The 72,089-nt window shown below is 44.8% G+C and overlaps 1 long non-coding RNA gene across 2 annotated transcripts; it reads right to left on the bottom strand.

Moving 5' to 3' along the window:
* Positions 1-39,283: 39,283 nt before the first annotated feature.
* On the bottom strand, positions 39,284-44,460 carry LOC149874223 (uncharacterized). 2 transcript variants are annotated; one of them, XR_016439906.1, is made up of 2 exons: positions 44,371-44,460; positions 39,284-39,501 (listed from the first exon to the last, which is right to left on the bottom strand). It is a non-coding gene; the product is annotated as an uncharacterized LOC149874223 (long non-coding RNA). The 2 variants fall into 2 exon arrangements; XR_016439907.1 differs by having other exon boundaries at positions 44,349-44,429.
* Between the last annotated feature and the right edge of the window lie 27,629 nt (positions 44,461-72,089).

Here is a 72,089-nt window from a genome sequence, read left to right as displayed (position 1 = left end):
GACCAGCTTTGAGATTTCAAGTTTTTATTCAAACCCTGAAACTCAAAGGAGCATAAACCCATGTGAAATGAAGCAAAAAATAAAACTATAATTCTCTATGAATCCAAACTACTTGTCACACAACTCTAAGAATAGTTATTGTAGATATCAGAGATATTTCAGAGACTTCATAGATTTCATAGACTTTAGGGCTGGAAGGGACCTCGGAAGATCATCGAGTCCAGCCCCCCACCCGAAGAGCAGGAAGTCAGCTGGGGTCATAGGATCCCAGCAAGATAAGCATCCAATTTACTCTTGAAGGTTCAATGTAGGTGCTTGAACCACCTCTGCTGGCAGACTGTTCCAGACCTTGTAAGGTAAAGAAATTCTTCCTTATGTCCAGCCTGAAATGGTCTTGTAGCAGTGTATAACCGTTCGACCTCATCATCCCTTGGGGCGCTCTGGTGAACAAACATTCCCCCAGATCCTGGTGGTCACCCCTGATAAACTTATAGGTGGCCACCAGATCACCCCTGAGCCTACGCTTTTCCAGGCTAAAGAGCCCCATGGCTCTCAGCCTCTCATCATAAGGTCTGTTTTCCTGACCTCTGAACTTGCGCGTGGCTCTCCTCTGCACCCTCTCAAGCTTCTCCACATCCCTTTTGAATTGCGGAGCCCAAAACTGGATGCAGTACTCCAGCTGCGGCCTCGCCAAAGCAAAGTACAACAGAAGAATGACGTCCTGGGATCTGCTTGAAAAGCATCTATGGATGCAAGCCAGTGTTCTGCTCACTTTACTAGCTGCAGCATCGCATTGCAGGCTCATGTTCATCTTGTGGTCAACCATGACCCCCAAGTCCCTTTCATCTGTTGTGCTAACCACTGTAGCACTACCGAACCTACAAGCATGGTGCAGGTTTTTCCTCCCAAGGTGGAGAAGCTTGCATTTTTCAGTGTTGAACACCATCAGGTTCTCTTGTCTGCCTATTTCCTGGGCCAGTCCAGGTCAGCTTGAATCACCCACCTGTCTTCTGGTGTGGATGCTTTGCCCCAAATTTTGGTGTCATCAGCGAACTTGGCCAGTCCTCTTCTGACTCCAATTTCCATAAATCGTTAATGAAGATGTTGAACAATGTGGGTCCAAGGACAGAGCCTTGGGGGACCCCACTGGTCACAGGACACCATGATGAGTGACTTCCATCTATTACTACTGGGTCTGACCACAGAGCCAATTTTCCAACTAGTGAATCACAGCAGACCCAAGGCCACAATTGGCCAGTTTCACCAAGAGGTGATCATGGGATACCAGATCAAAGGCTTTTTTGAAGTCAAGATATATGACATCAGTCTGTTCTCAAGGTGTTCCTTCACGAGGTCAGCATTAATGGAGGGGAGGGGATCTCCCTCACCTGGACCTCCCTTTCCTGTAGTGGGCATGGGCGTCCCATGGGACTGATGAAAGACTGATGCAAAGTACCCATTTAATAGGTTGGCTTTTTCCTGGGCGTCAGTTGTCAGTTGCCCCATCTGGTTTAGCAGGGGTCCAATGTTGCCCTTGCTTTTCCTCTGGCTCCCCACATATCTGAAAAAGGACTTTTTATTGTCCTTGATGCTAGAAGCTAGTTGGAGTTAAGTTGCAGTGTTGGCTTTCCTGGTTCGCTTCCTGCAGGACCAGACTAGTGCAGAAAAATCCTCCTTGGAGGTGAATCCCATCCTCCATCCTTTTGCAGGCCTTTCTTTTTAGCCTCAGGAGGTCTGCTAGGTCCCTGGAGAGCCAGGGGAGCTGCTGTGTCCTCTTGCTGCTTTTCCTCTGAGATGGAATAGACTTAGCTTGTTCATTGAGGATCGCTCCATTGAGGAACAGCCACTCATCTTGAACTCCCCTCTCCCTGGACTAGGGTTAGTCAATCATGGGAAGCCCCCAGCGGGTTTGCAGCAGTGGTGCAAAGAAGCAGAGGACACTTCTGGTTTCGCCACTGGCACTTCTGCCAGGGGACCCCCCACAACTTGCTGAATGGCCGCCAGGGAACCTGCCTCTTTCCCCTCCACACTCATTAACCAGCTGGGGGGGCTCCCTGCTTCTGGACTGGCCACTGGGGCTACACCAACTAAAAAAAGGTTGAAAACCCCTAACCTAGACTATTCCTTGTGCACTCATATAGAATTGTTCCATGCTAGTTGTTCTCTAATACATTCTTTAACTCTGCTATAAATGTATCCAGCAAATAAAAATAAACAAGACTTCCTGATATCTAGGCAAATTTATTAATTTGGGACAGGGGAGGTATAGCAGGGCACTAGGGTGCTTGCTACTGAATGGTAGTGAATGGGCTAAGCTGCCACTCAGCAGGGCAGCAGGTGAGAGTTACCATGGTAACAGAGTGGATCAGCTGACCACCAGGGGGCAGGGCCTGGCCTTTATAAACAGAGAAGGCTAAGGCCAGAGCCAGTTCCCTCCTGGCAGCCGCAGGAGCAGGAGCTCGGTGGGAAAGCTGATCAGACAGAGTCCAGGGTTACAGCCTGGATGCCCTGACTGGCCGCATGATGAGATGGGGTCTGGTGAAGAGCTGAGTGAGTGTGGACTTTGGGTTATAAGCCAGGAGGCTTCTTGTGTTTGTGTTATAGCTGTTTGGCTCTTGGTTTAGTTATGGTTATACTGGAGGACCGGGTGAGGCTGTAGGGGAGTGAGGAGGCCTCACGGAGGCTCCCCAGTAGTTGGGGGTACCTGGTGCCCATTAGGGGCACAACGAGCGGTGTCAGGGTGGCACGGCGTTTGGTGCCACAGTGGGCACGGTGGGAGAGCACTGGAGAAGCGCTTGGCGTGTGGGGTTGGGACCCCTGTCCGCAAGGGCAGTTGCCCAGTAGGGCGCACGGCCTGAAGGAAGGGTCAGGGGGCCAGTCATGGCTATGAGCCACCTGAGCCCCGAGCATGAGAGGCACGGCGCAGCATGGGAAGCACAGCATAGGCCCCGAGAGGGTGAGGGAGTGTGAGAGGTGTGGTATAGGCCTGAGAGTGCAAGAAGCGTGAGAAGTGCGGCATAGGCCCTGAGAGGGCGAGAGAATGCAGGAAGCGCGGCACAAGTGCAAGAAGCACGACACAGGCCACAGAGGGGGCAAGAAGTGTGGGAAATGTGGTACAGGCCCAGAGGGCACGCGGCACAAGTGCAAGAGGAGTGGCTTAGGCCCAGAGAGGGCGGGAAGCCCAGAGGGGGCGCGAGACCCTAGAAAGGCCCTGGAGCCAGGGGGCAGTGAGAAGCCCAGGAGTTAGGGGGGGTAGTGAGGAACTCAGAGTGAGGAGGGGTGATGAGGAGCCCCGAGAGGGAGAAGGGGTGACAAGGGGCCCCGAAGGCAGACAACGGGCCATGGCATAATAACATGGCCCAGGACAGATTACACCAGCACCATTGGCGAGGCTTGGGCTGCAGTGCAGGGGAGGATAAGGAGCCGCAGACAGCGCTGCCCATCATCGGGGCGCACACGAATGGGCAGCTTCCCGCTAATTCCAATTATCCATCATTTATAAATAAGATCAAGACGTGGCAGGCGAGAGTAGGCGGGCAGGTGGCCCATTACAGGGGCGCGGAGCCGCGTGTCTGGAGAGGCTCCGAAAGTGGTACCCCTGAAACAGGAGGTGACTGTAAGCATAACAAAGTAAAGCACCAAGATAATATAGAAACCCAATGCAGAATGATTATAAAAGTAAAATATTTCTGTGAAGACAAAAATATATTGGAAGTAGAAGAAGAAAGGAAATTCTATAAGGAGGGAAAACACTAAATGCATGATAGCTAAAGAAAAGCATTTGGACCCTTTTTGACTTCAATTAAGTTGTTCATGTTGTATTAATGGAATAACTGTCACTATTATAAACCCTCCATAGTGTGACTTCATAGCATCAATGAGGATAAAGTTTGGATGCTTTTGCTCCAAAAACAGAGTTTACTCTCACCTGAACTAAAGAAGAAATGTCATTAGCTGCTAAAAAACTCAATTAGTTGAGTCTGCTCTGCATTCGAATTATAGTGCCGCAGTGTTGCCACAGTGAAATGTGTATTAAGCCCCTATGTGTTTTAAAACGGCTGCAGGGCACTTTAGCTAAACTATGTTGAATGAGGTTTAGATAAAGCATGGTGCAGCCATTTTTAAGCACGGGGGGGTGGGGCTTAATACACATGATGCTGTAGCATTTTAATAAGAGTGGCTGTCCAAACCCTGGAGCCACTCTTATTAAAACACCCCTTCATTCCACCTCTCAAATCATGTATAGGCAGCCATAGTGCCTCACAACCCACACAGTCTGACATTACATTACAATGTTCTACAAAGTTGAACCAAGCAGTATCAAAATCACTTAGGACCCTGTATAACAAATCTCTAAGTTGTTCCTTAATAGCTGTACCACAGACTAAATCTAGAAATATTTTCAGGGGTCTCCTTAATTTTTCCTGTTTTGTCTCATTTAGAGAACATTAAATCGATGCATGAGTGTCTGATACAAAAGAGGCTACTAAGAATTTGGCGGTAATAAAAGCAATGCTATGCATTTCTTACTTGATTATGGTCTACTGTTTGTTATGTCTCCTTGATCCAATGCATCTCCTGTATGGATTCACCCAGGAATATTAAATACCACTCAGGAAGCCCTGATTTCCCAACACAAATTGTTACCATAGCAGAAGAGATGTTAAAAATGTTGAAATGAGCCTACCATAGTGCTTATGAACAAAGAATGTTTATCTTCCTTGATGAGGGAGTGGGGGGAAAAAATGGTAAGCAACAATCATTATCTACCTAGAAGAAAAATAATTAATGTTGAAGTTGTATAATGAGAATTCTTTATAACTGAAAAGAAAGTTGGTCTTAATGAAGAGGCTGAAGCACAAAAAAGATACTTAAGAAACAAAGAGGTGAATTAAAGTGCAGATGGAGATCTCATTAGTGAAGATCATAGTCAGACACTAAAGTGAAAGTATCAGTCTACTAATAACCTACCAAAGTTACCTAAGTATAAGAGAACATTATCTTCAACATTATCTTCATAAACAATCTTTATGACAGAACAGTTTGATCAATATATCCCAATTTCAACTGAGTCAAGTTTCCTCATAATATACTCTTATTATTATGGCTCAGGCTCTTCAGGATGAGCGCAATGAGCACCTACCCTGCTGTTTAAGTATTACCAGTTTTGATAAGATGTAGAATATTAAAATAACATTTGACCTAGGAAGTACCATGCTAGGAAATATACTAGTTGCTTTATGAGAAGCAGGACAAATTAGAAACAGATCATCAAAATGGTCAGATGGAATCCTAGGCAAATCTCAGAGAAGCCAGGTCAGCCAAAACCTATGGCTAGGGAGAGAAATTACACATAAATCAGTACAAGTGATCAGAAACCAGTAACACAATAGAAGTTCAGTGCACATAAACCACTTTCAAAATGGCTGAAGGTGGTTTAAGATAAACTTAGATGGATTGGGTAGTATAATACCTAACAGTAAACAGTTAGCTGTTTACTGTCAGACTTTTTGCAACATTTTTAGTACTCTTCAGTCTATGGTAACAGACTTAACTTATTTTTAGATTAAATTGATTTATTGAACTTCTGTCCCAGATCTATGAGTCATCAATTTACATCCATTGTGTCGCGCCCCGATGACCAGCGTACCCCTGACTTGCGAGCCTTGGTCAGCATGACCGGCGGGGCGCAGATGGGATAGGTGGTCGAACAGGTGGGTAGTAGCGGCGAGTCGGAGTCAGGAGATTTTAAAGCGTTACACAAAAAGTTTATTTTACTTACGCCACAGATAGTCGCAGCGTAGAAAGAGAAGTTGTGGTCGAGGCACAGAAAAGAACTTGTGGTCCCAGCATAGGAAGAGAGGTTGATTTATTTAGCACAGTATGTAGAGGTTTTTTCTATACAGGTTACAAAACTGCTTGATGAAGATTTTAAGCAAAGTATACAGATTACTTTGGGTCCGTAGACCCCCGAGAGCTCTTTACAAGAAGGACAGACGAGCCGGTAGAACGAATACACCTGAAAACTTTTTTAACGGCAGTGGGGAGAGGTCAGCGACTGGCCAAATCGCTGACTTAACCTCTTGGGTGTGTACAGAGCTCTCCACCGAAGGCGGAAATCTTTCCAAAGTTATAGTCTGCAGGGTGGCCTATCACTGCACTCCAGGCATGAATAAATGAATAATTAAAGGATTGCCTATCCTTGTCTGCTCAGGTTTCGTGCCAGCTTGACTGCACATGTGTTTTACATTTAAGCTATGGGGGAGGGTTTGTAATGATGCAGAACTGTAATTGCAAAGTACATTGCATTAGCCTTTGACCTTTTGCCATTGGCATCTGAGATCAAAGATTTTTCTTTGACACATTGCATTAAGTAATATTTTCCATGGGTGTTGGTATACAGCACGAGAGTTCCCATTTATGCCTCTGCAACTGTGTTTCTGTTTGCACAAGTGGGATTTCCTGCCACTTTAAAAGCCTTTTTGGCATGTTAAACTAAAAATGCTCAGACACATTTTAGTTTCCATCACTGCCAATTATGTCAATATATCTATGGATTTGTGGCATGTAAACATCAAGTGACCGAAAGGCCTATAATTACTTTCTTTTGCCTCCAGGTGGCTCTGTGCTATTTCTATAGTTCAGGCCTTTGGCCAGTAGGTGCTGCTGTTATTTTTAATTTATTTTTGTTTACTCCTTGTCATCCCTCCCTCTGCTCCCACAGCTGACTGCCTATAGCCAGGGCATGGTGTGGAGGGCCTCTCTACTAAAGTTAGCCTAGCTAGCAAAGAATGCTTAATACAAAGAAAGAAATGGAAGAGCAACCATTGCCAAATACTGTTTTTTACTACCCTCTGCTAGTGGTCATGCCTGTACCACCAGCAGCAGCAGTTCTGTATGTGCTTCCCCTGCCTCTGCCCCCTAGGATCTGCAGCATCACGGGTGATATATAGGTAATATAAAAAATGTCCCACCAACCTTGTGCAGCCGTGGGGAGGTTGGGGAGCAAGAAGGTGGTGTTTGGACTGCGGTCCAAAACCCTGTCCTCTTCTTTTATCTTCCCCTCCCTGCAGAAGACTTTCAAAGTCAGAAATCACAAAGGTTCAATAAAGAAAAAGCATCAAGAATCCAAAAGTAGAAGCAAATTATTTAGTAATAGTATAATTGTTCATTGTAATTATGTACTCTATGCACTATTATCTATAAGACACTATAGTTAAATAGTGTATAGATTTATAGACAGTATATAGATAGATAGATGTTTTAATAAACAGTGTTTTAATAAACAATGCTGTATAGGTGCTGGGGAAGAAAATCCCAACTTCTTTTTTTCTACTATTTGTCTATTTTCCTACCTTTTCTTTAATTTATTTATTATTTAAATCCTTTTTTAATTATGGCTTTTTTATTTAAAAAAATCATGTAAATGCACCACATTTTTTAAAATCAAGATTTGAAATTGTGTCTATGTGTGGCATGTTTCTTTCATAGGCAGAGTGGCATGCATGGCAGTCCATGCAGTTTGGGGGTGGGTGAGTTGGGAGATCTGATGACAGTGCCCACCTACCTCAGCATGGGGATCCTTTGCTTGCGAGTATTTATGAAGTGATGGCATTACTGGAAAGAGTTGCAAGGTTGAATGTTATGGGAGGTCCAATGCTTATTTTACCCTCAATCCCAATGTACAGTGATCCTGGCTAGCATCTCTGAGGGCGCAACACCTGTTTGCAAGAAAGACTCACCCCCTCCATCCCAGAACCAGACAGACAACAAAAAGCAGCAATTGGAAGTACTGGGCCAGGCATAGGAACACCTTCTTTAACATTTGAATGAAAGCAATTAGCAACCCTTCCATGTAATGCATGGCTTTTGTTTTTTGTATCACCTCCAAAACACCCTCAACCTGCATGTAGTTCCCCCCACCCCTGACATGCAGTGTAGGTGGAGCAGTGTGTTCTGGGTCATTACCCAAGGAATATTAATATTAATCCACCTCTACACCACAAAGGCAATTCCCACCCACCCGATGCTGCTGTCCTGCTTCTTGGTGGTGCTGCTTTACAAATAGCTCTTCAGTTGGTACTCAGGCTTTGCAAATGGTTTCACAAAAGACAGGAGTCGTATTCTCTTTTACATAACAATCCTTATGTAAATCTAGACAGACTTGTGAGGGGGGATGCAACCAGTCAGGCAGCCCTGCTTCCCACTTCCCTTCCCCTGCCCTCCCAACCCCTGCCCATAGGAAGAAAAGACATTTCAGGGAGCAGCCCCTTTGGGTGACTTTGCAGAGTGGCTTCCTTGGCAAACTACTTTGTGCAAGCCAGACTTATGAGGGGCAACCCAGCCAGCTCCCCTGTGTACCTTTGCACAAGGGATTGCCCTCCCCTCCTCCCCATGCCCCATGCAGCAAACACCCAGGAAAAGTGGCAGGCAGAAAAGCGTTTGGGGGTGGGGAAGAAACCAAAAAAAAGACCAATTTTTCCCCCCCCCCTTCCCCCCCCCAGGACTGTGAGGGGGGATTTTGCCAGCTGTTCAAAGTTATGGATCCAGACACACAAAGCCAAGATAACATGAGGTTTTATTGTGGGGGGGACATATTTCACCCTAAGCACACCAACAACCCTCCATTTTACAACACCCCTCTAAAAGCTGTACACCTTGCTAAACAAACAGACAGGGTTTCAGGTATTCACTGTGGCAGGGAGTGTGGGCAGGGAAAGGGAGCAGGTGAAGCAGCCCCATTGATGCATCCCCATGGAAAATGTTCCAAGCCCTGGCAGCAGGGGAATGCTGGGAAATGTAGTCCTAAAAAGCCAGAAAAGTAAGAGTTGTTGGATTTGTCACCACGCCCCCACCCCATGCTATACTATTAGTAAACTCACATTAATTTTCATAGATTTCATAGACATTAGGGCTGGAAGGGACCTCGGGAGATCATCGAGTCCAGCCCCCAGCCCAAAGGGCAGGAAGTCAGCTGGGGTCATAGGATCCCAGCAAGATAAGCATCCAATTTACTCTTGAAGGTGTTCAATGTAGGTGCTTGAACCACCTCCGCTGGCAGACTGTTCCAGACCTTGGGAGCTCGGACAGTAAAGAATTTCTTCCTTATGTCCAGCCTGAAATGGTCTTGCAGGAGTTTGTGACCGTTCGACCTCATCATCCCTTGGGGCGCTCTGGTGAACAGATGTTCCCCCAGATCCTGGTAGTCACCCCTGATAAACTTATAGGTGGCCATCAGATCACCCCTGAGCCTGCGCTTTTCCAGGCTAAAGAGTCCCATGGCTCTCAACCTGTCATCGTAAGATCTGTTTTCCTGACCTCTGATCATGCACATGGCTCTCCTCTGGACTCTCTCAAGCTTCTCCACATCCTTTTTGAATTGTGGAGCCCAAAACTGGACGCAGTACTCCAGCTGTGGCCTCACCAAGGCCGAGTACAAGGGGAGAATGACGTCCCGGGATTTGCTCGAGAAGCATCTATGGATGCAAGCCAGCGTTTTGGTCACTTTACTAGCCGCAGCATTGCATTGGAGGCTCGTGTTCATCTTGTGGTACCCCCAAGTCTCTTTCTTCTGTAGTGCTATCCAACATAGCACTGCCGAGCCTATAAGGAAGCTGCAGGTTTTTCCTCCCAAGGTGGAGAACCTTGCATTTTTCAGTGTTAAACACCATCAGGTTCTTGTCTGCCCATTTCACTAAATGTTCATGAAATGCATCTGCTTTAGCAACACAACACAAAACACCCACACACCAGTCCACCTCACCACCACCATCAGTCGCAATTGCCAACCACCCAGGGTGGCACCACCCACCCACTACCCTCAACCTCATATATTTCTGATATCATATCAGTTATACAGTAAAAAAAAAAGTCATATATAAAAATTTTAAATGCTTTGTAACATGGGGGGGAAGGGAAAGGGACAAGAGGGGATGATTCACGTGGCTTGTCATTGAGAGCACCATGGTATCCATGGTACTGGGAGACCAGCCTGAGCCTAGGCGGATGCAAGTGGCAGGGTTTTGGGGTGACCACAGCCTAGAGTGGGGTGTCGTAGGGGGAACTTAGCTTGAGACTCCTGGCAGCAGGTAGGTGGCAGGAACTGTGGAGGGAGGACAGTTTACTGGTGAACAGGTGCCTCCTAATGTCATTAGGAAAGACATTACTGGAGGTAGATTGGTATTTGGCTCCCCCTGCTGCAGGGAATTACACACGGGGCGTAAGTCCTTCAAAAGCCCGTGGCATGCAAACACAAACATGACGCAGCAAAATAACCCAGGCTAAAATTTTTAAGGCACAGTAAATTAACAAGGATCAAACACTGTGGCATGTACAAACACCTCACACATAATTTTTGTACTCCTTTCTTAAACGCATTCAGCACTGGTGCAAAAGCCAAACTTTCAGATTGTTCCATGTATCTGAAATTTTTAATTTGGTCTTAAGAATGGTTTTCTAGAGTCCAACCTGAATGTTTGTTGCTTTTCCTCTTAGTTTCTTCTATTTGCCTTTGTTGCGTCATTCTCAACTATTGGAAGTAAACCTTTCTCTTTCTATTACTATCTCTGCAGTTTGGTTTAAGAAGAATTTACACAGCTGTTCCAGTCAATGGAATTTTGAGAGAAAATTTGCAGGATTAGACTTTTTTTTGACAGTCCCCTTGTCTCCATCTAATTTTGTCTTTAGATTTCCTTCTCCCACAGCTTCAAACAAATATCCTTTTCATATTTTTGGTTCCAAGAGTTTTTTTCCCCTTTTATAAAAATGGGCTTGATCCAAAAGCCCAGTTAAGTCAGTGGGAAGTTTTCCATTGACTTCAACTGACATTGAATTAGGCCTTCGTAAAAAGCACTTGCATGACACTCTAAATAAGGTCTGACAAGGTTCTTATGGGCCCTGCTATTTCCTGGGGTAAATTATCTAAAAAACACATGAGGCCTAGTATTCATTTCAGTGCATATGGCAAGATGAAACAATAGATCTGAAAGAAGTTAATGAAAGCAATATAAAACTAAATCTAGTGAAGCCTGTGGTAAGCCAAATAGGCCATAATATGCTTGTTAAAACCAGTGTGTTGTAATGATAACTACTTGGAGCTGGCCAAGAAGCTTATTTCTTTGGAAGGATATAGCAGTCTTTTATTAAAAAAAAAGCAAGACTGCAGTATTTTATTAGGGGAAAAATGTGAACAGTGGAAGAATAACCAGCAGTGTCTCAGCTATGATTTTGTAAATACTATTTAGATTAAGAGTTGGGAAACCTTGTCCTTTTTCCAGCAGCTTCCAATGACTTGATCTTTGCCTTTAGCCAAATCACTTAACTTCTCTGTACTTCCTATTTAATATCTATAAAGCTGGGACATTGTACTTTACTGCCTTTCAGGAATGCTTTAAAATTTGTGAATTATATACAGCTTCTAGGTTTTGTTTCTATTGAAAGGCTCTGCATCATGGGCAGAGATAATTGACATAGTTCCTCTGAGATTAAAGATGGGCTAATTTGGCCTAAACCCTTTCAAATTTTAGAGTGAGGATGCTTCAGATTTGAGCCCCAAGATTCATTTGGAGAAAGTGTGAGGAGAGTATCAGCTTTTCTGTGTATTAACAGTAATCACATTAACAGGCGTGCACAATGCCATCAGCAGAAAAATGGGAAAAATCAGTTGTTTTTTTTCCCTTAGTATGACAGAAAATGACAACAAAAGCCTGTGGTGATCTAGAGATACTAGGGTAACAAGCAGGTTGTAGCTGGGCAGCAGGTTTCTTCCACTCGCCTCTATTGTTACCAGGAGTTGGCCCTCACAAATGGGATTATATAGCCTACAGTTGCAATAGTAGAGGACTAGCCTTGCTAAAACAGGAGGCCTCCATGGATTTCAATGGAGTTGTGTTATCATGCAGCAGCTGAAGTTATGACCCAGTGCATGGGTCAAAGCTGGATGACACTTTTTTTTTTTTAATAGTGTATTACATTTCTAGCAGTCTCTGGGAGATGTTGAGCAGAGGGGAAGCAGAGGTGTTCATTCCTGTGTGAGAAGTTCCTCCTGATGACCCCCAGTTTGTAGAATGCCAGGAGAGCAGGAGTAGTATGACTCATCCTGGAGAAAGAAATTTGCAATGCTAGAAATGAATGCTTGTCTGAATCCTTTGTCTGCCGAAACAAAGACATCATAGGTCATTCTTGATGGAGAAGGGAGGATTGAAAAGTAGCAGCTTTAGGCATAAGGCCAAAATAGTCCTTGCCATAACTCTTAGAAGAACACTGTGGGGGGGACCCATTGTGACAGCTGGGAAAGCATAATAAAGCTGATATATCAAAGTAGAAAGATCAGAAGGAAAGAAACACAGTACATAAAGGAAACTGGAAAAGATTAACATAGTGGTAAAAGGTTTAAGTATGTTTTTCTTTTTTGTTTTGGGAAATGTCAAATGGCACAGGAGTTAAGAAAAACACTTTATTAAAACCACATGAACAGTTAAGTCAGTTTGCTCAAGTATAAGGAAATCCCCATACAACAAATTCTCAAGGGATAGTCTCTCATTAGTTATAGGAGAGGTATAGCAATTATAATAAATATACTAGCACCTGACCAGCGCTGGGAAATTTTTAGTAATGCACTTTGTTTCTACTGAGTTGTCTACCATAGTTTGGGTGATGCACTAAATGCAGGTTAGGACAAAGGACACAGGTTTCTCAAGTGTGTTGATCTTAATGTGCTCACAGAATTCAAGTTGGGGGAGTTACATTTGCATAGGTTCAGTTAGCTCATTAAAAAATCATTTCTTACTTATTCTCAGACATTAATTCTGTACCAAAGTTAGTGACCTCAAAAGGAAAAGATGCCATTAAACAACAGTGTTTATACAATCAACATACAATATCCTGTGGAATGTCAGTAGCTGATTGAATTTGTATACACTGAATTGTATACACTGTGTATACTAGTGCTTGTTAAACTTACACAGTGATTTTGGCTAAGTACAGATGTTCTGGGATTCTGGAAAAATATGACCTACTTTAACTTGTGATGGGTATGGTACAGATGTTTGATAAAGCGCTCTAACCTAAAGCGATTTAGTCTGATATTGCATCCACCCATAGTTAACTTAAAGCAGGATTCGCCATTTTTAAAGTACTTTGTGCCATGAACGTCTGTTCTGTTACGGCTGTAAAGCACTTTCTGCATACTTAATGCACATTAAGTGTAACGTCTGTATCTAGCCTTTGAGTCTTTAATGATGAATAGATCCATATAAATGCAAGTTTATACGGAACACAACTGGAGAAGGGGGAAATTCTGGGGAAGAGGAGGAAGACTATGGTGAGAAGAGGAGGAGAATGCTAGTATGAAGGCATAGTGGAAACAACAAACCTAAAAAGAGGAAAAACTCCTTTTTGCACTTTCAGTGTCACATCCAAGCTATAAATGTCTCATTCCATAAGAATACAAAGGTTTGAATGATAGCTCACATAAAACTTGTATTTTTTTCTATTTTATTTTAAGACTATTAGAGAATTACTATGCATGACACTTGAAATGTAGAGCAGAACTTTGGTTCCCATTATTCAGCTAAGAATGAATCTTGGGATGGCTGTCATGAAATTCTTGTATTTGTCTTTTATATATGCCAGTTTTGGAATTCACAACTCCAATTAACACTGAGGCATCACAGATCCCTGCTGAATTCACAGATGTTTTAATGCATGTGACTACAGAGGTGTTGCTTGTAGCCTTGTTGGTCTAAGGACATAGGCTGGCAAGGTTCTTTGGGTAGATGTGATATCTTTTATTAGACCAACTAAATAGTTGGGAAAAAATTATTTGCTACAGGGGGCACTTATTTATTAAATTCCAGGAGTTTCCTAATAAAATAATTGATCACATGTTCACAACTAGTTTCATCAACTGAATTGAAGCAATTCATCCAGTAAGATGAGAAATGCTTGGATCTTAGTCATATTTAATTCACAGATCACTGACATAATATTGTACCATTGTGTATTAAGGGAGGTCTTAATCTAGGGATCATTACAGAAATAAATTTTAATGATACCTAGTCTACCAACTCATGCACATTGCAGAGCTTCTCTTTATGAAGGCTGTGAAGGGACAGGGGAATGGGGAAAGCATAAAGAAAACTTGAGCTTTATTGGTTTCATTATTTGATGCATGGTTATTCATTGCTGTAAGCAAGTTGCTTATCCTGCTGCCTTTTGCAGAAGTGGTAGTTATGTTATAAATTCCTTAGGTGGCTTTATTCTCCACAATAAAAGCCTCAGTCTCCAACAAAACAAAATCCTCTGTCCCCTCTAGACATAAAGAAAAGAGCCACTTTTCCCTCTGAGTTCTGCTCACATCTTATTTCCCACTCCTCTGCTTTCTCTTCTGGAAGTTTTTTTTTTTAAGCTTCTTAAGGGGACAGACCACCCTGTTATAGTTGATTCTTGCATTGTCAAGCTAGTGTCCTCTTATTCCTGTTTAATAACTCCAAATAAGACTAAGGCTTTCCAAAGGAAATAGGTGCCTTATTCACTTAGGGTTAGGTCTAGAAAGTGGTATTGGGTAATGCAACATCTTTCAAGCACCTGGTCACAGAGCAGGATTAGCAACTTTGCACTAGGCACCTAGGAGATGAATTAGGTGTCACGCAAAATACTGAAAACAGCCAGCAAAAAGCCACCTAAATTAACTGATAGGAACAGCAAAACAGAAACATGGCTTGGATCTTGTTCCTTTCTGAAGTTTAGGCACCTGTCTGGGCTTCAGCATGGCTGGTGCTTGAAAAAAATCGTTGAAGAAAACTCAGGCACATAACAGACTTTAGATGGTGGCTTTGAAGATTACGCTTTTGGATTCAAACACCTAAATTCGTCTTACTTTTCTTTGTAGCTCTAGCCCTTAGTCTTTATTAGTATCTCAGCTTAAATATTCAGGAATTTGAAACTGTGGAGGGTGGATAAATAAACCACAGCAAGGCCTTAATAATAACTGAGCTTTTAATAGTGTCACGCATGTGACACAATGATGTAATTCATAGTGGCAGATTTTTAAGGAGGACAGAGACCATTATGTTCTTCTAGTCAGACCTTGAGCACAACATGGGCTATGACATTATACTGAGCAGTTCCCACGTCGCCTGCTCCTTCTGGCTGACTTGGAGCAGCTGGATAAAATGCTTGTTTAGAACAAGTATGCCAGCTTTACTATTATAGTTTCAACATATTTCTTAAAATTTTGCAACACCAGATGCCACTCTGCAAACTCCAGATGGTGGAACTTGTTTAATCAGTAGTGAGATTTGATTTACTAGAAGTTTTGCTTTTATACCAAAAAAAGCTCTTAAATTCCTTTTGTAAAAGCATTTTCTTTGATCTTCATATTATTTACGTTATATTAATTATTAAAATTTATTATCTTTTGGAGGGGGCATCAACCCAATATTTTGGCTATGAGGGAAGTATTTTAACAAGAAGTGGGAATAAGAACCAACCAAAAATCCGAACCATCGATCCTTACTTTAAGAGGAGGAGGATACTTTGTATGTATACATACCTCCAAGTATCTCCGAATTATTTTCTACCACTTGCACTGTCCTACACCACAATGGCCATGTGGCAGAAGTGGGGATTCAAGGGTCCCTCTGCCCCCTTATAGTCTGTCCTGTCACCACCACCCACTCAGAGACCTGTCAGTCCCACTCACCTACCATACCTTGTTGGAAAAAAGAGTTGATCTGGGAGGTGTCTTACCCCTGCTCAAAGCAGAAAATGGGAGGAATCCTAAAGCCCATCTCCCACTGCCTGGCAGAGCATTCAGCGTTGGATAGCTCTGTGGGTTTCCTGACTGGGGCATTGCCTCACCAGCTTCCTCTATCTCTATCCCTCAGTCTCTGCCTCTCAGCCTGATGGCCTTCGGTTTCAGGCTACTCTCAGGTTTCTGCTCCTCCAGGGGTAGAACCCAGGACCTTAAGACCACTCTACTCAATGCCTTGTACCATCACAGCAGGCTTTTGGGTTGTTTTGCTTGCAGCCCTCACATTTCTCACAGGAAATAGGTTAGGCGAGGTGCTGTGACACCCTGTTCTGCAGCCTCCGTATCTCCCTGTACAGCTGCTCCTGGTCCACCAAGAATCTACCAAACAGAAAAGGAGCAAAAGGAGTCCTCAACTTTAAACTTCTTCTCTACCTTGGAGCAATGGACATGATTCTGTCTCAAGGGTCTGCCCCACACACCCATAACAAAAAGGAAAGCTTTATCAAAATTTCTTCTCCTTCAGGGCTACTCAAAGGGTTTAGCAAGATCCTCTCTTCTCCACGTAGGTAATCCAGCCCCCTCCACAGTTAGGACCCTACCTACCTTTTCCTCTCTGGTAGAAAGGCAAAGGCATTTTCTTCCCCTTCCCTATCCTGGGTAAGGGTGGTTTCAATGGCTTTATCTGAGGCATTCATCTGGATTACAAAAAAGCCAGTCAAAGTCAGGTGTGTAGATGACCAGTGAGTTTCGTAATGCCTTCTGAGTTTGGAGGAAAGTCTACTCTGCTTCTGGAGTCCAGCATACTTTCATAGGGGCCCCTTCATAGGTAAGCTCCAATAACAACACCTTCGTATCAGAAAAACCTGAGGCAAACGTCCAGTAATAATTGGCCAGACCCAGAAAGGCCCTGAATTGATTTTTAGTTGCTGGCCACTGACATAATCTTAGTGCTTCAACTTTATCGACTAGCAAGCATATCTGACCATGTCCTATGCCAAAAACCAAGTAGCAGGCCTCCTCTTTTCCAATGGCACATTTATTTGGGTTGGCTGTCAGTCCTGCCTCCTTCAGTTCCTGGAGGACAGTCCAAAGGGCTCTGAAGTGTTCTTGCCAGCTGACCGTAAAGATGATGACATCAGTATAGGCAGCTATATTATCTTTGGGGTGCTAGCATTTGGTTCATAAGTCTTTGAGAAGTTACCACAGCCCCATAAAACTTGAACTCCATTCTCTTGAACCCATACAAGCCCCAAGTTGTAGTGAATGCAGTCTTTTCCTCCTCCTCTTTGGCCAGGGGAATTTGTTCAATATCTCTTAGCGAGATCTAGTGTGGACATAAACTGGGCCTGTCTAATCTTTTCCAGCATTCATCCACTTTAGGCATGGGAAGTTCACGCACCATTGGATGCTCCCATTGCATTTTGGGATAGTTACCATGGGGCTTCTTCACTGGCTATGGTATCTCATCCCTTCACTGTCATGGGAGGCCATGATTATCCTGTTCTGCAGCATGCTGTTCATTTCTGCTTGGATAGTGTTGTGTAAACGTGGCAGGATGCACTTCCATGACTCCCAAAACATCCTCAGTTTTCAGTCCAATATAGTATTTCCTGGGTTTCTCCTGACTCCTCTTTAAACACATCACTGATCTTCCTCATAACCAAAGCTGCTTACTTCCTCTACTGAGGGGTCAATTGTGCTGTTAGCTCCACCATTAGCTAAGTGGTCTGTTCCTCCCCAGGTAGGCCAAGTTCAAGATCATAAGAGTGTGGAGCTACTAAGAATTCCTCCCTCTGGCCGTGACTTTAGCAGGCTTATGTGATAGATTTGTCTTGAATTTTGCCTATCTGGCCACGACATTTCATAATCTATGGGACCCACTTGGTGGACCACCTTATAAGGAACACTGCCTCAGGCCAGTAGCTTAACCTCTTGATTGGGCAGTAAGACCATTACTTAGTCTCCTGCTTCAAATTTCCTCTCTTGAGCCTTCTTGTTATAGGAAACTTCCTGCCACTTCTGGGCCTCTCTTAGGTGCTCTCTATCCTTTACCCCTACTATCTCTTTTCCACAACTAAACTACATACTGTACTGGTTCCTGGCCCTCACTTTCTGTTCTTCCCATCCTTCCTTGAAGTGAGGTCCAGGATTCTCATCAGTGAGAGGAGTGAGGTCCAGGACTCTCCTCCTGGTGGCACACAGTTTCCTCAGCAGCAGCTAGAATGTGTGCCACGAGGCAATTTCTCACAATAGCTCCCCAACCACTGTTTGCTTGCAAGTCTAATGCCCCATCATGCCATGCCTGCCCACAGCTGCTTCTGGCCACTGCCTCCCTCTATTCCCTCAATTCATAACCCCAGGAATTGCTAAATATTTCACCCCTTGTTTTGCAAATATTTTGGAGCACTCAGACTGCTACTATGAAAATAGTGATGTTTTCTGGCTCAACTTTGAGTCTGTGCATTCAACACTCATACGGCATTTGCTTAGGTTATAGTTGAAAGTCTGCTTTTGCCTGTCAGTCACTTCTGCACCATATGGCTTCATGAGCCAGGGCAGGAAAGGGTAATCCACATCTGCTATGATAAGCAGGGGCATGGAAACACCCCGGATCACTACATCATCCAGTCTGGGCACATAGTGTCCTTTCTCCATCTTGCCAGGCAGCAAAATGAGTTTCAAAAGACACGCACATCTTCAGCACTGCCTCCATAGCCAGTATAAATTATAGTAAATTATCCACAGTGATTGACTACAGCTCGGAAGATCATCAAGTGAAATCCCTTTCTGTTCATGAATGACTGGTTCTTCTGGGATGGGGACAGGACCAGAATGTGTGGGCTGTCCAATACACCCACACGGTTAGGGAACTCCATCACCTTGAATCCTTCAACAAGTTCCCTGGGGTTACAGAGGCAGATGAACTTGTTTGCCACAACATCCTGCAGCAACTCACATACCTCATATATTGCCATCCCTGCCATGCAGGGAGCCATGCTGAACTGGTTTCTGATGAAACAGAGGCTGGCTGGGATGGCCAGTTTCATGATGGCCATGGTCACCCACTTTTCTGGAGCAATGGGCTGCCGCATGACAGTTGTCAGTGCAGTGACAGCATATCGACTATGTGGAAGAATGTCTCCCTGCTCATTCTGGATTTCTTCAGCCACTGCTAATATACCCAAACTGACATAATGATGTGTTCCCAGCAGTCAGAGCTGCTCATCTGCACCCATATCTGGTGATAATTGTTCTGTAGGTTTAGCCACAAAGCCCTCACAGTCTCCATATCAACAGCTTTCTCTTGTTTGAATGCCTTGTGCATATCAGACAGTTCCCACAGTATGTTATACCTTGAGGATGCTAACGTGCAATGTTGTCCCATTAAAAGGGTCAGAATACCATGAATTTCCTTCAGCAGCATTAGCAACTGCTTATTCATAGATTCATAAATGGTAGCGTCAGAAAGGATCTCAACAGATCATCAAGTCCGACCCCCTGACTAGGCAGGAAAGAGTGCTGGGGTCAGATGCCTATCCAATCTCTCTAAAGATTCCCAAGGTAGGGGAGAGCACCACCTCCCTTGGAAACCTTTCCAAATTTTGGCCACCCTTACCATGAAGAATCTTGATATCTAGGCTAAGTCTGCTCTCTGGCAGTTTGCGACCAATGTTCCTTATTACTCCAAGAGGTGCCCTGGTGAACAAAGTATCTCTGATCCCTTGCTGTGTCCCCCTAATGCATTTGTAGGCAGCCATAAGATCATTTCTCAGCTTTCTCTTCAGGAGGCTGAAGAGGTCCAGAGCCTCAGTCTCTCCTCATAGGGCTTGTCCTGTAAGCCCCTGACCATATGAATGGCTCTCCTCTGGACCTTTCGAGTCTATCATCATCCTTCTTGAAGTACAGTGCCCAAAACTGGATGGAGTACTCCAACGGCAGTCTGACCAATGCCGCATGGAGGGGAAGTATCACCTCCTTGATTCTATTTGTCATGCGTCTCCCGATGCATGATAAAGTGCAGTTAGCTTTGCTGATGGTTTCATCATGCTGACTACTCATGTTCATCTTGCAGTCCACTATGACTCTGAGATCCCTTTCTGCTTCTGTGCTGCTGAGAGGGTCACTTCCCAGCCAGTAGGTGTGCTGAATATATTTTGCACCCAGCACTCTACACTTATCCTTGTTGTACTGCATCATATTGTGTCCTGCCCACTTTTCTAACCTGTCCAGATCTGCCTGCAATCATTCCCTACCCTCCGGAGTGTCCACTTCATCCCACAATTTAGTATCATCCGCAAATTTGGACAGAGTACACTTCACACCCACATCCAAGTCATTGATGAAGATATTGAAGAGGATAGGTCCAAGGACCAAACCCTGCAGGACCCTACTACCCACATCCTTCCAGGTCGATACCGACCCATCTACTACCACTCTCTGGGTGCGACCACTAAGCCAGTTTGTCACCTGCTGGACCATGTAAACATCTATGTCACAGCCTCTTAATTTATTTATGAGAATGGGATGAGATACCATATTGAAGGCCTTGCTAATGTCCAGGAAAATGACATCCACCTCTACTCCTGCATCTAAGCATTTTGTGACCCTGTCATAAAACAAAAAGATTGGTCTGGCATGATCTACTATTGAGCATCTTAGTTCTCTGATCCAACATTTCCAGGGCGTGCAAGATTTTCAGGTTCTCTTTGCTCAGTCTATTAGGAGTCCACAAAGGCATGTTCTTGTCATACAGAGAACAGAGACACAGTTGGGTGTGCTAAGGGCGGCCTCGGTTACATAGGGCTGTTGTATAGGTGCATTAGCATTAGAACACTCAGCTGCTTTACACCTCAATTCCTATCCTCACCAGATCATGTTACTGTAAAAGACCTTGCTTTGAAAACATGGGGTATTCAATGCCCACAGCATCACTCCCTTTCCCATCCCCTCACAGACAAAACTTGTGGAGCCACTGAGCAGACACATTTCGGGTGCCCCTTCCCTCTCCAAATTTGGACCAGGCTGGCTCCAGGGGTGCACACAGCCAATTGCACACATTTAGCAAGAGTTTGCCTTGTATACAGACTGCAGAGGATGTATCATACCATTGCTTTGTCCTAGGGGTCCTCTCTTTTGTCAGGGCATGCTTTCATGGACCAAACTTTGGGGCCTCTGAGTAGACACCCTTTGGGTGCTTTTCCCCCAAATTTGGACCAGGCTGGTTCTGAGGGTAAACATGGCCACCTACCTTAAAAATAGGTAACATTAGTCCATTGAAAGCTATGCCAGGCATCCAAAAATAGTTCCTGCAAGGGCAGTAAGAAGACGGAGTAGTTGTTGACCAAGCATCAATGACTATCAGTAAAGCTACGTTGCAGTTTTGGGTGTTCCTGGTAGCCAGCCATAATCGCCTACCACCTTGGGCAATTAGCCCAACAATTGTCAGACTATGGGTATTAATGGCACTATGTTGAGTTCCAAAGGACCACTTAGGCAGATTGGTATAAGCAATGTTCCCTCTAAGGTGTAGAGATCCATGAGCATGCTGCTTGGGTCCATTTACGCGCCACTTCGGTCCGTTCCCAAATTGGTCCCACTTCCCCCTTTCAGCATCCACCACTTCAGTCCGCCCTGCAATATAACACAGTAGAACGACAAAAAATGATACTGTAGCTTTTTTATTTACCAGAGTGACTCCCATCTACCTTTTTCTGTTTTCCAAACAGAATATACAGTGTCCAGGTTAAGAGTCTTTCCTAAGGCTAAATGACGTTTAATTCTCATCAGTTTGTCCAGATTATCAACTTCTAAACAATTTCTAGACTTTTTTTTTTATTGTGTTCATGAGGCTAAATCCTATCTCACAATCTGCATTAGATGCCTGAAAAGTTGCACAGATGTCCACAAGTAATGACAGTTCACAAAGTTGCACAGATGTTCACAAGTAACGATTGTTCCTGTTGTAGTATGTAGATGACCATGTCTTCAAAGGTCTGTATTGCCCCAGTTTTCATTTTCTCACCAAGTTAATTTAAAGTCCACATATTGTTTGCATAGGTTCATCTTAAAAGTTTCTACAGATTTGTATAGCAAGGTGCTATATCTTATTGACAATGTTTTTAGCTCCTCATGACCAAATGAAAAACCATTCTTCTTTGATAAAAAGGAAAAAGAATCTTTATCGAAAATTGACCATTCTTTCAATTCGCCTTCTGGAAATCTGTTGTCCATGTGGTCGTGTGTACAGTCAATGAATTGAATAACTGATATAGTGTCAACAGGTGATTCAAATGATGACAGCAAGGTTTGAATGTCTTCAGAAAAATGTATAGTCTCACCAAGATACTGCGAACAAAGTTTGGCAAGTCTACCTTTGGCAAACTGAAATGCTTCTACTGAACTATTAGTGAACTTCGCTGAAGCATTCTGCACAACTCAGCCAGTTAACCTAAGTCATTGTTTAGTATGGCCAGTGCAACATGATAGTCTGATTTCTGCAGTTTGTCCAAGCAGTATTTGTGAATTGAGTCATTGTCTTCAGCCACTTGTTTTGCACAGTAGTCCATCAACACAGTATAATTCTTCATCGCGGCACTAACAGCAAAATGTCTAGAGAGCCATCTGACCTCATTCAGTGGCCCTAAATTAAACTGTTTCACACTTAGCAGCCTTAGATAGTTCTTCAAGCTTAGACTTTTTACAGAAAACCTACTAAAGTGTGTATATGGTCCATAGTAGAGTTTCAATGCACCTCATCACAGGTATGTCTTTCCAAGCATCATCAATCCCCAAGTCTTCCCAGTGTGCCACACAGTGCTGCTTGAGCAGATGTGAAATAGACTGGCAAAGTACTGCAGCCACACCATTATGCTTTCCAAGCATTACTGAAGCACCATCAAAGGTGAACATTACCATCTTTTGCATATCTAAGTTACTGTCAACATAAAATTGTCTAATTGCTGCTACAATAGCAGAACTATCACAAGCTGTCAGCTTTACAATTCCTTCAAATCTGGTCCGATGAGTGAAATCGTCCATAGCTTGGAATTTTACGTATAGAATTAACATTTTGCTAACAGAAATATCTGCGCTGTCATCAACTATCAAAGTGTGGAATGGCAATGTATGCATTTCGTTTGGTACTTGCTGATGGATTATAGAATTTATACAGTCAATAAATTCAAATGCATAATTCTTACTTCTCCAGCTTTCAGGAATTTTAACATATTTACCAATGTGACTGGATTTTCTGCACTGATGGTATTGATAAGTTTAACTTCACTGCAAGGAGAATATTATCAGTTAAGATTTTGACTTTGTCAGCATTTGATCGCTTCCTTTCAGACTTCTATCCTATTTTCCTATGTCTTGTGTTTCAAAAAATAAACTTTTCAGGATTCCTCTGCTTTGGTTGTGTAGTTTCATGACAGAATCTGTGTGAATCTTGTGGGTCAAATGGCATTTCAAATAGTCTAACTTCCAGCAGTCACCCCATTTTTTTTTTCCAGTTGTCCATCTGCTATTGGTGCCTACACACATGCAGATTGTACACAGGACATGGCCACTTTCACGATACTGGAAAATATCTCCAAGACTGATGTGCTGCCAACTGGAAACATGTCAGTTTCGAACATCTCCTTCAACCAGTCTTCTTTGAATCTTGAGCAGCTATTTTTCTTAGCTGGTCCACTGCATTCATTATCTTCACACTTACACTGTTTCATTGTAAAATTTGAGGATTTAACTTAGGAGATGCAGTAAGGGACGCTTACTGAAGCGATGGGTCTGTGTGTAATGAATATAAAGATGATCCTTCACAGAGGCTGCAGGGAAGATTTTGGCCTTCCTAGAATGATGAAATCTGTCCTATTGAAATCTGGTCTTGGCAGCTAACTATAAAAGATTTTCGTTTATACTGGATGAGTGTCTGGGTAAGGCACAGATCACACCTGTATAAGTTAGCACAACTTTAACAAGTCAAGACATTTTTCCCCATACTCTGAGAATAGGTCAGAAAACATCAGGTGTTGCAAGCAGTCTGAGTCGTACCCACTCTCCAGTAAGTGTAACTAGTAGGCAGTCCAAGGGAACATCCCTCAAATCATCTTCCATGCCATTGATCTTTCAAAGAAAAAGGAGGATTCAGTGATGTTACTGAAGGCCCCCACAGATGTACTCACAAAGTGGGAGATTGATGACTCCACCTCCCCTATACCCCATTCACTTGCCAACTGTAGGTATTGCAAATGATGGAACTGTCACCCTACTGACGCTAAGTGCTATTCACAGGAGCTGGTGCAGGAATTGAGTAGGTCATGTCTTGACACACGTACTCTGCAGTGCTAACAAATGAGCTACTGCTGCCACCAAAACATCCCTTCTCCAGGATATCAAAAGAAATCTTTGAGTCAAAATTAAATAAAGGATATACCCCTGTGGGAGGGGTGCAAGTTCTTTCCCCAATAACACAAGTAGGTATGTCTTTAAGTTTATCCAGCTCCCCTGGATCAAGATCTTCCCTCTTGACTGGGATTACCTCTTCTGCTATGGCACCTTTATGTGCCTCAACCAATACAAGAAAAGAAAATAGGCCTGGTAGGGCAGTCAGCTCAGGAAGAAACTGGAACAACCAAAATAAAATAAAACCAACAACAAAAGTTCCCACCACAGTCCTAGAGCTGGACCCAAACTCTCCCAGGTTCCAGTGGTCAGTCCTTCCAACATTTCCCCCCAGGAGAAAGCAACTTCCTCTTACCTAGCTCTTTGCTACCCAAGTGTAACCGATGGGCCTTCTTGTGTTGTTCCTGGGAGCACTGCCCTCCTGGTCGTTGGCTACTCCCCGTCTGGACCTGGTTGTCACCGTGGGTGTTCGTTCTCCCTCGTCGCCAACCCCGCTCTCGCCTGCCATGACTTGTTGTTTCCCCAGTGGGCGGGGCTAGTTCACAGGTCCCTTGGTGGCCCGGGCTTGGCCCGCCGGTTGCACACGGGGCTCCGCCACCTCTACACCCCAGCCTCATGCCACCTACGGGTTCCACTTTCCCGTGCCTGCTCTATGCTGCTTCTGCAGGCTTCTAACACGTCCTTCATACTCGATCGCACCATCCGTGGGATACCCCACCTCAATGTAAGCCCCTTCACCTTAACCTACACTGGTGCCTCAGTCGCACCATCTGTATACCCCACGCCACTAGCCCTTCATCTGGTGAGACCCTCCACACTAGGAGTCACTGATATTCTCACTGTCGCGCTGACCCTCCACCAGATCCCTCTTAACCCGAATGGGGCGGGGATGGGATTCCCCTTAGCTGCTCTCTGGGTGCCCCGTTCCTATTCCTTTAACAGGCGTCCGCTGATCTTGGCGGCGATCCCACCCCAATCTCCCTCCAGCCAGGTGATCCGCAATCCTTTGCCCCTCTTCAGCGTGGCTTGCACCCACCATCCCAGCACTTACTTCGGGGTCCTCAGAATCCTCCTGGGCCGTCCCAATCTCTAGCAGTTCACCATATCCACCGCTCCTGGGACGATCCGCCAACGTCCCTGTCGTCGAGCTTCTCTTAGGGGTAGCTGCTCCCTCCAGCACGCCAGCTCGATGTTGTCCGTCCCGGAGTTCCCCCGCCGTCACTGGCCCTAACCATATCTTTATTCCTGGGCTCTTCGCCACCTCCGGAAGGGCAGCCGCCATTTTTAAATCCCCCGGCCGGCATCTGATGCTGCCGTCAGCTGCTGGCTGCAGCTGTACGAAGATGCGGCTAACGAGCTGTGTGGGTTCTCCCTCCAGCTCTGTGTCTCTCCTGTCCTGGGCTTTAGGTAAGTGTCTCCTGTTACCTCGGGCCCTGGGACACCAAGAATTCCAGCTTTGTGAGGAAATTGAAGGTCCCTCTGGGTCTCCTTACTTCAGAGACAACTCTGCAATTTTCTGGGTCCTCTATCCCAAGTGCTACACTGCCTGGCATCCTCCTCTCCCCATCCAGCTCTGCTCCTGGTTTTATGCTGTTGCTGTAGTGCAGCAGTTTGAAGTCATCACCAGAGCACCCCTGGAGTTGCAGAGAGCACACACTGATAAAGCACAATGCTGGTGCTGTGCACCACTCCAGCCCCTGTTTCTCTGAACCTGTCAGTAAGTTAGTCCTGTCTCCAGCTCTTGCTGGGTTACAGCTGGTCATGTCACAGATGGCCTGCTTAACTGTTACGGATTCTCCCAGCAGGGTTCACTCATCACTCTGTGTCCTGCTACTACATATCACCCCCTTTAAGTTGCCTTGGGGCATTTCAACTTGGGTCCCAGTCTCATTACCTGAATTAGGTTCTTTTACCCTGGCTTGGTGAGACTTGAACCCCTTCTTTTCATCACTGAAACATATATGATGGAAGTCAGCAACAACGTTGTCTCTTCCTGCTTTACACCTTACTGTGAACTTGAAGGGTTGAAATGCGAGTGTCCACCACATGATGTAAGCATTGTCCCCAACTAATCCACTGCAACAGCGCATGGTCAATAACCAACTGAAATTCTTGATCGAACAAATAATAATGAAAAATCTCATCCACCCAATATATGGCCAGGTACTCTCTATAGTCACATACCTGGTTTCTACTAAGCTAAATTTATGGCTAGCCTATGTGACTGGCCACTTCTCTACATCCCATTGCTGTATCAGCACAGCTCCTACTGTGGTGCTGGATGCATCCATCTGTAAAATAAAAGGTTCTGAAAAATCAGGTGCATGTATCAAAACATTGTCATATAAGGCCTTCTTAATTTACTCAAAGCTCCTTGTCATGTTTGGAGTCCAGCAAATCTTTCTGGTGGGTCTACCCTTCAAAGTGTCTGTCTGTGGGGCTGCCAGCTCTGCAAAATGGGGTGTGAATCATTGATAATAATTTACTAGTTCCAGGAATGAATGCATTTGTTGCCAATTGTGTGGTGACACGAATCTATGCATAGCTTCCAATTTGTCAGTCAATGGTCTGATTATGATATCATGAAACCCAAATACATTGTTTCTTTGCTGGCCAGGGCACATTTCCAGTAGGATGTCATCCCCAGAGCTCTTAACTGAGTCAATATGGCCGTTGGGGCCTGTTTTCAAAGATAGGTTCACGGTCACCATCTCCTTATGCTGTTCTAGAGTTAACTCATTTCTGATCTGAACACATTCTTCCAGGTCTACCCCATCACTGAGCTAAGTTTATGGCTGGAAGAAAGTTATAGAATTATAGAAAGTTAGTCTAACACCAGTAGTGACACATAGGGGGTGCACGGGGTGCATGTGCACCCCCTGAGTGCTGGTGCTCCCCTGACAGGCTGTGCTCCCTGCATAGGCAATGGGCAGGGGGGGCAGGCATGAGTGCTGGTGCTCCCCTGTGAGTGCTGGCCAGGGAGTGGGAGCACTGGCTAAAGCACCACAGCCACTTCCAGGAGTGCTGCAGCTCCTTCCCTACTTCCTGGTCAGTGACATTGGCCCCAACTAAGATACCACCAGTTGCCCATGTCCAAAGCTCTGTCAAAGCAGGACCAGCCCCAACTAGATCATCCCAGCCAAAGTTTTGCCTAGCCAGGTCTTGAAAACCTCCAAGGATAGAGCTTCCACTACCTCTCTGGGTCACTTGTTCCAGTGTTTTACTACCTGCCTAGTGAGAAAATTCTTCCTAATACCTAACCTAAACTTCCCTTGCTGCAACTTGAGATCATTGCTCCTTGTTCTGTCATCTGCCACCACCGAGAACAGTCTAGCTCCTTTCAGGTAGTTGAAGGCTGCTTTAAATCCTCCCTCAGTCTCCTCTTCTCTAGACTAAATTAAGCCCAGTTCCCTTAGTCTTTCCTCATAAGCCATGTGCCCCAGCCCCCTCACCATTTTTGTCGCCCTCCACTGGATTCTCTCCAATATCTCCACATCCTTTTTGTAGCTCTCCTTTTCCCTTTCTGGTGAAATAGACCCCCTTCAGATTCTTTCCACACTCTCAGCAAATTCACATGATACATTTGTTTCTCTTTCTGGTGTCCAGGCCAATGAACCACATAATCCACCCGCCCTACGTGGTGGAGAATTTTGAAAGGTCCCTGCCATTGCATGAGCTGTTTGCTGGTCAATGTGAATAACAACACTAGGACTCTCTCTCCTTCTCTGAATTCTCATAATTTTGTTTTTGCATCATATCCTGCCTTTTGTCATTGTTATGCTCCTCTTAGATTCTCATTCACTAACTGTTGAGCAGTAAGCAGCTGGGTTCACAGTTTATGGCAATAGGTTTTGGCCCCAACTGTTGGCAACTCTATTCTCTCCCATTCTTCCTTTAGCATATGAAGTAGCCCATGGGGTGCATGCCTGTACAACAATTCAAAGGGAGCAAACTGGATCAATTATTGCAGGACATCTTGAATCACAGAAAGGGGTGGTGTGAATAACTAATCCCACTGCCAGGGCTTCTTCTACATGCAATGCATTCAGAGGCGTCTGATCCCCAACGTTTGGCACACAGCTTTCATCACTCTGGACATAAAATTTGTGCCCTGATCTGTCAGAATTTCTCTGGGGATCCTCACCTTCGCAATCCATTTTAACAATTCCTTGGCTATCTGGCGAGCTGTCACTGTTCTAAATGGTCCTATGTTGAAGTATCACGTAGTATAATAAATGGGTACTAGTACATATTGCTGCCTCACACTACTCCATGGTAACAGTCCCACTATATCTAATGCAATGCAAGAAATAGCATTTCTATAACCAGCATCACTTCTAATGGGGCTTTAGGTAGCTTGGTCTTCTAAGAGTGCTGGCACTCCAGGCATGCCCCACATCTTTGAGCAACCTCCTCATGCACTCCTGGCCACAAAAAAACTCCAGAAGACTTTAACTGGAACTTTACTATGTCCCAAATGCCCCCCTCAAGGAGTGGTGTGCACTAATTATTCCAAGGTCTTATGGAATATGGCTGGGACTATCAGTTGAGCAACTTCCTTGGTCCCCTTTTTTAACCCGATAAAGAACTTTGTTCCTTATATCATAATGAGGTCTGTATTCTAAGAGTTCATTATGCACTTTGTTCTTGAGGATCTTCCATAGATCAGGATCATAACCCTGTGCCTGATGGAACTGGGCACTGCTCACAACCCTTTCTATGGAGGAAGAGACTTTGGAATCTCCCATCCATCCATCACTGTTTCTCAAATGTCTACGCTCTGCTTTGTCTGCCCTAACCCATTCCAAAACATTGTATATGGGAGGCCAGCCTCTTCCAATGACCATGTCACAGGCTAGCCTTGGAGATAGTTTGATCTCTAACTCCCCCTGGTGCTCTATCACTCGTACCGGGGGGGTAACATCTTTCATACCAGGTCACATCCCCATGCATACAGGTCATTGCCAGAAGATCTGCTGCCTCTTTCCCCAACCCTGGTACAAGGTCTGGTGGTATGACTGACTGCAAACAACCCATATCCAATGTGGCCTTCACAGATTGCCCTTTTATCCAGGCCATAACTACTGGATGGCTCCATCCACCTTCCTTTTACCAGTCCCATAACTACAGTTCGTTGCTTCAACCCTCCTCTCTTTCCTTGACTTCTCCCTGAAAGAATGAATCAGTCCTGCCAGCCTCCCTAAATCACTGCTAGTGGAATGACCCCAGCAAGGTGTTTGTCTAGCCACATCTTAAAGACCCCCAGGGTAGGAGCCAGCACCACTTCACTTGGAAGTTGGTTCCAGATCCTGGCCTCCTTGACAGTGAAGTAGCACCTCCTGATGTCTAATTTGAATTTCCCCTCTGCCAGCTTGTGACAGTTATTTCTATTCACTCCTGGTAGTGCTCTGGGAAACAGGGACTCCCCCAATGCCTGCTGGTCCCCTCTGACTAGTTTGTAACATGACACTAGATCCCCCTCAGCCTTCTCTTATGGAGGCTGAACAGGTTCAGGTCCCGTAGCCTGTCCTTGTAGGACCTGCCCTGCTGCCCCCTGATCATGCCAGTGGCCTTCCTCTGGACCCTCTCCAAGTTGTTCACATCCCTCTTGAAGTGCGGCACCCAGAACTGGATGCAGTACTCCAGCTGCGGTCTTACCAGTGCCGCATAGAGAGGGAGTATCACCTCCCTGGACCTGCTTGAGATGCATCTGTGGATACATGACAAGGTACGGTTGGCCTTCCTGACTGCATCCCCACCCTGTCTGCCCATATTTATCTTGGCATCAATAATGACTCAAAGATCCTTTTCTGCCTCTGCACTGACAAGAAGGGAGTTCCCCAGCCTGTAGGTCTGCTGCTGGTTGTTCCTCCCCAGGTGCAGCACCTTGCACTTGTCAGTGTTAAATCCCATCCTATTCTCATCTGTCCACCCTTGTAACCTGTCTAGGTCTGATTGTAGCCTATTCCTTCCTTCTAATGTGCCCACATCCCCCCACATCTTAGTGTCATCAGCAAATTTGAACAGGGTGCTTTTTACCCTCTCGTCCAAGTCACTGATGAAGATGTTGAACAGTGCAGGCCTGAGGATCAAGCCCTGCAGAACCCCACTGCCCACATCCCTCCAGGTTGAAAATGATCCATCCACCACCACTCTCTGGGTGCAGCCCTCCAGCCAGTTGGTGACCCATTTGACTGTGTAGGTGTCGACACCACAGTCCCCAAGTTTCTTAATGAGAACAGGGTGAGAGACAGTGTTGGAGGTGTTTCGAAAGTCCAGAAAGACTATGTCCACTGCTACCCCTGCATCTAAGGATTTTGTGACTTGGTTGTAGAAGGCCATCAGGTTGGTCTGACAGGACCTGTCTCTAATGAACCCGTGTTGGTTGCCCCTAAGCATAATCTCCCCTGCTGGCCCCTCGTGGACATGTGCCAGAATAATTCTCTTAAAAAGCTTACCCAGGATCAAGGTAAGACTAACTGGCCTATGGTTTCCTGGGTCCTCCTTCCTCCCTTTTTTGAATATGGGAACCATGTTGGCCCTCTTCCAGTCCTCTGGCACCACACCAGAGCACCATGAGTGCTCGTAAAGCCATGCCAGGGGTCCCACAATGACCTCAGCTAATTCCCTCAGCGCTCTGGGGTGGAGATCATCCGGATCAGCTGATTTAAATACATCCAGTCCCTCCAGAAGTTTCCTGACTAGATCCTCCCTGACCCTTGGCCTAGGTGCACCTCTCCTGGGGCCTGAGGGGGTCCTGACAGGGGGGCTGATCTGGTCCTTGCTCAGGAAAATTGAGACAAAGAAGTCATTAAATAAGTTAGCTTTGTCATCTGGTGTGATGACCACATTTTCTAGTGTGTCTTGCAGGGGCCCAGGTTACCTGGTACCTTCTTTTTGCCCCCGAAATATTTAAAAAAGGACTACTTGTTGTCCTTGATCCAGGAAGCTAATCCCAGTTCCATCTCCGCCTTGGCCTTCCTGACTGCCCTCCTGCATCCCTGAGCAACCACAGTATAATCCTCCCTGGTGATGTGCCCGCCCTTCCATTGGGTGTATGCCTCCCTTTTAGCTAGAAGACACTCCCGGATGGTTTTGGTGAGCCATTGGGACTTTTGTGCCCTCCTGCTCCCTTTGATCCGTGTTGGGATTACCTCCCTTTGGGCTTGGAGGATCATCTTCTTAAGGAGCAACCACTCTTCTTGGACACCTGGCTCCCTTCCCCTCCGGGACCTCAGTGTTTCAGGGAGGTCAGTTCCATGCATGGTCAGCTTCCATCACTGAAAAGGCCTCTGGCAGCCTCAGGACCTCTTCACAATTATGCAGGAGATGCCATCATGCCCAGCACTGGGTGTCTTCCTCCAAGTCCCATAAGAAATGTTTAAGAAGGATTTGTCTGCTATCTCTTCTCAATCGTACCTGTCCAGAGGCAGCCACTTATTCATTAAATCCTTTAAGAGCTGCATAAGGGCAAATGGTTGTCTTCCTCCTCGGTCTGGTACAAAGTGGCAGCTTTTTTTTCATACTCACAGGCCTCAACCTAGGGTAAGGCCTGATAAGCTGCCTGTGCCTTGCCAATCACGAATGACCCCAACTTGGTGTGCCCACCGAGACTGGTCTAGCCCCACTTGAATAGCTGTGCATTCAAAGGCCTCGATGAATGCTTTGGGGTCATCATCTTTTGTCATACATGGAATATTAAAGAAGGACAAATTCCTCTGTGACCATTTCTGCTGGCAGGATTCCTGTTGCTGTTGTATCTCCAGCAGTTGCCCAGTGACCTGCAGGGTCTATCCTAACAGTTTTAGATGTGCTATCATAGTGAGTTGCATCTTTGCACAGTGGCCTAGCTGCCTGTGTTAACCAATGCACCACTGTTGCATACCTGCTCTCTGATAAGTGTGATAAGCAGGCACTCAAGAAGAACCTCCCTCAAGTTTCCTGCCACACCTTTGGTCTTTCAGAGAAAAAAGGGTGTTCCCTGTTGTTACCAAGGGTCCCCATGGGTACACTCATGTAGTGGTGGATTGATGACCTTGGCTCTACCTTCCCTATACCCTGCCAGTTGGATAGTCAGTGTAAGCAGTTAGTCTTACACATTCAGACATTCCCTAACCAATACTTTAATGGTTTTCCCTATTACTGTGTCCCCAGGCATCCTTGCAACAGCAAACTTACCAATGTATGCAGTTTTGCCTCTGACTCCTGGTCCCAGCAGTGCAGCTGATGGTGGACAGGGTCAGATGGGTGCAGTGGTGGGAAGCAGGGAGGGCCAAAGTAAGACCACAGTGGGTGGTTGAAGCATGACTACTGTGGGTACTGCATTGCCACCCTGAGAATGTGTACAGGACTGGGGAAAGGTGTATGGGACAGTGGGACATGACTGGGGGGAGGGGAGAAATGATACTGGAGAATGGGGGAGGGGGGTAGTCTGGTCTACTGGTCAAACCTGCAGTCCTTCCTCTGCGGGAATCCATGGCTGCTGTCAGTGGGTGGGTGGGTGGCTGTCTGGATCAGTGCATGGGTCAGTGGGTTAGTGTGCATCTAGTTCTTGGCTGTTTGACCTGAAACTTCTGCTCTGCCTTTCTCAAAGGAGAAAACCCAGTGAAGAGGGCCCATTCATTACAGCCCTTTGAGGTGTTAAATGCCCAGGAGAGAACACACCCACCAGAGCCAGGGGTTAACTGTTGCAAAGAGGTCAAGGTGCCTAGCACCTGCAGTAACCCCCTGAGCCTGAATTCAGAGTTTGGGGGTAACAGCATTGTGCTGAGCATGAACAATTTTTTTAAAAAGTATGTGTGTTGCGGGGGGGAGGGGTGTTTATGTGTCCTGTCAAAATTGAAAGTGGGATTTTGATGTTGGGCTCCGGATGTGGCTGTGATAATGGGATGTATTGTTAAATATTGTTTGCGGAACCTGATGCCCGCAATAGCCCAACTAGCATGAACTTGGTATTTGAGTAAGAAAGTGTTTCTGAGAACCCCCCATTTTTCAGCACCAAGGGAAGTGCATGGAAAAAGAGGGTGCTGGATGGAGAAGTCAGGAAACCTAGCTCTGGCTGTGTGAACAAGACCAATTAAGCCATGGGTCACTAAAGCTGAACTGGACATAAACAGCACCCACCAGACCCCAAACTTGGGGATCAGTTGCAGATGTGTTTTGTTGAGCATGCCCTCCCTCCCCCTCCCCATTTTTCAGTGGTGAGGGACCTTCATGTAAAAAGATGGTGCTGCGAGGGAGAGGTTTCCTAACTGGGACAGGGATGCCTAACTGTGGCTGTGACAATGGAACCTGTAAAGACATGGTGGGCATGCCAGATGTCCAAGTGGAAAGAGACACAAGTGCCTCTGGCCACTCACTTCTGCCATGAACCTCAGACATCTCATCTCAATAAGGGGTCACCCCATGCTCATGGAGCTGTGTTTAATTATAAGGTCTTTAGGTTCCCTGTACAAGGAACATTAAACCACCTCCTCTCCCTGATCCTGTATTGCCTGGGAAGTTTGAAGACCAGAGATGCTCTGCAAATGTATCAATTTTTGGCACCAGTGGGGGGTTCACCTGGGGCAGTTTGGGGCCAAGCTGGGTTGAGCAGCAGTGGGGAGGGAGGGAAGTGGGAGGGGAGGAAGCTCTGTCTAAGCAGGAAGCTTATCTGTGCATAAACATGACCCAATTTAAACTTCAGACATTGAAATGTTCTTCTGAGCTGCCTGCTACCTAGAGGTATGTAGGAGAAGCATACATTTAAAGCTGTGTATATGCCCAAATCGCTGAATCTTTCTGAATCTCTCCAAAGTGATTCGGAGGGTTTTGATTCAATTCAGAGAGATTAAAGGATCCTCTGATTTAATTCAGATTTAGAGATTCAGCTGCTGAATCAGGCCAAATCTCTGCTGAATCGAATCAGCAACCAAAGTTTCACACTGCCCTACAATTTGCCTCAAACAAACTAAAATACATCAGGAGGTGGTCTACACTGGCATGCTCTGGGCCAGTTTGACGTGACAAAACCTCATGCCCATGTACACGGTGACTCCATTATGCTAGCCAAATAGTGATTTTCATCACCTTTCATCGTGTGTACATGGGCAAATTATCACCTGTACAAGTGCCCTCTGAGCACAGCAAAACATCCGCCTGTAATCTTTATCTCGGGAGACTGACATACCAGAAACTGGGAGATCCCCAGCAATTTGAAAGTGTCTCTAGCACCCAAGATTTTCAAACCTTTCTTTCAAAGCATTAGAGACTGCAGTAATATGTAAAGGTACTTTCAGAATGACAAGATGGTAAGAGTTGATGTGATTCATCATTTTGTAATTCTTAAGCATATCACTCCAAGATTTTGTGCCCAAACTGAATTATTTGTTTAAATGCATTCACTGTTTCTTGACTTGTTACTAGATGTGCACATGATTTGTAATGGTCAAGTGGATAGTCGTCTGTGCTGTATGTGCTGTAGCCTTGCTATGAAAACAAATGATGACCGAATGTTGTGGGAGGGGGAGGAGGCATTTGTATCTATGACATTTTGGGAAACAGCTGAAGGAACATCTAAATATGAAAAGCCAGGTTCATCACTAGAGCATGCACAACCTTTGAGTAGATGCCAGAGATGAATGCTGTGCTTTCACTATTGCTAAAACGCAAATGCACTATAGTCATGGCTGTGACTTCAGTATCATACGCAAGCAAGCTTTAAGGGTAACAACCAGCTGACTCTAAACTTTTTAACTCTCTTCAACTGTCAGAGCTAAACAATCCTTCTCAGTGTAAGAATTCCTGTTTTTGATTTGGTCTCAACTACTATTTTGTTCCCTCATCCCAAATTACAGGGGACCAAGGAGCAATCAAGTAGTAAAAGGAGAAGGCGAAATACAGCCTAGAATGTTAAAGGGAATGGGCTCTTTCTTTCAACTTTTGGATTAAATTCTACTATTAGCTTTGTCAGCCGTTCCAACAAAGTAATATAGCGTCTTCTTATTCTGAAAAGATCTCATAACTGCACCTTATAAACTTGACAGCTGTATGGAGGAAACACCTCATTCTCCTTGGAAATACTGCTACTTCTGCAAGATAAATAAATTCCCATAAAGTTTTAAGGACCAAAGATAATTAAGATCTCAGTTTTATGCTCATCTAAAGGTTATCATCATCAACTCTGGAACTGTTAAGAGTATATTGAAGCATTGGTTTTGTTAGTACTCATAAGATACCTTAATGTGTAATGCACTGTACTGCTCATTAGTGCATCACGGCAAAAACCATGCTAATATACAGTAGAATTGGTCTACTGTGCATTAAACATCACCACACACACAAATTGCCTTTGCTATTGCACATTAGTGCAGCTACTGCACCTTTATCTTGTACCTCATATCAGAAGTACTAAACTGAATGCATAGTAGCAAAGGCACATTAATGAACGTGTAGACATGCCCGTTCACAGGGAAATGGAACATTTCTGACTGTTATTCTGCTAGTTACTGACGTTTTCCTTAGAAATTTCTGATCCAACTGCTAGGCCAGCTTTAGTTAACTTGGGGATTCTAATGAAATACCTGTGTTCAGTACTAAAGCCTCAAAAGTACATTCCCTTTATGCAAAATTGCTTCCTCTGGCTACAAAGGTAATCAGCCATTTATCATATAATCATATATTTGCCAACCTGTGTGCCAAATATGATTATATGAATGATAAATAAATCATATATGTAATTCCAGCTAGCCTTACCTTTTGTTCATATTTCACACTTTGTAGACTGGGACTTTCTGACCTTGTGAAAAATGGCTGCACTTGAACTAAAAATGTGTTTTATTTTGTGATAATGGACTATGCCAGCTTCCATTTCTTTTGGAATTCAATAGAAATTGTTTGGTATATCAAGACATTTTCTACATCCTTATTTACTTTTTTCTTTCAGAAGATATGCTCTAACATAGCCACAGCCTCAATTTTACTTATATCTCTTGACTCCAACAGTTCCTTTTTCAATTTCTATTGTTTTTTATGTGCCAGAAACTTTTGCTATTGCTATTGCTTTTAGTTTTCCGCTCATGTAGCTAAGAGCTAAGAAATGACACCAATTTCTTGGGGCCTTCTGAGCTAAGTGAATTTGGCTCAATCTTTTGCAGCTATCAGCCCTTCCATTAGTATTACAGAATTCTTTGGTGATATATACTTGTCATTCTGATAACGCAACTTCTTTTCCTCCTTTCCCTCCGATGCTCCTACTTTGAAACTGGGCCTCTAAAAAGGATGGCACTTTCATCCAAAAGAGCCTAATTATAATGTGCTTATGCAGTGACATTTGGTAGTTCATAACCCTGGAAAAGATCTTACAGGAATATTGGATTTTGCATTACATCTGTTTCACAGCACAGAGACCTTCATAGCATAGCCCAGCAAGACACTGGCCAAAGATAATGGCTGTGACTTATACACAGCCCTCTACAGAGGGCAGTGTGAAGTTTCCCCAGGACAGTCCATGTATACTTTGCAGTGCTCTGTGGTTTGATGCCAACTGCTGCCTCCCAGATGCCTAGCTTCCAAACTTTGTGCAGCAACATAAGAAACCTCTTATGGAATTTATTTATGAGCTAATTTTCCTGGTTCTTTATAATATGGGCACAGCCATTTAACATGGATTTTTATGATAGTGGATGAGGTCAGATAAAAATGAGTTTTATCTTACAGAGTCCCATGAATGACTGGTGCCTTCCGCACCTGGGGGGGGAACCATGGCGGTGAGCGATGAGTAGGGACTGCCCATAGCCACTGCCAGCCATGTCAGTGGTGGCAGCAAGCGGGGACTGCCCACAGACATCATTGGCCACGTCGGCAGTGAGGTGGGGGTGGGTGCGAGCAGCGACTGCCCACAGAAGTGAGCAGTGGTTTCGGCAGTAGCCAATCTTGGAGGCAGGGGGGAATGTTCATCCCCTGAGCCCCCCCCCATGCATCGCCTATGCAGAGTCCTTTGGAGCACTGTGGTATTCTGTCCCACGCTGTCTTGCTATAAAACAGTGGTACTCAACATTTTTTGCCTTGCAGGCTGGATGGGCAGGGCCCAGTCCATCCACAGGATGGATCCAGCAAAGGGGCCAGATCCAGCCGCACACAGGGGAACGGAGCATCCCAGCCTTGATCCAGCTGTGCAGGGTGAGGGGGTGTGGCCTTACCCCAGCCTATCTGTGTGGAGGAAAACGGGTGTGGCCAGGCTCCAGTCTGCCCCCGCAAGGCCAATCTGGCTATGTGGGGGAGGGGTCTCAGCCTAGCCCTGATCCAGCCACATGGAGCTTGAGAATTTGGCAGCAGGTGAAGGGTAGCAATATTAAAAGCCACTGCTTTCCCAACACCAAATTTCCTGACCTGTGGGGAGCCTTCTGGGCTGGATGCCATGGCTCTGCAGGCCAGATCTGGCCTGTGGGCTGGAGGTTGAGTATCTCTGCTTTAGGTGATTATTGTAAGCCCCATAATATGGACTAGCAAAATTTTTGTTGGGGGCGGGGGGAAAACAGAAGCAGATGGATCTTTTTTACTTTGAATTCTTTAAGTACATTTTCACTGGACCAGAGAGAGAGAGAAATCTGGCAAGCCATGTATACACTGAGCTCCCACAGATTTACAGGAACAAGTCCGGTATTTAATCTTCCGTATCTATATCCTAGCCTGATACCCTATTTCTGGATCAAAATAAAAAATATATATTCAGTTACTTTTAAGACTGTTTCTGCCTATGGTGTAGTTATAGAAATCTGAAAGCTTTGTAGCTTACTGGTCATTTAGACCAGTATGCTACAAAGCACACCTTGGCGTAATGATTTTAATTATATCTTGAAAAAAATAGAAGAGTCCATTGTAACCAAACACCTGGCTTCAGTTACAAAGTAAGGCTTTAGAACAAAATGTTATGTTGAACCGTAATTTGTAAGATGATGCATTGTAAATTGAACAATGGTATAATGGTTGGGAGATGCCAAGCTGTCTTTGGCAAGAGGCTTCAGGTGTTTCCTCTGAAGAACAATGCAGATTTCTGAAACTTCACTGAAGGTCATTGAAAAGTAATCACAAAGCAAAAGGTCACCATACAAGCCAATGAACTGGTCACTGTCCAGATGGAAATATGTGCTTGGCTCCTTTCAAGAACAACTAGATGTTTGCTAATGTATGTCAGATGGTGATTTTTGGTTCCATGAGTCACTGATGATGCAAGATCTCTATAACCCTTTTATATTGTGGGTTAACTTGGGTCTTATTTTCACTTTTGGAAGATACTATGTATGTTCTACCCCCAAGTGATTAATTTGGAGTATAGCAGAGAAATAGATGATGCCTGAGTCAGAAAATGTAAGTTCCCATTAGCTCCTAGTCCTTCACTGCCTTGAGTTCAAGTGTTGAGTTCAAAGTTTAATGTTTGTTGATCAGCAGGGAGTTTGCTTCTGATAATGAGTTGGGCCATGTTAGGGGGCTGTTTGAAAGTCAAGAGTCAGGAGCAAGGAATATTTCTCTCAAGCTGTACAACTGTTGATGATTCTTCTAACTGATTCAAATGTGGGTGATAGATGAACACCAGGGATGTGCAGTCCCAAGGGGTTTTCTTTTTGTATTGTAGGAGGTTTGTGCGGCATTTGGATGGCTCTTCAAAAATATATGTTCTGTTTTTCCACTGGAGTGTCCTTGTTGTATAATGGCAGATTTCAAGTTGGCAAGGTGGGTGCAACAAGTATTCTCACCAAAGCAAATGTAATCTGCAGTCAGACCTTCAGATTCATCTTTTTTTATGTTTGGGAGATTTTCTCGTTTTGTGGATGCAAGTATTGGGGTCCCCACCTGCCATGATTTTAAGTATATAGAGGTTTGCAGGGCACCATCCCAGATGTGGATCATGATATCTAGAAAGTTGATGTTAGTGTAAGAATATTCCAGAGAAAGTTTGGTTGAGGAATGATAGTTGTTAAACCTGTGGTGGAATTCAGTAAACCAGGTTTAGCCAAGATGCAGGTTTGGTGGTGCAGTTGATCAAGAGACCAAATGGCTGATTAGGGCAAGACTGAATGGTAATTGGGATAATCCATAAAAAAAAAAAATCCTAAAATGAGCAATCAAAAGTATTGTGTTTCCAAAACACTGTTTTATGAAGAAAAGACCAGCCCCCATAGGTCTGGCTCGTCTTTATTTTTAATGTAAAAGATCCCTGGGATGAACAAGCAGCCTTCTTTTGCACTTAAACTGCAGGCCTGGCAATAAATACAGGTATAACATTAGGTGGAATGCATTTTCCTCTCTTCAGTTTTCAAAGCTGTGATGGGTATTATTGAAATTCTGTTGCCATGTACAGGACCCCATAACTAAAGAGAAAAGAGTGCTTGAATTATTGAAGCAACCCAATTATTTTTTAAATAAGTGTGAAAAACCAATAATAGGACCAACATGCTGAGTCAAGTTTCCAGGGAACGTGTTATCTTTTCCTGCATTGCATAAGTAACTGATGGAGTCTGACAGTGAACTACACTGAAGTGTAAGAGTACTGCCATAGGCAATGGGTAAGGGGGGCACAGGGCACATACCCCCCAAGGTTGGCCCTTGCTGGCTGGGGAATGGGGGCACTGAGTGAAGCACTGGCCAGTGCCCCCCGCCCCCTCGAGATTAAAGAAGCGCTGGTAGCACTTCCGGTTTTGCTGATGATGCTGTAATCAGCCGCTGGAGATCCCCTCTTCCCTGGTAGGCAGTTGGCCCCTGGGGGGTCTCAGCTACACAGACTCTGGAGGCACAAGTCAGCCAGGAGTGCTGCCCATAGACATGTATCAGGAAAGCACTCTCATGAGCCCCCATATCAGTCCTCTCTCCCACCATTCCCCTTTGACATTTCTCCACTCATCTGCATCTGAACTGGCCTCTTGAAAACTTTAGGCTAATGACAGAGGAGGAAAAAGTCTATGCAAATTCTGTACACAGTGTTTCTATTGATACTATTTTCTGTTTGTGCTAGCCAGTAGTATTTTCCTTTCTACTAACTTAGGCAAACATATGGACATCAGTAGTATAGACAGGGCAACCACCCTGGGTGTTGACTTTCAGAGGAGAGGGAGGTAGAAAAAACCCACTTCTACTATAACTGCATAATCACATCAGCAGCCAGAAGTCACCACTGGTGCAGTGGCACAGCTGCCCTGGGTACCCAGCTGCATGGTTACACCTCTGATGTTCATATCTCACTTGCAATTCTAGTGCCAAATTTTACACTTTATTTGGTATTCACTGTCCTCTGAAAGAGAACTCTCAATGCCAGTTCTTTGTATATGAAATCCAGCCAATCCTTGTACACATAACACAATAGAGTTTTTAGGCTTTGGCATCTGATAGTCTACTAAAATTGTTGCATACTTCCTGTATTTTTGAGTTACAAAGGATTTGGTTTGGAAAGAAAAAGAACTGATTAGGGACAAAAAGATGGGGAAAAACATTTCTAATGTTTCTAATGTCTGCATGTAACCAGTGTCTCTTATGTACTACTGCATGTACAGTCTCTATATCTCAGTACAAGAAAGTGAAGCTAAAAAGGCAGGACTTTTTTTCATTTGTATTAAAAACACCTGTTTCTTTTTGCAGCTGTAGTAGAGTTTTAGTTTATTTACTTACAGTGTCTATTGGCAGACATCAAAGCACAGTGAAGAAACAAAAAAGCCCCAAATAAATGTAACGCAGCATAGCGTATAAAATGTATACAACCGGATCTAAAATTCCAGATAGCCCTGGGGAGACCAATTTGATTCCTACCTAACTAAACGAAGGATAACAACAAAAGTGTAAATATGGAGGGGGGCGAGAGAACAGGAGGAGGAAGAAAAGGAATAATTTATAGATGGACCAGGATAGTTATAGTACGGAATTCCCACCCTGGTTTAGGTACAGACAGTCAAAAAGCCTAAGGCTGAATTGATTCAGTCTTTGCAGATTAGTTTAAGATGCAAAGATTAAATTGAAACAGAAGTGAACAGACAGTTACTTTTGATTCAGGAAATGCAGCCACAGACCTGCAGCGGCTCAGGCCAGAAGCCAGGGGATGCTAGAGCACACCTCTCTGGCTGTGTGTTCACTTTCTCTTCCTGCTGCCCCCAAGGTCTATGGGATTTGCAGTCCAGAATTACATCAGCAGGACTCTGCAGGGTTTTTCTTCCTGCTTCCAGGTGCCTCTGGGATTTGTAGTCCACAGTTGCAGCTGGCAGGAAGTTTTAAGTGGGCAAAGGGGTATTAGGCCCCCATCCCTGGCCCCAGACCCCTGCCAGAGTTTGCCTGAGAGGGGGACAGTCCCTGTGCTGTAGGCTGGGCTGCATCCCCAGTCAGCCTTGCACCCCTTCCCCCCCAGCCTCTTGTCAGCCAGCTCTCACTGCTCCAGCTAGGGAGCAGAGAGGCAGGGCCAGCCCTGCTTTCTGGAGTAGACAGCTCAGTCCAGCCCAGGGCTGGAAAGCATGCTGGGGGACTGTGATTTAATTTGAACCAGGAAGGGGACAGGGACAGAAGTTTCATGGACTGGTTTGACCCAAATCAGTTATGTCCAATAGTACAGTCAACTGGGTTTATCTTAACCCAGTTTCAGCCATTTTGAAACTGGTTTATGTTCACTGAGTTTGTGTTCTGTTACAGGTTTAAACCAGTTTCTGATCACTTAAACTGGTTTATGTGTAACTTCTGTCCCTAGTGCCTGTAAGTATTTCAGAATCATGAATCAGGACCACAAACTCATGATGATGTCTTAAAAATAATGTGATTTGGGCCTGGTTTTTGCTCACCTGGCTCTGCAGGCATCATCCCTTAGTTACTGGAGCACAATGTAGCTACAGACTATTGGTGGCTCTTTGTGGCTACTCAAATGCAGTTGTGTCCCCAGAGTGGGAATTGTGTTCTGGGAGGACGCCCTCTGCCTAAAGCACTATATCAGCTGATGAAGTGTCTGGGCCTTCCCCAGGTTGCTAGATAGTGAAAGAAGCAGTGTCACTAACAGCAGAAAACATTCTTCTGCCACAGGGGATCTTTCAGTGTAGGCTTGATGGCAGAACTATCAGCAGATCTTAGTAGTATAGACCAGACCTTGGCTTCTGGGTTTTGAAACTTTAGGGGCCATTTCTCAGTTTTTGCCCAACCAGGAGAACTAGAACCTGAGGTTATTGTGCAATCATATGTCCTCAAGATTTGGAGCCCTTAACCGCCCCCCGCCCCAAAAAAAAAAAAAAATTCCACGAAAGAGTTAGTAGCATACCTGCTATGGACTTGTGAGTCCTCCCTCCCTGACCCCTCCAAAAATACCTGCCCTTTGTTTAATTCTAGATCCAGTCCCTGTTCTTGATCAATCAGGTATATATACAAGAAGCAGTTGCTCTTCACCAGCATTAAGGCAGTATCCATAGCTGTATATACTGTTCTAAATGAAGCAAAACAGATAGATTTGGCACCTGAGACAGTTGCTTAAGTAAGTGCTTGAGGAAACTAGCTATTAGAAACACCATTCTCTGCTTTTTCTTGCTAACTGTTGGGAGCAGATGTTTATCAGCCAGTTAGGGTGTCTGTGTGACTGCAAGCACGCTGCCCTGGAAGAGCTCACATTTTGCTGTATAAATGAGGATCAAATCACAGCAATTCAAAATATGAATTTTTAATAGACTGAAGCCACAATCATTGTAGTCTAGTTCTGTATAATGGGCAAGAAATGCTATTAAACTCTCTCTCCCCATGCAATACTGCATCAGGATGTACACCCTATAGCTGGCCTCTCAGGAGTCCATGTTATAATGACTATAAAAATGAGCCATCTGAATCTTGCTTCTGTCAGAACCTAGTTAACACTGAAGACAGACTAAAAATATAATAAAACAGCAGCACAAAAGTTAGTCTGCCCTGCCTAATGCCAGGCTTTGTAATCTGAGAGGTGCCAAGGGCTCCATACTTATTTAATCAGGCCTTCTTCCTTTGAAAGCAGATGTTTTAATTTACACTTAATGCTCCAAAGACTCCTGCAATGAGTCAGAAACCATTTCTCTCCCTCCTCTTCCCCTTTCATAAAATGAACAACAGTACTGGATGCATCCGGCACAGTGAGTAAATGGGAAACTTGTTTTACTTTATCTAAAATTCAGTGCTAGCAGAATTGATGTATTCCTCTACTTACAGTTGTGACTTATGAAAATGATATATATTTTATTAGCTGAAAAAAAAATAGACCAGCTGGCCCCTGTCATTTCATTAATAACCATTATTTGGGGCATTTTATTAGAGATGGGTGAATTTATTTTTCCGTGATCAGAGAATATTCCAAAAAAATAAGGTTTCTGGAGACCAAAACACTATGTGAATTTGGATTAAAACTAGTCAAAAGTTTTGACAAATAGCAGAATTGCAAAATACTGAAGTGTTTCATTTCAATTTTATAAATTAAAATTATTTTATTCCATAATTGACCTAAATCTGTTTTAAGGTAAATATCCCTAAACCAAAATTAAATATTTAAAGTAAAACGAAATGTTTAGTTCTACCCAAATTGATTGATTGATTTTTTTTATTTTTTTTTCATTTATTCATTTTGCTGGGAAAAAAAAATCTGTTGCAGGTAATAAAATAGATATCATTTTCATAAGCCACAACTGTAAGTACAGGAATACATAGATTCTGCTGGCACTAAACTTGAGAGGCATGCAGTAACACCCCAAGTAGGCAGGATAAGCAGGTTCTGAGCCTCGCCCCACACCAGTGAATATCTGTTTGGTTTGCTTATGCTCTAACTTAAAGAGCTTTAAGTAAACCACAATAAAAAGCCTCCGCCTAGCACTTTTTGAATGTCTGTAATTAGCCCTAGTCAACAATGGACATAACCCAACTATCATAAAATATGAACTGACTCAGTGTCCCTGCTTAAAAATGGAGAAGACCAGAATGTCTCCAGTTCTAACATCAGTCAGCTCAACTTTTCCCCGCAAATTTAGTTGTATTTCTCATTATTTAGGAAGAAACACGTTTAGTATCTAGTCTCAACTGAGACATTTTTTTTTCCTGCAAACTATTACAGGTAGCGTAGTATACATTATATAGTATGAGAAAAAAGGTTGAGCTGCATGAATAATTTTTTTTTTTTTTAGTTTGGTTACTGAAAGGACAAATAGGATAGGTATAATGTTAGTACCTAGCATAGGTTTACATCACTTACCTTGTTTCATTGGGACACTTACCAGGTGTGGACCCAGCCAGCAGCAGTGAAATGCTAATGTTGTAACTCACTGTGGCATCTATGTTTCAACTTTTGTCTTATAACACTGTATTTGTGCTTCCAATATTCAAAACCCTAGAGGACCTTAGAAATATTGCATCAAGGAAAGGTTTCTCAGTAACCAAATGAGTTAATGATCCTCCAGTGTGACTATAGTTCCTTTGAAACCTGAATGTAGCTTTGCTGCCACAAGAATAATGGAAAAAATAATTACATTAAATGTGTGGATCTGAAGAAAGTTCCATAAACAGGAAGGAATAGATAAATGAATGCAATTTGAGATATGCCAGTTCTTCCTTGTATGTCTGGCCTGGGGAGTCTCGACTCCCTAAAAATTAAATAAAAGACTGGGATAGAAAGTCCAAGCAGGTGGGAAACAAATGTGAAATAGACCTCAGGCAACTTCTGCCCACTGGCTGTTGCCAACCAGCTGTATCAAGTGATAGAGAAGAACTGTGTCAGGCAATGACATGCTCTATTGTTTGCCTTTAAAAAACTGCAGTGTAAAACACAAAAAAAGTGTCCACTAGTGTCACTGAATAACATAGGTTTTTCAAAGTGCTGAGTTGGAAATTCTGGAATGAGGCACAACAACATTTGGCAACATTATTCCTGTCTGTCAAAGTTTAACAAAGGCAATACTTGCTGCTACTCAGCTGGGCTTCTGCCACTTAGCTGAACCATCTGAATTTGGTAAAACAATAATTTTTATGACAAAACAGACAACGGCCAGTGCATTCACAGCATGAAAAGAACAGAATAAAATATTGATCCAGGTATGATGTAAAAGCAAGCAAAATATTCTTTTGTCCTCTTCAAATTCCAGCCTGCTGTCTGCTATCATTTTCACAACTCATTTCCCAACGCCACTGTCAACACCATTGCTTAAACTCCAGCAAAAGGCTTGCAAGCACCACTGCCCTCTCAGCTTGCAGCTGTTCTGCCATTAATTTCAGGACTATTCCAAGCAAGTTACCAAGTTGCCTAGTATATTCAACATGGCCCTTTTGTTTTCTTTACACAGTATACCTTCAAATCATGGGTTTCAGGGTTTTTTACTTTCCTTCTCTTCTGCCAAATATTGCATGATTTTTTTCCCCCAGTGTGAGTACTTGCTCCAATAGCTAGGTAATTTCTAATTTAATCTCCAGTCCTGCAAAGCATTTAGGCCCAAGAGTAGTTGCAGTGGAACTGATCCCTTGCTTAAAGCTTTTCTTTGCTAAATGGGGCCAGACATTTGCCTGCCTAAACCAATATTATTCTGTATTGCTTATCCTATAAGGCTATGAATGACTGCTGTGCAATATTAAACAGCTGATTAATTTCATGTTTTCCAAAACTGGGATATGCTCCGTCTATAGGGCTGGTCAAAAATTTTCAATCAAAATCCACTTTTGAAGGAAAAAAGGGCTTTTTTTCCAAACACAATATCTTGGGAAAAGAGATGTCCTGTTGACAATTGTTTTGTTTCAGCAGAACACCTCATTTCCTGGCAATCAAAGGCCAAAATCTCTGGGCTTAAAACAATAGTTTTTCTGGTTTGGGTTTTAGATTGACAGGTTTTCAGTGAAAATAGGAGAAAATGTTGAAAAAAAAGTTTTAGTGAAAACAGGAAAAAAGTTATGTTTGTTGTTGTTGTCAATTAAAATGTTCCTCGAGGATTGAAAACCAGTTTCCCAACTGACCTAGGTTTGGGGTTCTTCCAGATGAAATGATGATGGTGACATGTGAAGGCATTGCTGCTATTGTTTGTTCTGAGGTAGCACTAGTAATGGACATTTTGTGGCAGGTGCTCTACAAACATGCAGCAAAATGGACAATATTTGCCTCAAAGTATTTAGTCTAAAGATTTCATAAGGGCTTACTTGGCTAAAAACTAGAAACAAGTAAAGTAACTGGGCATGTCTATATGTGCAATAAGTTTAGTACCTCTAATAGGAGGTACTACGTAATGACACATTAGGCTGACCTAACACAGTTGCAAAAGCGAATACCGTTTTACTGATGCTTAATGCACAGTAGACTCATTCTACTGTGCATTAGGATATTAGCACTGTTTTTGATGTGACACTTTAATACACAATAGAATAGGCTACTGCACATTAAAGCACACTTGTAGATGTGCCCAGTAAGCACAACATATGTTCGGGGTGCTTCTGGGTTTTGTTTATTTTGTTTGATTTTAGTCCAGAATCAAAAGAAGAACCTGCCAACATTGGCTATGTTGGAAAAGTGAGGGGCAGAAAAAAGAAAGGGAAGGGGGAGGAGAGAAAGGGGAAGTGTGGGGGACGCAAAGCAAAAAAGAAAAAGGGATGACAGTTTCCAAACAGCTCCAAGGAAAGAGAGATCCTGCTGACAAGTCTGGATACCACCAAAATGACTTGCTTTGTTCTTTTCTTCTGTTTTGTCAGCATGCTAGTTTGGAAAACAGCTGCTTTGAGATCTGAGCGATACACCTGGGCTGGCAATCTCTATCACATAAATTACCCTTTTTTTTTTTTTTATTACCACAGTTACTCTGTCAAGGTTGTGCTAACTGATTTGGGTCTATTAATATGTATTTACTTTTCTGCTATCTATCCAGATTTAAAACAATGAGGATGCGGTATGATTTATTTAGAGGACAGGGTACTTGACTGGGACTCGGGAAATTTTGGTTCTGTTTCTATCTGTAGCTGACCTACTGCATAAACTTAAGCAACTCATTTCACTTCTCTTGGCATCTGCTTCCTCTTCCTTTTGTCATTTGTTATGCTTAATTAGACTATACACTATTTGAGGCATTTCAGCACATATAGCATCTAGCACAATAGGGCCTGATATTAGTCACAGCCTTCAAGCATTATTAGGGCACAAGTAATAAGAAGAATAGACCTAACTTTTTAAGTTTCAGAAACAACCCTTTTTCTTTCAAATAAATTCATTTATTTGCATTTCTTTCATATTGAGTTATCTAGTGTTGTATGTCTCTTTAAGATCTCCTTAGCCTTTTAATATGCAAGCCATAGAAAAGTTGGTTCAGGAGTATTGACTGCATATTTGCCTGGATCTAATATTCACCAGCTACTACAGATTTTCCAAGATATTTTTCGTTCTTCCTCACTGGAGGGTGAAGAACTTATACATCTTCCTAATGGGGCTTCCTAGACACTTGTTCTTACAGCTTTTGGTAAAAACAGTTGCTCCTGCTGCTTCTGTAAGAGATTCTCTGGGGGAAAATGATCCATGTGACAGAGAGAGAGTCCTTAACTCTTTTTACCAGTCTGGGGTAGGGAGAGAGTAGGCAGAGATAAGGTAAATGACCTGTCTCACCTCTCCAAAGAGGTAGGACACCAAGCTCGTCTTGAAGCAAACATGCATACGTGCTCTTGAGGCCTCAGGGCTAGCTCATTGGTATTCTGATCCAACAACTGCTGAAGCCAGCAAGAGCTTTGCCTTTGACTGGTGGGCAATAGATCTGGCCCTAATTCATGCTGCCTAAGGTTAAGTGGTGTAACTGGTAATTTCTAACGATAAGAGATTTCCATTGCTTGTGAAAAGGGATTGAGAGGGCTATGATTGAAAGCAAAGGTGGGCTGTAGTCACAGTCATAAAAAGACTGAAAATTGCATTAGGCTCAATTGTGCTCGCTAAAGTGAGGATTTTTTCACTTGCTCTGTCTTATATTAGCAGCAGCACACTTGTTCATGAAGTTGCATTCTCCCTGGAAATAAGGCAGGGAGAGCATCCTGGAAGCATTGTAGGCACCTTGCTCAAGGCTTGAGTTTCTCAAGTGCTGAAAGATGATGGTTTGGAATGCACTTAAGACATTCTGACCACCTCATTTGTAGGGCTGATGTTCATGGAGCCAAAATGAATAGATAAGGTTTATTTCCTTAGCAGTATGACTGAGCACCCTGCCACCACAGTAAAGATGTATCCTTAGATGCTCTCAGTCTAAATGTTCGTAATTAATAATAATTACTAGCAGCAGATATCTCAAACGTTATCCCTAACATATAAAATGAAGTTCATTAATCATTTGTTGTTAAGTTAGAAATTAACATGAATACAGGGGTGTAGGTTGTAGCCATGTTGGTCTAAGGACATAGGCAGACAAGGTTCTTTGGGTGAATCTGATATCTTTTATTAGACCAACTTAAATAGTTGGTAAATCTTCACTGACTGGCCTTCTTGCATACCTACTGGCCTCTGGCTGCTTTACCACTCCATCCAGGAAGAGCACAGACCATCTGTAGATGCTTCCTCAGCCTGACAAAGGGTTTTTAAACCTGAAAGCTTGCTAAGAACATTTTTTCCAACTATTTAGGTTAATCTAATAAAAGATATCAGCTTCATCCAAAGAAAATTAACATGAATGCTTTTTCCAGCTCAGAATTTGGAAGCTGTTAGCTAAACCATGTCACTTAACTAGCTGAATTTGTGTTAAACTCTTGTATTGAAATATGCACCTTTTATCTACATAGGCTAAGACACATTTGAACACTCATGTGTTAGCACCTTCCAAATAATTATACTCAAGCCTTAAGGTTCTGCTACTTCTGCAAGTAAAAAAAAAATAGGATTACGTGCCAATTAAAAACTATAATAGAATCAGGAAAATGTCAGCCTCCTTTCCTCATGCAGCTTCCTGATTCTGTTGGCTAACGAAGCAACAAATTTGGCAGCAAATTGCAGCCTTGCTACTACTAGAAAGGTCAACTATTGAACAGGTCTGGAAAGTTAAACTGCCCGTGCACCTCTGTGAGCGGTCAGAAGTGAGTTGCATTAATGGGACCATGAGGTGGAATCATTCATATCCACTTACACATGCTGCACCGAGGGTATGTGGAAAAATAGAATTTCTGAGATCCAGACCTGTTATTCTAGCATCTTTCACTTGTGTTAAATTCACCTTAAGACAACTGAAAGCATTACTTTCAACTTCTCACACTCCTTGATTGCAGGTCTATGGAGTGACCAAATACTTTTTTCAAATCACTAACTAGCAGTTGGAGTAAAGTGAAGAACTGGAGAAACAGGCAGAAAGGTTAAGAAAGAAGTTTTCTCTATACACTGATTGACTTGGTAACTAGTACTACAACTTATCTTTCAAAACTGAACTCTGGTGCAACACATATGGAAAAAGAATGGCATGTCTTTGTTAAAATTTAATTGCTCACTGCTGCCCTCCCAGAGCTAGACCCTGTGCCCTTTGAAGGGAGCAAACCACACTGTTTGTGCTAAAAATATTCGGCTTGGACGGAAATGACAGAACTCACTAAATAATCACACAATGCAACATTAGCCAGAAGGACAACAATGTACTAAGAATTTAGTCAAAAGCTTACTCGTTCATTATTTCACTCAACAGATGCTTCAAAAGAAAGTGCAGCACTTCCTCAGCAGAGACAACACTGTGGATACTTATAGCAGCCTCCTTGTCAGTATTCTCTAGAACTGGTAAAATGTCAATACTTGGACTTTATTCCATGCAAACAAAGCAAGCTAAATAGCCTAAAGGATACATATATTTTGCTGTTCTCTACTGTGTGTGATGTTAATCCTCAATAAAGTAGTTAACAGAGATGGGTCTGTGACTTCCACAAAATCTGGGAGTTTAAATAAGATGAGGTCATCCCTGGTAAATGCCATCAAAATACCTAGAAAAAATGTGAAAGCATGCGAATAATGGACAGAAACAATGCAGAAGGAATGTTGCCCAGTGCTCGGAGACAGGGATTCAGGACTCCTGGACCCTATTCTAATCTCTGGAAGGAAATAGGCAGTCATGACTCAGCTTCTGTTTCTGTCTCCAGGAGAAAGTGCTTTTTAGTAAACAGGGCAAAAGCCTGGGAATCAGACTACTTGATTATTTCAGTCAGGATTACAGTAGAACCTGGAGGTCCCATCCAAAAGTTTATTGCATTGTGCTAGCTACTGTAGAAATACATGGACAAGGAATTCAGATAAAGGGATCAAATAACTCATCCAGGGGCTACACTGCAAATCTGGCAGAAATGAAAATTGAATCCATCTATTATGAATTCTGGAGGCAACTTTAAGCTTCTCTAGCAAAAAGTAATGTAATCTTTCAGACTAATCCATGGATTGACCTGCAACCCAGTAGTGTATTGATGGGTGGGTGAGCAGGGCATAGGCCTTGGCATTATCTAATGAAGGTTGCTGGAATGGAGCCAGAGGGGATGCTTCACCCTCCCGTCCCCTTCCCCTGTCTCTCTTCCTCCTGTATCCTGCAAAATCCCAATAGGGGCTCCAGCTCTGGCAGCAGAAGGCAGATCAGCAGTGGTGATACACAGTGCAGAAGCAATGGCTGGAGGTTTGCTGCTGCCAGGGAAAGGTGCCACTTCCTTTTTTTCCCACCAAAAGCCATTTTTAAATAGCCACTTGACACACATTGGCAATGAAAAGAGGTGACATTTCCCCTCCCTTTCTGGCCACAGCTCCTGTATCATGTGCTGCCAGCCCCTGGGGTACAAAGCTGGCTGGGTATGACTCTGCTGGAACCAGCTGTTAAACTTTGCTGTGCCTCAGTTCTGCCATCTCTAAGGCTGGTTTAATAATAATTATGCCTGCCTAATAGGGGCACTGTGAAGATATTAAATGTCTGAAAGCTGTAGATGAAAGGTGTCACTACATGGAAGTGTTGCTGTCATTCAGCAGTCATATGTATATTAAAAACCCAACAAACTTATTCCAACCAAATTACTGTTTGGAACATCTTGACAGTGTCTGAGTGAACCTGGGATATTAGCCATCCAGATTTTTTACCATGCAACCTCACATCCATCTGAGCAGCTCCCAGCAAGATTTCACTGTGCTGTGTTTCCTCTGCAGAACATGTTTGCAGATACCTGATTTTTGACAGTACTGTCATCCAAATGGCTTCCCTGAAGACTGGGGGCAGCCATTCTAAATCCAAACCATCAGCATCCTTCTTACTGTACACACTGTCTGCACATGCACAAACAGGTGACCTGTTTGCCTGTGGTGATATCCAGCTGAGCTCAAAGATCAGATATACAATACTTGCGGATAAAAGGTCTGTAGTTAAATGATATGGACCTTTTCTGATGCCTCTGAACTGTGGAGAGGCGGTCACTGCATCTACCCATGGAGGCTGACTCCAAAACGACTTTTTTCACAACTATTTGTCTATTTTCAGTATTTTAGCTTCTTTCTTCAGCATATTTAAAGATAATTTCCAAGACTGGTTAGAGCTTTGGTGAAGCATCAGCCTGCCTTACTTTCCTCTTCTGACTACCAGCCTGAATCCTCCCCATCTTCCTTCTGGTCTGGTTATTTCAGGTACTGGGTCTGATTCTCTTTGATCACCTCTTCACTTTACACTGAGCGGGCTATAAGCCTACTATAAATGGTGAAGAGATGATCATAGAGAATCAAGGTCAGTACCTGAAATAACCAGAGAAGGGAAGCAAGGCAGGCTGATGCTTCACCAAATCTCCTCCAGGATATACTGGTATGAAGGCGTGTTCTGTATTGCCACCTGGGCTGTCCCTGATACTCAGGTTTAGTTGAAGAGCAGTGTCTTCTACTTATTCTCAGCTGAGAAACAGCTCTTAAAGCTGCTTTGAGCTATAAAATAGCTGAACTTGCTTGAGAGGCCTGAAAATCTGTCATATTGGTGGCCTTTTGCCCCATTCCTACACTGCAGGCACTTCCTCTCTTATATAATGACTCAAATGTACCATAAGCCTTTCGATGACATGTTCAAATAAATGTAGTGATTTAATTTCTGACATAGCATGATACAGTTGATTGTGTCAATGGTTTATTTTCCTCCAAGTCGATAGAAACTGAACAATAATTACTTTAATTAAGATTTGCATAATTGTGATTAGTAACTTCCAAGAGAACTGTTGTAGTGACATAAAAGCTTATCTAACAGCTATTGAATTATGTTTCCTTTTTTTATTTGATTTTTTGAAATCACAATAAGCAGTAAACAGGATGTGTCTAGTTGATTATTTAATTAACCATATTAAGTAGCTGTAGGCTGAAGTAATTAAGAAAAGTTTGAACACTTCCAAGAATAAACAAGGGATTTTATCTGAAGGTTCACAAGAATCCTGCTGGTTTCAAATACTATCTCCATGTGAAAGATAGATCCAGAAAGCATACCAAGGTAATGTTCTTTCTCTCTCTCCTCCTCCCATTTCAATGGAAGTCATGCACCTAAATGCTTGTAAGGATCTGGGCTTAGATGCTTTGGAGAAGTCTCCTGGGCTTCAGAATTTCAGTTTGGCCTAATATATCATTCCCATCAAAGTTTAGCTAAATTGTCTGTACTGATGGGTCCTGACCACCCCCCTGGGTTCATATTCCTCGCAGAAATTGAATGCAGTGGGAGGTTCTCCTGGTTGACAGGGTTTGGAAGTCGACCAAGGAGAAATGAATACTGAATAAGCAGCAGTAGAGCTTTTAAGAGATGGTGGGGTGGGATAAGCCCCCCTTCTCCCTCTCAAGAGACAGAAGCAAGCATTAGAATCCAATATACCCACGTAGACCAGTATGGAAAGAAAGACAGACTATCTAGATAAAACATGCTCAAAAATATTGATTTCAGTGACTTTTATTGTGGTATGAAGTTTGACATGAATAAGGTTAGAGGTAGTGAAAGAGTTAGAAGAGCAGGTAGGTAGCATGTAGAAAAGAGTGGCTTATACTTGAGTGTCACCAGAATGGTCTACTGGGGCCAGGTTTCAACTAAGAGTCTGCCCACCTTTACCCAAAAAGTCTGTAAATCTCATTAAGCCTTTCACTGAAGTTAACCAAAGTTTTGAGTTTACAGTGAATTTGAACTGCATGTCATTCTGAAAGTTTGGCACAGCTCTGATTAGAACACATTAGAGAACAGCAGCTTCATTAAAATTAATATTAACAATGGCTTCATTAATGAACAATATTAACAGCAGTTTCATTACTGGAAAATTTATTGTTTAATTGGATTTCATTGATTTAATATATAGAGGCAGATCCTTGCTGTCATTAATCAATGTCACTTTATGATCTTCAGTGAAGCCGAACTGCTCTCCACCACCTGAGAAGCTGTGATGTAGCTCACATTAAGTCTGTGACTTTGTGACTGTTTTAGCAAATTGCTTGTCAAATTTCTCATCTCTTTGGCTTGGCGACTGTGTTAGAAATCTGCTGCAATCGGGCTTTCTTGAAAAATACCCCAATGGGATTTCTTAATGGTTTTATATGAGACGCTAACTGAGTAGTCGTTACTGCGCAGTTTAGTACATATATAAACATTGCAAACTTGTATAAACAAGTACTAAATGACTGTTCAGTAATGAATATTTAGTCAGTGTCTCATGTAAAACCATTAAGAAGTCCCATAGGGGAATTTTTCAAGGAAGCCCGTAGCAGGAGATTTCTAACACAATCTCCAAGCCAAAGAGATGACAAATTTGACAATTAATTTGCTAAAACTGTCGCAGACTGAATGTGAACTACAGCACAGCTTTTCAGGTGTGTAAACAAGTACTAAACAACTGAACAGTCACCTGAGTTACAGCGCAGTAGTACCGCAGAGTGGCTTTTAGGTGATGCTGAATGTGCAGCAGCTTGTTAGTATTGCATGGTTGCATCGTGTCACGCTTCCTGCCATGCAACGCTACTAATCAGTAGTAAAGAGCTACTGCACCATCAGCATCTCATGTAGATGCACCCACTGAGTCAGGAATGCCATGAGAAATGTCTTTCTTGTGCTGTTTTGGGATTTTCACTTCTAGTCTTAACAAATTCCTACTCCTTAAGCTAAGCCAGTTTGGTCATTGCTTCGATAGCCAGAATATGTACCAAACAACAGCAACAAACAGTGATCCTGATATCTTGCATGATGCTCACTACAGTTACACAGTTAATGAAATCCTCATCTCCCAAGAGCCACTAGTAAATTCCCTTTGATTTCAATAACTTCAGGATTCCTCCCAATACCTAGAAAGGCTCAAAGTGGATGGTTTAGGCTGACAGGAATCCATAGAACTAATTCATTATTAATGTAAGTCTAGAAAATACCATGCCCATGTAATCTGGTGTTGCCCTATAGATTGTGGCCATAGTTAATTATTCATAAGGAACTAATAACCTAGCTGCTATTTTGTAGACAAATTAAGCAGAACAAAATTCAAGCTGGAATTACTAAAAATATATAGAATCCCAAAATGCCATTATTGCAATCAGGTTTTTTTAGATCGTAATTTGAATTGATGCTTACTAGCTTGCACAAACACTAGCAGGCTGTATTACTTAATGTTTAAGTGCATTACGATCCTTGGATAAAAAGTTCTGTAAGAATTTGCCCATGGTCCCTGTGACAGATTCACGTCTGGAAAAGCTGGGGATGAGCAGTGTGCATACCCTGTTCACCTGGTCTCAATGCACCTTCCTCTTCTCACCTGCCACAACTTGTTGTTTCTAAAAAAAATAAAAAAAAATGAATATTCAGTTATGGAGAGGTGGTGCCTGTGGTCACTCAGTGGATTTGGTGCAGTCAAGTCTACGTTGGGCTTCTGTGTGGCCTCCACTCCACCCCTTTCCACTCAGGTGTTGCTGTGAGACCTTGATGGTGAGCAGGGTCTCTACTTAGTACCTGGAAGGAAAGGAACTGTGTGAGGATCAAACATGGCTCTCTGTGCCTGCTGGCAGGCTGCTTCTGGTTTGCAGGCTCCCCTTGCCTATGTCCCTCACAGGGTGTTGCATAGTCCCAGCTGTCTCTGTGAGGATCCCACACCAGCCATGCGGCACTGGCCAGCTCTCTCTGCACAGTTCCTCCAGCCATTCACCTGCCTTGACCTGTGCTGCTCCACGTGAGGGCTCCAGCATGGGCTGTGTCTTGGCAGTATCTGCAGTGATGAGATGCTCTGCTCTAGCAGCAGAGAAAACATGCAGGCCCCTTCCTTGTGTCCTGGTGCATCCCCTCTCCTCTTTTTAGCCTCTCTCTTGGCCACCTTCCTCTGGCCTCCAGACCAATCACTGCATCCCTTCTGGCCAGCAGGGTGCCAGGTGGTCACATTATAGCCTGACCACCTGGCACAGGGTGATACAGAACAGCTGGGGATGCATCCCCTCAAGCTAGGCTGCATGCCTTTCTTCTTCCCTGGGCTCATATGGGCCATCTAGTAAGCCAGCAGCTCAGAAGGGGCCCTGTCGCTGTCTGGTTGCAAACTCTGACAAAACCTTGGGGCCTAAGAAAACAATATAGGGCTTGTTTATTTTCTTCCCATAACCAAACAATAAAACAAAGTGGCAGCTGGCCCAAAAGGAGGCTGCAAACTCATAAGCATTTTGTCATGTCAGATATTTAAACCTATTCAGTAGCAGAATTGAGCAGGGGAAAGGTGACCAGGATACTAGCCTGAGGAGCTGGGGAAAAGGGACAAAAATAGCTGCTGGCATAGCTGGCTAAACTGCTACTATGAGCAGCACTACAGAAACCACAGTCCTATGTACCACTGTTACCCAGTAAAGACCTGCTCTGTTATGCCTCTGAACCAGCTTAGCTCAAAACCTATCAAACAAACTAAAATTGGTTATTAGCTATGCTAGGAGTTTGCAACCTATATATAACCATTACAATATGCTACCAAGGGTACTCTGATGAAAAGGTGAAAGTGCCAGACTTAATTCCCATACTAAACTAGCAAGCTTGGACATCTCAGCCCCATTGTTGCACTCTCCCTATTGTACAGTACTACAGCAATGACTGATTCTTCAAACCACATCTTCAAGCTCTTACCTGTGGGCTGAACCTCACTCTTGGCAATTAGGGCTCCAAGCCCATGGAAGAGAAGGAGGAGGAGGCATAATAATATTCTTATTGGCTTCAGCAGGATTACTTAAGGTACAGATCATTAGCTGATATGAGAAATGGGAGGAAAATACACAGCCTAAAGAAGGGGATAAGAATAATTGAATCAGTAGATCTGATTTCCCACAGCCTTTCACTTTGCATAGTCACTTACACCTGCAGGAAGTAGGTATACAAAGCTTCTATTCTGGTATTGTTTTACACTCACATGCACGGTACACCCATGATTATGCAAGATGCTAGAAAGCGCAGAATCAGAACCATTGTGTGTGTAATAATCCCAATGTAAATACAGGAAAAATAGCCTCTGTGCAGGAACTGATTGCTTGATTATTGCTTATGGCTATGGAAGAATTCTAATGTTCCTAACTGGGAACAAAGCTGTTGTTTAACCATTTCTGAAGGGGTGAGAGGTCTAAAACATAGGTCTGCAAAGACAAAACTGCCAACAATTATAAGGAAGTCAAGGGCTCTGTCATATCCAAAAGACATGAACTGTCGCTAGACTGTAGAAGAACATGGCAAGAGAACTTCTATAGCAGGGCTTTCCTGAAAAATGTTTTCTAAGCAAGACAATAACACTCAAGAAGCCTTGTCCTCCTTTAAGCATTTAGTTGAGACTGTTATGACTAAAGAGACTGAAGATTTGAAATTGAAATGCAGTGAAGAGTAGCCCCTGGTCTACAATGCCTACATCACCTTAATAAGCATGAGCAAAGCAAGATAATAAAAGAGAGTATTGAATCATAGAGAAGTAGGGCCTCAAGGGACCTCTGTAGGTCGTGTAGTCTAACCCCCTGCCTGAGGCAGGATCATCCCTAGCCAAACCAGTATATAAAGGGAGGTACAGACTGGATGTCATGAGGATATAAAAGGGCCATTGCTACCAGGGGCAAGAAATATGTTTGCAGAAGCAAAGCAAATGATTAAATCTGCCTCTTGTCTTCGCATTTTATTTAAGTCTTTTAAAGGTTCCCATACTAAGAAACAAAACTTTCAGTGCTTTCAGATTCTTGTTCCTCAAGAAACACTTTTTTTTTAACCTGTTACTCAAGGTTTAGATTTTTTTTGTATCTGATCACCAGGGATCCAGGTTTTCTGTTCACCATGGTAAAACACAAATTTCCTCATTTTAAGGGGAAAAACCTGGATTGTCTTCTTTAAAGCAGAAAAACATGAGAAACGGTGGGTTTCTCTTTGCAGGCTGTCAGGATGCCAGTGCCGGTGGGAGTCCTGCACTGCTATGAAGTATCCCCTGCCTGCTGGGCAGCAGTGAGTGTGGTGGCATGGAGAGCACCTTGCCATGGCAGCACCTGGCCCCGCTCTGTCCTGCCACACAGTATCCTGCCCACTGGGCCACAGAGGCCCTGGGGGGAAGGCCACAGGGCAGGGAGCCCCAAGCCCACAGCAGGCAGCCTACATCCATCCTTGCCCCATGTACAGATCTAGGGGGCACACGCCCCTCGTGCCCCACCCCAAGATTGCATGCAATGGTGAGGAGCAGGCCCCTCCCCACCTGATCCCACAGCAGGCAGCCCATACCTGTGCCCCACAACCACAGTCTCCACTTCGGCTGTACCATCCGTTGGGGAGGGGGACCTGGGCTCTGGGCTCCACTTCGTCACAGCAGCTGCCACCTTCCACAGGCAGCAGCTGAGACTTTGACACTGCTGCAAAGGGCGGGGGGCTGTGGACCCAGGTCCCTGATCCCATAGCTCTGGCAGCTGGGAGTCCCCCTGGCAGGACTGGAGCTGTGGGGGGTGAGGGGTAGGGGGCTTTGGGTGGGGAGTGAGGGGCAATGGCATGGGAAGGCCACCAGCATATCAATGTTACTCAGTACCACAAAGCAGTAGGTGGGGAGAGCAGCAGCAGCTGGACCCACATCCTGGTGAGTGAAGGAAGCAGGAAGAGCTCTGATTTTCCATGACCAAAAAAACCCAAAATCAAACACCAATATTTATAGGTATTTAGATTTTATTTTATCATAGTGATTGAGGCACTGGTAGGCTTCCAAGTTGCTTTCAAATTGAAAATATATCAATAAAACATTGTGTTCAATTAATACCTATGAATATAGTGGCTTTTCATTGTACAGAAAACCATGGATTTGGGGGGTTTTAACCAGAGAATTTGTGGGCTCTTATCAGAGAATTTGCGAAACACAAAACCAGGATCCCTGCTGATCATTCATGTAGTTCTCAGCAAAACGGTGTGGAATTGTGAACGAAGGGTTACGTCCCCCCTCCCCACCTCTTTGCTGTAAAACTTCACTGTCAAGTGAGTATTAGGTGCAGAGAGAACTCCAGCTCTGCACTGTAACTGAGAGCGCATTGCGGGAAGCATTCTGAGTTGCAAACATCCCCTGAAATAAACAGAAGTTCGCTGTTGAGTCCAAGGCAGAGGGGAATCTAACCACTGGCTGCCAGCCTGCAGCTGGTTTCCCCTAGCAATGGCCAGCCTGCACTGTTTTCAGAGGGGGAGCGGGGAAAGGGAGCAAGCGAGCTCGTTCTAGGGGTTCCCCAGTCTGGCGGGTGGGGTGCGTGAGTTGGAGCCCCCTCACACCTTGGAGGGCTCCACTACAGCCAGACCACCCAGACCGAACCCCCTCCACTCCCTTTCCATTCTGAAAACAGAGGCAGGCTGGCAGGCAGGCTGACAGAAGTTACAGAAGATGCTCTGTTTTGAAACATCTTTTTCTGACACCTCATGCCATGAGGGGTCACCTTTTCACCCAATCAGCCATTTTTGAAGTGATCTGCAGCCATGTGCTTGTCACAGCTATAGACCAAGTGGCCAGATGGGGCGAATATTGTCACTTCTGTCTACACCCTTAGGGGAGAGGTTATCAAATGAATAATATACACAAAACATGCTAGCAAAACATGACTTCTGTGGTGGGCCTGCTAGTTTCTGTGAAATTTAAATTATTGTATTTCAAAACTTGAGGAATTAGACTTTATAACTGTAAAGAAAGCAACAGAATGTAATGTGGAGTGCAGTGCCACCAGTGCAGTGCTGTTTTGCCTACAGGTGCGCAAAGAGAAACCATAGCATAAAAGAGAAATGTGAACTACCCAGTCTTTTAAGGGAAGTAATAGGTCTGAAGTCCAGTGGTGACAATGAAACTGTTGATATGGGTAGGTATTTTAGCAGAATCTTCCAGTTTTCCTAAGACTGTAGGAGGACTTTGGAATTTTAAGTAGTAGACCCTTTACACATTTTAAGTAGTAGACCCTAATTTTTTTCCCCCATGCTGACTCTTTGCTGACATCAAAGCTCCAGAGCCTGTCACAATGCTTCCCAATCACTAACATGGGTAAATATTTTTTTTTTTTCCAAATGGATTATTTTAGTAACTATTTAATTTCAAGGATTTGCTTCTCTTGGTTGGATTGCAATTTGCCTTTGATCACTGTGCTGAGACTACAAAAATCATGAGAACTTGCAGGCTGGAGTTAAATATTTTTTTAAAGTTCCAGTTTGGTGAAAGAGTATCATATAATATTATACCATATTGTATCATGTATGCAATATATGTAATAATGCAATGGAATAGAACAAAATAAAATATAGAAGCTGCCTTTTAAAAAAATTTCCAAGAGAATCAGAGCTGGGAATAAAAAGGGCCAAGTTGTTTCCCTAAAGAATGATGATTAAAATCACAGGAATAATATTTGCATCCTTTTGTTAAGTTGTTATTTCCATAAATAAATACTGTACCAAGTATTTCACATATGTTCGAGTGGCTTGCCCTTAAACTGTGAAAAGAAAGTATTTTCTACTATGGAAATATGGATTCAAGGTGACCCAAAGAAATGTTAACAGCTGGGTGATCTGCACCCAGTTAACAATATTTCATGAGCAGTGATGTAGCAAATAACATGGCCTATTACAGTGTGTCACTCATTGCCACCTGGAAAAATGTCATTGCCTTTAACATTTCAAATTAAAATGACTCTTCAATTTAAATGATGCATCCCTGATTCCAACTCTGATTCAAAGCAGCGTGGATCCCCCTGAATAAAAATGTATGATAAAAAAAAGACCATTGATTCTCTAGAACTACCTTTCAAATAGCTGTTTGGATGTTCAGTGGCACTCTAGAAAGACTAAAATATTAACCAGAATTTCTGTTGTTTTCTACAGCATGTGCTTCACCCAGGTAAACAGGCTGACAAGTGGAAGCTAAAAGCTTTGAGGTTGCCTTTATTCCTCCTGCTCACTTCCTGTGGCACACTGTAGGGTTTCTTTGTTTTGATTTTTATTAATACACATTTTAGGGTGGTGGGAGGTCTGGACTGGAATAGATGTTTCTGTGGACCCTCATTGACAGACTGTATTGCATAGTTACCGGTGGAGGTTCTTTAATATTATTCATCACTTTCAATCTTCTCTTTTCTGCTCCTTTTACAACCTTAACTTTTTTTTCCATATGATTTTTGGCTGGGGATTCTCTTTTTATACACTAAACACAGGCTCAAAGAGAAGTAGAATGATTAATGTTAGGGATATTCATTGCTTTCCTCAGAAACTCTTTTTGAACTCTTTTAAAAGAGTGTCAGTAGATTCTAAAATTATCACTGCTTTTAATGGAAATGGACTCATCTTTGTTCATTTGTAGTCATTTGAGAGTTACCGTCAGTGAGGCAAAAATCACTTTCTCTGAAAAGTCAGGCCACTCAAGAGAAGATTAGGGGTAGTGGCATATGTGATCTTCTCTGAGATGAGTCATGCCAGTCAGTACGAAATAAAAATGCAGTCAAAAATTAAATTAGTGTAAGGAGCTCACAACATTCTGTAGTTCGTTGTTTGACATACATCACTACTAAACAAAAATGCAATTTTACTGGGTTTTGTTTGTGTTTTGATTTTTAGCATAGGAGAAGCCTGAGGGCAGGCTGGTAAGCGCTCTCTTCCTCACAAGCTCTGACAGTCTGTTATTAGTTGGGGAGATAAGCTAGACAAGTAAGAGAGGGAGGAATGTTCTCCAAATTGAATACCTGGTCTAACAATTTTGTGTACAATTTGAAACACCTATCAAGGAACCAGAGCATTGCTATTGGTCAATTTTGTATGTCAGTTGCCATTGTTAGTCATTTTCACCTAAATAAATTTGCCAGGCTGAACTGGGGAAAAATATCCTCTCCGAAGTATACTTCCACCAAGTAAAGGAAAACAAATAACCTACTCTCTTTTTCCTAAATCTATTGCAGGAAATGACAGGCTTTCATGTAGTTTTGTCTAAAAATGAACATTTATCTCTGTTCTTTTCCAGCTTAGATGATGACAACTGAAGTACATTTCTTCTTGAAGTTTACTTTTAAATCAGTGGAAATAGAAATAGCTCCAGAACACCCTCAGCTACATGGAGGTAGATAATTCAAGCAATTGTTTTGAGTATAGGCCATTGGCAATGGGCAAAGTTTGAAGTTCATCTGTCTAACCACACGTTCAGGGGAGCCGTGTGCAAAAATTGTACTTGTAATTGTACTGGTCTTTTTTTTTTCCTTTTCCATTTCCACCATGTGCAGCACATATTGTACAAGACTGTGCAGGGGCTGATGCATGACATTGTTTACCCCACCAGAGAGAAAAAAACATTTAAAAAAGAGCAGGTCAACCTGTTAAAGAGGTAGACCTGTTCAGTTGTCCCTGACAACTACACAGTATCCATATCTGATCTCCTGAGAACTTCTGGCACATGACAAATATGTCACCTGCCTAGAGTGAATTAAAATGCATAAGGGTATTGATGAGTTGCTGCAGCTTACCAATGGGTGACTGGTAGAGACAAGATCTGATCCCTCCACAGCCCCCAGCCACAGTGCATCACAGGTTCCCTCTGAAAAAAGGAAAGGAGAGGGAGACATAATAAAACAAACTTTGAGGGCTTTGCCAACTATAGTTGCATCAATTTATATGCACAGAGAGGACCTAAAGAGTTAAGAGGACCCAAGGAAGGAAGGACAGAAAGACTTTTGACTTTTATGAACATCTTATTAAGGGAAAAGGGGGTAACAATACAGCAAAACAAAAAAGGACAGCCCACACAGGAGCCCAAGTTCAGAAGACACAGCCTGGGGCTAGTTCTCAAGGTCTGCCCTCACAGTCTAAAGCAAAAACATCCAGTACCACATAAATCCACTAGGGCCCTTGCCAATAGCCTGGAGGAGGGGGTGGGTGGGAGGGGAAGTGTCACAGTGTGAGGACCAAATAGCCACCCTCAACACTGCAGAGCACCCCTGAATGGCCCAATGTGCCTGGAAGGTGGGTACCAACCACTGGAGGACCACATGCTCAAACTCCAGCAACATGTGCACCCAGACTAAAAACTGAAAGAGTCACAGGGCATCTGACTTGGCATCAGTGAGCCGGTTCCTGCAGCTCCTGAGGGTGGCCATTTTAGCCTGGCCAAGTAACAAGTTAGCTAGGCAGATGACACCGCCCATCAGATGCCCAGTACAGAAAGTAGAACAAGTAAGTGGCCTCTGAGAGATCTAAGTCTAGCACCTCAAGCAAAACACTGGGGGCAGCAAACAGTGGCAATAGCCAGATGACATCTGAGGAAGGCCTGATGAACATCTCTCTCCACTCCCCCTGGACAAAAGGGGCAGGCTGCCAACACAGCTGAGTCCATGTAACCGACAAGAGTGCCAGTGGCTAGTATTCTGTGTAGCAGGCGCCACTGGAGGTTGTTGGGTTTTTTAGCAGTGCAGGGCTTATAAAGTGCACACCATGTGGTGCAGGCCAGCATGATTGCCAGTACCACTATGTGCCTCCACCACATCGTATCAAGATGAGTGGCAAGGACGTAGGCATGGCACATTCAAGTCACCCACATATACAGGACCTTTTGGGGGAGCACATTGAAGTGGATCCAGGTATGGCTGTCAGGAGGCACAGAAAAAACCAGGAAGGTCCTGGGCCCACCACCCAGGTCACTGTTTACAACCAGGACAATGGGCAGCAGTGGAAAGGGCTTGTCCAGGATATCCTTGGCAGGGAAGGCTCTCTGTGCTTGGAGGTGATCTTTGAGGTCAGCAGCCACATCTTCCAGGAGAATAGCCTGCATGTCCCCTAGGAGGTAGGCAGTGCAGCAGAACAAGCGCAAACTCAAGTGGGTGGCCAGAGCTTCAGCTGACAACGAGTCCAACTGGGCCATGTTGAAGAGCTGTCCCAGTCAAATAGTATGCAACTGGATTAGAGACTCAATAAGGCTGCTAAAAGTGAGGCTTTGCATCCCACGCTGTAGGGATGGGTTATAAATCAGGAGCTCCTGCAGTAACCATGGAAACTGCAGACACCTGACCTGGGGCAGGAGGTGGAAGCCAGCCCACCAGGACCACGTCAAGCTTCATAAGGAAAAACTTCTGGTCAAAATTGAGGCCTCCCACCCAGCAAAAAAACACATGAGCTAGCTGCCATCAAGGGAGGGGGTCCTTGCAGTAAAGGAACTTTTGGATGGCCTGCAGGCAGAAGGCAGCCACCCTGCACACTAGGTCAACTAATCCCTTCCCCTCCTCAGCTACCAGCAAATAAAGAATGGCTCAGAGGATCCAACAATGCCTGTCCCAGAAGAAATCCACAAGAAGTAACTGGAGCTTCTTGAGCAAGTCTGGTGGGGGGGGCCTAACACAGCACACAGCCACAACATCGTGGCTGCCAAGTTATTTACAATGAGGACCCACTCACAGTAGGGACAGCTGGGTAGCCATCAGTGCCATTGCTGTAGGCATGCCTCCACCTTGGCACAAAGGTCCTCCCAGTTCCATGCAGAGAACACTGACAGCCCAAAAAACACCTCCAGGGTTTTGAGGCCCTCACAATGCCAGGTAAGACCCATGGGCAAGTCTAGGAGCTGACCCAAGTACTGAGAAGCAGCGTCACTCTTGGTCCAGTTTACATGAGCCAAAGAAATGCACTCATGGGTGTGCTGACAGTCGACCAAGGCCTGGACATCACCCTGGGTGCTACAAAAAACAGTTATATCATCTCCGTATGCCATCAGTCTGATTGACTGGCAGCCTGCCAAGACAAAAGCTGATGGAAGGGTCAGGCTGGTCAGGCACTGCTGCAGCACATGGGCGAGAGGCTCAGTGGCCAAGATGTAGTGCATTCCTGAAAGAAGGCAGCCCTGGAAAATGCCCCCTGAAGGCCAGGAATGGGGCAGTGTGCCATTCACTTTCATAAGGTTAGAAATGTCTTGGTAAGGACCTGGAGGGCAGAGGTGAAGATAAGCCTGAAGCCAAAGGCTGCTAGGGTTCAAAAAAGGTAATCATAGATGACCTGGTTGAAGGCTTTCTCCTGGACCAAGGAGACAAGCCTGAGGTTTAGACCAAACAACCCTCACAGCTTTTCTCTGGGTCGATAATAGAAGCCATAATGGTGTGCAGCCAGTTGGCCAAAGCCTTGGCCAGGATCTTGTAATCACCACACAGGAGGGACACTGGCCACCAGTTCTTCCCCTTTCTTAGGCAGCAGGGTGGGAACTGCTCAATGACAGCTGACCAGTGTGGTCTTGTCTGCAAGACTTTTATGAAATATGTGCAGGAGGCAGGGGCTGAAAAGAGGCCAAAAATTCTTACAAAACTCAGCAGGCAACCCATTGATGCCCAAAGTTTTGCCTGAGGTGAGGCCCTCAACAGGAGGTACAAGTTCCTCCAACAGTAGTTCTCACTCACGTCCAACAACCTCCAATGAACAAAGCCTTGGGAAACGATCATGTAAGTTCCTAGTGGACTCTAGGCAAATTGGTTCAGCTGTCAACAGTTCCTAGAAGAAAGCAGTGGCATGGCATCACACTTCAACAGGGTATGAGAGTGTTTGGCTATCTGGGGTCCTAAGATGATTAATGACTTTCTGCATGGCTCATCATTTCTCAAGGCTGACAGCATAGGCAACTGGTGTCTCCTGGCTCTGGGGGGGCACCAGTGGCTGATTGCTGACCCCAGAAGCACCAGTGGCAAACTGAAAGTGCTGCCGGCAAAACTGGAAGTGCCTCTGGCATGTCTCAGGGAGGCACTGGCCAGTGCTCCCCACTCCCCAGCCAGTAAGGGCCAATTTTAGGAGGGCATGTAACCTCCCCATACCCCTCCTATGCATTGCCTATGGCTGAAAGGGTGAGTCAGGGCATTGGTCTCTGCAGTTCCTGGCAGTGGACATGGACTTTGCACCCTGGGCCATGCTCTCTGCCAGCTCCTGCAGATGTTGCTTTTGGAGCTTAAGACCTCTGAGCAGCCCTGCATCACTGCCATCATCACACAGGACCACCTCAAGCTCCACTATATCCATCTCCAACTCCCAAACACAATGGTGGAGCTCGCTTGTTGCTTGTTGCAAGGGAAACTGGCCACTTTCTTCTCTTTGTTCTGCTGCTTTTTAGCGGCAGATGGCCCACCTTTCATAGAGGAGGGGCCGGACTGCTTCTGGCCTGCCTCCCCAGGGCCATCCACCTCAGACAAGGCTGCGGTAGAGGGCAGCTGAGAGGAGGCCTGAATCCCATCATCCAACAGGGCCTTAGTGCTACAATCACTGGCCACCCCAGCCACCTCAACCAGGGCAGTCAGGACAGGCAGGGGACAAGTGGAGGCATCAGCCCCTCCACCTGGTGGTGTTTCTGCACTGGTGGGGGTGGGCACTGTAGGTGGAATGGGTGTGGGGGAGGGTTGGGGATTAGTCCCAGCCTCTTCACTGGATGGCACTCTCACACCAGAGATTCCCACCCCCTTAGATGGAACAGGGATGGATGGAGGTTGGGAAAAGCTCCCAACCTCACTGGGTGGGGCCTGTGTCCCAGAGGTGGATGCGCCATCCATCAGCACCACTGTAGATGTTGATGTTCTGGCTGCTGTCCCTGCAGGCACTGGGCTGCTAGGTGGGAAGAGCTGCCACACTGGGAACATGTGGTCTCCCCAAAGGAATAATAGATCACAAACCTCCACCCACTGAACATGAGGCTCAAGGACTGAGGCAGAGACTATGGGCCCTCCCTGAGAACCATGAAAACCTGCCTTCAAAAAGACAGGACATACCTCAGTTTCAGGTTCTTGCTTCCCATCATCAGTTGGTGAAAGGGACTCATAAGAACCCCATAGGGCTTGAGTTCCTTGGCCAGCTTCCGATTGGTCACATGCAGGGGCGCATTAGAAATCACCACCCTCACTGCTGGGGTGTCTAGGGGTGTGACAAAATAGTGTGTGCCCACAATGTCCAGGCCCTCTGTGTACACCCTGTTAACTAGGATGGAATCGCTCGGGTAAATCATTGGGACCGTGTTAACATGACCTGCGTAACATATGTTACACTGTCCCAGGAGACTAGCAAGGGCATCTACGCAGACCTTGACCCTGATGTAGGGAGGGGTGTGACCCCTCAAGCCATGGGGACTGGGGAGGTTCTGAGAGGCATCCTCATGCCAGCTGCTGCATGTAGGAGCAGCCATTCCTGCTAGGACAGGGTTAATTTCAAGCTGTAACTCAGAAAAAGAAAACAAAAATGTTTACACTAACTAAAAAGATAAGTGTCTGGGAATGCAGCCATGAAAACCTAGATGGGAAGAGGAGAGGGGTGGAGGGAAAAAAAACAGGGGGATGGCGAGGGGGAGCAGGTTATGAAGGTTAAGAAAAAAACCGAAACAAAAAAAAAGGAAAAAAAAGGGAGAGGGGGGAAATTAAGAGTGCCCCTCAGAAGGCAAGCTATTGGAAAAGATAACTCCCTGCAACAAGCAAGCAGAAAAGACTTGAATTTTAACTACTTCATTCAGAGGTTCAGGGGTACAAAAAGGGTGGCCACTTACAAAACCAAAAACAAACAAATTACTATCAAACCAAAAACACCACGTCATTGCATTCATCATATCACACCGTGACAGACACCTTTGCTACATTCCACGTCATGTCTTACATGCTAGTTATGTGGTTGGAGTGCCGGCCACACAGTCATATGTATAAATAAGCAATTTGTACCCTGCTCTATCCAATCACACATGTGACAAACCCTTCAACTTTCCACACAAAAAGAAAGCAAAAAAGCAGCCTGATGATGGCCCAGGACACGGCACAAGCTGGAAGTCGTAGTCTGACACCGAGCCAGCCTCGTCCCCCAGACCGGTCATGACATCAGAGCACGTATTTGAGACGGCCATCCTCCACATGGCACAGCGCACCCTCAAGGGCCCAGCGTGTCTCAAAGGAGGGTACCACCCACCGGAGCACAGCATGCTTAAACTCCAGCAAGAGGCACGCCTGCACCAGGAGGCAGAAAAGCCACAGGGCATAGTCTGAGCCAGTCCCGGCAAGCCAGTTTCAGTGGCTTTTGAGAACGGCCAGCTTGACCTGACCCAGTAAGAAGTTGGCCAGGCAGATGGGGCCCTTCTCAGCCACCCGGTATGGGTAGAAGCACACATAGGTGGTCTCTGAGAAACTCCTGCCCAGCGCTCACAGCAGCAGCTTGAGGGTGATAAAGAGCAGCCACAGGCAAAGACAATCAAGGAAAGCATGAAAGAGGGTCTCCTCAACACCCCCTGGGCAGAAGGGACAGGCTGTTGAGGTAGCTGGGTAAAAGTGGGAGGCAAACGTGGCAGTGGCTAGGATGCTGTGCAGTAATGGCATAGGACTCTGGCTTGTTTCATGTGCTCTGCTTACCCAATTCTGTTTAAAAAACAAGCTTTAACTGAGAGAGGTTAAACTTCCAGTCAAGTAGACAAAAACTGAACCACAATTTCCCAACTCACAGGTGTTTAGTGTTTTCTTAAATCCTTCCTGCCTGGGTGTTGCCATTGGCTTAATTTGCATAGCACCTGAAGTGACAATATTTGGTGTAGGAAGAAAGCTGATATCCTTGTTTCAGAAATATAAGAAGCAGGAGAAATAGCTAGCTCTTATAAAAAGGATTTGTTTATCAAGCTAGTGAGTGAGAGCTATTTGTGACCTCGTTTCAAACAACCTGTTTATATCCTCAGTGCATTTAGGTGGTTGTTTGCTACTCAAGGTACACTTTGTAAACTGGTTGAGAAAATGTGGGAGAAAACAGCATAAACTATAAAGGCCCAGACAACGCATGGATTGAGTATGCTGCTGGACCACATTGTGTTGAATGTGGCAGGGGGCCATGGCAGGGGGTCAGACTAGATGATCTACTTAGGTCCCTTCCGACCCTAGAAACTATTAAACTGAAACTATGAAACCGCCACTGCAAGTTACCAGTCTTCTTGGCAGTTAGCGGCTTATACAATGTGCACCACACTGGGTGGGCTGATGTGGAATCTGGTGGCCCCAGGCACCATTGCCACGGTATACCAGGATAGCCTGCCAGCCCTTGAGCATGGCAGACATGAACCACCCAGGCATATAGGCTTCTACACAACAGAAAAGCAAAGGGACAACCTGTGTCACTGTCAGGAGGCACAGGGAGCATCAGCAAGGTACCAGGGCCACTGGCCAGCTCGTCAGCCACAGCTGGGTTGACTGGTAATGCAGGAAAAACCTCACATGGAGATGGTCGTCCAGGGTGGCTGCTGCCTCCAATGGGAGGGCAACCCAGATGTCACACAGGAGACAGTGCATGCTGAGCCGGGTGGTCAAGGCCTTGGGCAAGAGCCAGGCCGACTGAGTGGGGTCAAGGAGATGGCTCAGGCGAAGGACACACGCCTGAATTAGAATGGCCATGAGACTGGCAGAGGCCAGGCTCATCATGGGGTGCCTTAGAGCTGGGTTGTGCACCAGGGTTTCCCTCAGCAACTGCAAGAATTGCAGCTGATGGGCCTAGGGCTGGAGGCAGAAAGTGGTTTGCCAGGCTTGTACCATGCCATGGTAGAAATCCAGAAGCACCGCCCAGTTCAAAAGCATAAGGTCCAACAGGAAGAGCTCCCAGTCAAAGACGAGGGCCCCCAACCTCTGCAGAAACTGGCATGCCAGTTGTTGCCAAGGTAGGCACTCCTCACTGTACAGGAATCATTGAAGGGCCTGCAGGAAGAAGGAGACCACCTTGCTCTCAAGGTCAACCAAACTCTGGCACCCCTCAGCTATAGGTAGGTAAAGAACAGCTCGTGGGAGCCAGTGGCGCCCATCTCAAAAAAAAAAATCAACCAGGAGGCACTAGAGTCTCTTGAGTAGGTCCTGTGGTGGATCAAGTATGGTGCACTGGTGTCACAAAGTCGCTGCCTCTGGGTGTTCATGAAGAGGATATGTGCACGGTAGGAGAGGCTGGGTAGGTGCCTGTGCCACCTTTGTGGGTAGGCCTCCACTCCTTCCTCGAGGCCGTCCCAGTTACACGCCATGAAGGTCAATGGCCCTAGGAACACGCCCAGTATCTTAAGGACTTCATGGCACCAGGTGAAGCCCCCTGGACAATCTGGGGGTGTCATGGGGATCCATGCACCAAGCAACAGGGTATCACTCTTGGCCCAGTTGATACGGGCCAAAGAGGCGCATGCATAGGCTTGCTGGCAGTCTGTCAGGGCCTCCATGTCTTCCTGGGTGTTAAGAAGGATGGTCACATTGTCTGCATATGCTGATAGCCAAAGCGGAGGGGCAATGGATAGGCCGATGGCAAGGCCACACCACTCAGGCAGCACCGCAGTGCATGCAGCAGTGGCTCAATGGCCAGGGCATAGAGCATGCCCAACAGGGGGCAGCCCTGGTGGATGCTTCTTCATGCAGAGAATGGGGCACAGAGCACCTTGTTCATCTTGAGCAGACTGGAAATGTCTTGATACAAGACCTGGAGGGCCCCGGTGAAAAGGGGCCCAAAGCCAAAGGCCTCCAGGGTCTGAAAGAGATAGGCGTGGTCCACCTGGTCAAAGGCTTTCTCCTGATCCAGAGAGATGAGGCCAATGTCTAGGCCAAAGAGTTCACTGGCTGTAAGTAGGTCACACAGCACAAACAGGTTGTCTTGTATGGTTCTGCCCAGCACGCAGTAGCTCTGCTCAGGCCCAGTGATGGAGGCCATGATAGTGCAGAGGCAGGTGGCCAGCACTTTGGCCAGAAACTTGTAGTCCGTGCACAGCAGAGAGACCAGCTGCCAGTTCTTAATGCAGCCAAGGTCTCCTTTCTTGGGCAGCAGCATGAGAACTGCATGGCGGCAAGTGATCGGGAAGGCCTTGTCAGCAAGAATCTCCTGGAAAACACTCAGGAGACAGGGGCCAAGAAGAAGCCAGAAAGTCTTATAGAACTCAGCAGGTAGCCCGTCGAGGCTTTGGGGCTTTGCTGGAGGCGAGGCTAGCTGTGACAACTGCCAGCTCCGCCAGAGACCATTCCTGCTTAAGCTCACTGGCCTCCAGGCAACCAACGCGTGGCAGGACCACATGGAGTTCCTGCGTGGCCTCAGGGCAGGGTCGCTCAACCACAAACAGGTCATGATAGAAGGCAACAGCATGCTCACGTACTTCACCTGAGTCAGTAATTACCTGGCCCTCAGGGGTCCTGAGGTGATCTAAGACTTCACTTGCTGCCCGCCGTCACTCCAGGTTGAAGAAGTGGGTTGGGGCATTTGTTTCGGCCAGCTCTTGGCAGCGGGCACGGACCCTCCATCCACGGGCCACACTCTCCACCAAGTCATGCAGGCACTTCCTACAGAACTGGAGGCTTTCGCACAGCACCGCATCACTACCAGCAGGGCAGCCTCAAGCTCTACCACATCTTCCTCCAGCTCTCTGATACAGTGGCACAGTTCATTTGTGGCCAGCTGAGTCTACTGCTGGCAAAAAGCCCGGATCTGTACCTTGTCCACATCCCACCATAACTTCCAGGAGGAGTAATTCAGTCTTGTGGCCTCCCAGCACCACCAAAAGTTGGCAAAGCAGTCCTGGATGTAAGAGTCTTGAAGCAGGCTTGTCACAGGGCGGAGGATCCAGGAGCAGCTGTGATCTCTCCTGGCGCCCCCTACCATGCCAAGTTGTCTATCAAGCACCCTCTGTTATCTCGCCTACCACGTCTTTGATGGTGAAAGTACTGTAAGGGAGGCTGCCTTTCCTTTACCCCTTGGCCACGGTGCTCTTATTTATCCTGGCCCTTGTCTCATGTAGGTCGATCAGGTGCACCCAGCCTTATGGGCTGTGCGTGGCTCCTACCACCCCTTATACCATGCCCCAAGCCTCTCAGGTGTACCGGACATTGTTGAGTCTATTGTCTTCTCTTAGCGGCCCTCTCCAGGGCCTCTCCCGGTATGCTCACCCTCTCTGGGGCTTCTATCCTTGTGTGCCCTCCACGGGGCTTCTACCCATATGCTCGACCTCTCCGGGGCTCAACATGTTACTCTCACCCTCCCTGGGGCTTCTTATTCCTATATGCCCTCCCTGGGGCTCTGCTCACACTCACGCCCACACTGGGGCCTTGCTCATGACTCCTGCAATCGGGGCTCAGGTGGCCGTAGCCATGCCTGGCCCCCAGACCCCTTTCTCAGGTCCTATGCCCCACTGGGGCTTCTTGCCTGCGCCCACACTGGGCCCCTCCCGATATTGCCCACACTGGGCTGGGGTCGAGACACCCCAAAATGCAGCGCCACCTCTGGCACCAGGAACCTCCCCCACTACTGGGGAGCTCCTATGAGGCCTCCTCCATCCCTACAGCCTCTGGTATACCCCTACAGCCACCTGGTCCTCTGGTATAATGGCAAAGCAAAACCATAAGCCAACCGGCTGCAACACAAAATAAGCCTCCTAGCTAATCATCGTTTGCATCCCTGCCAGGGGTTCCTCTACCTGGTATCCTTGCCCATAAGCTGCTCAAACCATCCGGCTTCCCAACTCTTCCTGATCCCACAGAGCTCCACCTTCCATGACTGCCAGAGGGAAACTGACTCTGGTCTCAGCCTGACTTGTTTATGTAAGCCAGGCCCTGCCCCCT

Source organism: Crocodylus siamensis, chromosome 1 (assembly GCF_052110815.1).
Source record: "Crocodylus siamensis isolate JL-2025a chromosome 1, ASM5211081v1, whole genome shotgun sequence".
Lineage (NCBI taxonomy): Eukaryota > Metazoa > Chordata > Crocodylia > Crocodylidae > Crocodylus > Crocodylus siamensis.
Note: the sequence above shows the minus strand (reverse complement) of the source record. Positions and strands in the feature narration are given on the sequence as shown.